General features: G+C 44.1%; 2 protein-coding genes across 2 annotated transcripts; one reads left to right on the forward strand and one right to left on the reverse strand.

Moving 5' to 3' along the window:
- Positions 1 to 18,080: 18,080 nt before the first annotated feature.
- Positions 18,081 to 36,995, reverse strand: LOC309977137 (uncharacterized protein). The gene is made up of 3 exons (XM_082863071.1): positions 36,762 to 36,995; positions 34,071 to 34,200; positions 18,081 to 22,835 (listed from the first exon to the last, which is right to left on the reverse strand). Exons 1-3 carry the CDS (start codon positions 36,798 to 36,800, stop codon positions 20,008 to 20,010), a joined length of 2,997 nt encoding a protein of 998 aa, XP_082719197.1. The 5' UTR covers positions 36,801 to 36,995; the 3' UTR covers positions 18,081 to 20,007.
- A 6,655-nt stretch (positions 36,996 to 43,650) lies between these two features.
- On the forward strand, positions 43,651 to 64,433 carry ZNF671 (zinc finger protein 671; the record flags this gene model as incomplete). The annotated part of the gene is made up of 6 exons (XM_082863008.1): positions 43,651 to 43,741; positions 46,055 to 46,129; positions 47,467 to 47,726; positions 61,313 to 61,439; positions 62,054 to 62,176; positions 62,790 to 64,433. The coding sequence occupies 6 exons, from the start codon at positions 43,651 to 43,653 to the stop codon at positions 63,992 to 63,994; spliced, it is 1,881 nt and encodes a 626-aa protein (XP_082719134.1). The 3' UTR covers positions 63,995 to 64,433.
- Between the last annotated feature and the right edge of the window lie 7,656 nt (positions 64,434 to 72,089).

The following is a 72,089-nucleotide window of genomic DNA, read 5'->3' on the forward strand; positions in this document are numbered from 1 at the left end:
GTAATCATTTAATACTAGTATAAATGACAAAAGACAAAAATATTAAAAATTACTACAGCCACAATTATTTCTTAATAACCACAAGTATAAAAAGATATATACTGTCACACCAAAAACATAAATGCAGGGACTTCCCTGGTGGCGCAGTGGTTAAGAATCCACCTGCCAATGCAGGGGACATGGGTTCGAGCCCTGGACTGGGAAGAACCCACATGCTGTGGAGCAACTAAGCCCGTGTGCCACAACTACTGAACCTGTGCTCTAGAGCCCGCGTGCCACTACTGAAGCCCACATGCCTAGAGCCCATGTTCTGCAACAAGAGAAGCCACTGCAATGAGAAGTCTGCACACTGCAACAAAGAGTAGCCCCCGCTCACCGCAACTGGAGAAAAAAGCTCACGGGCAGCAACGAAGACCCAACACAGCCAAAAATAAAAAAAATTTTTTTAAATGTAGGGCTTCCCTCATGGCACAGTGGTTGAGAGTCCACCTGCCGATGCAGGGGACATGGGTTCGCACCCTGGTCCAGGAGGATCCCACATGCCACGGAGCGGCTGGGCCTATGAGCCATGGCTGCTGGGCCTGCATGTCCGGAGCCTGTGCTCTGCAACGGGAGAGGCTACAACAGTGAGAGACCCATGTACCACACACACACAAAAACAATGTAAATGCAAAAGGGGTGAGATACTAAAAGGGGATTTTTCCCCTTTTATTTATTTATTTTTATTGAAGCATAGTTGATTTACAATGTTGTATTAATTATTGCTATACAGCAAAGTGATTCAGTTATACATATATATACGTTCTTTTTTAAAATATTATTTTCCTTTATGGCTTATCAGAGGATACTGAATATACTTCTCTGTACTATATGGTAAGACTTTGTTGTTTATTCATTCTATATTTAAAAGCTTACACCTGGGAATTCCCTGGTGGTCCAGCGGTTAAGAATCCACCCCCCAATGCAGGGGACGTGGGTTTTATCCCTGGTTGGGGAAATAAGATCCCACATGCCACAGGGCAACTAAGACTGCGTGGCTCAACTAGAGACCTTGCATGCCACAAACTATAGAGCCCATGCACTCTGTAGTCCGCATGCCACAATTGTACAGCCCGAATGCTCTGGAGCCCATAATCACAAATAGAGAGAAGCCTGCATGCCACAACAAAGATCCCGTGTGTCGCCATTAAGACCCAACGGAGCCAAAATAAACAAATAAATAAATAAATTTTAAGGAAAAAACAGCTTACACCTGCTAACCCCAACCTCCCACTCCATCCCTTTCCCAACCCCCTCCCTCTTAGCAACCACCAGTCTGTTCTCTATCTCTGTGATTCTGTTGCTGTTTCATAGATAGGTTCAGTTGTGTCATATATTAGACTCCACATATAAGTGACATCATATGGTATTTGTATTTCTCTTTCTGATTTACTTCACTTAATATGATAATCTCTAGGTCCATCTATGTTGCTGCAAATGTCAAACTTCCTTCTTTATGGCTGAGTAGTATCCCATCGTATATGCTGGGTTGGCCAAAAAGTTCGTTTGGGTTTTTCTATAAAATGTTACGGAAAAACCTGAATGAACTTTCTGTCCAACCCAATATATACCACATCATTTTAAACCATTCATCTATTGATGGGCATTTAGGTTGTTTCCATGTCTTGGCTATTGTGAATAGTGCTGCTATGAACATTTGGGTGCATATATCTTTTTGAATTATAGTTTTAGCTGGATATATGCCCAGGAGAGGGATTGCTGGATCATATGGTAATCCTTTTAGTTTTCTGAGGAACCTGCATACTGTTTTCCACAGTGGCTACACCAACTTACATTCCCAACAACAGTGTAGGAGGGTTCTAGAACGGGACTTTCTGTATAGAACTGACATTAAGTGGTTATCAGCTTAAAATACTGTTATGTTTCATGCAAACCTGATGGTAAACACAAAAGCAAAAACCTACAGTAGATACACAAAAGAGAAAGAGAAAGGAATCAAAGAACACTGCTACCGAAAACTATCAAATCACAAAGGAAGAAAGTGAGAAAGAAAAAAAGGAACTAAGGAACTACAAAAATTAACAATATGGCAATTAGAAAGTCCTTACAAAATTCTCTCCATTCAGAAGACACACAGTGACTGAGGATAAAGCCTTCAAGAGACTCACATCAGCTTTAAGGACACAAATAGGCTAAAACAGAAGGAATTGAAAAAAAACTCCATACAAATGGAAACCAAAAAACAGTAGCTTATACTTATAAATAGTCTACATTTAGACAAGAAAAATAAACTTCAACTCAAATCCTACCACAAGAGACAAAAAAAGTCATTAAATAATGATAAAGGTGTTGACGCATCAAGAGAACAGAACATATTATAAGTAATATGCATCTAACACCAGAGAACTTAAATGTATAAGGCAAACATTACGAAAGTGGAAAGTAGAAAAGAAAGCAATGAAATAGTATTAGCAGACTCCAATACACATCTTTTGAAAAAGGGTAGATTAACCAAATAGAAAATCAATAAGGAAATATTTAATGACATTTTAGCTCAAACATTGACCAAATACTGAATGGAACTTTAGACCACCTCAACCTAACAAACATACACAGAACATGCAATTCAACTACAGCAGAATACATTCTTTTCAAGTGGACACAGAACTCTCTACGAAAGATCATATGTTAAGTCACAAAACAAGTCTTAACACATTTAAGAAGACTGAAATCATATCAAGAATCTTATCCAGCCATGAGGTTTGGAAACTACAAATCAGTAACATAATATATTTGTGAATGCAGGAAAGTTCAAACATATATGAACATTAAACAACACATTCCTGGGACTTCCCTGGTGGCGCAGTGGATAAGACTTCATGCCCCCAATGCATGGGGCCCGGGTTCAATCCCTGGTCAGGGAACTAGATCCAACATGCATGCCACAACTAAGAGTTCATATGCCACAACTAAGGAGCCCATGTGCCACAACTAAGGAGCTGGCAAGCCTCAACTAAGGAGCACACATGCTGCAACTAAGACCCCATGCAACCAAATAAATAAATGAATATTAAAAAAAAAACACCACATTCCTGAACCATTAATGTGTTGAAGAAAAAAATCAGAAGGAAAAGTAAAATTATCTTGAGACAAAGTAAAATGGATCAAAACATGCCAAAACTTATGTGATGCAGCAAAAGAATTTCTAAAAGCAAACCTGATAGCAATAAATGTCTATAATAAGGAAAAAGAAAAATCTAAAATACACAAACTCACTTTACACTACAAGGAACTAGGAAAACAAACAACTAGCTCAAATGTAGAAGGAAGGAAATAACAAAGGTCAGAGCAGAAATAAAATACAGACTGAAGAAACAATAGGAATGTTAACAAAGTTGAGAGCTGGTTTTTGAAAAGAACCAAAATTGACAAACCTTCAGCTACATTAAATTAGAAAAGAGGAGACTCAAATAAATGAAATCAGAAATGGGAGGAGATATTACAACTGATATTATAGATACACAAAGATCATAAAAAACTATAATGAACAATTAAATGCCAACAAACTGGATAAAGTAGAAGAAATTCTTTGAAACAAACAACCTAGCAGCACTAAATCTGAAGGAAAAAAATCTAAATAGGTCAGTAACAAGTAAGGAAACTGAATCATTAATCAAAAATCTCCCAACAAGCTAAGCAACAAGGATATATTTTACAGCACAGAGAAATACAGCCATTGTTTGCCATCCTTCCTTCCTTCCTCCCTCCCTCCCTTCCTTGGATCTTCATTGCTGCATGCGGGCTTTCTCTAGTTCCGGTGAGCAGAGGCTACTCTTTGTTGCAGCGTGCAGGCTTCTCATTGCAGTGGCTTCTCTTGTTGTGGAGCACGGGCTCTAGGTACACAGGCTTCAGTAGCTGTGGTATGTGGGCTCAGTAGTTGTGGCACATGGGCTTAGTTGCTCTGCAGCATGTGGGATCTTCCCAGACCTGGGCTCAAACCCATATCCCCTGCACTGGCAGGTGGATTCTTAACAACTGCACCCACACACTGCAACGAAGAAGCCCATGCGCCTAGAGCCCATGCTCCACAACAGGAGAAGCCACTGCAATGAGAAGCCCGCTGACCACAATGAAGAGTAGATCCTGCTAGCCACAATTAGAGAAAGCCCGCACACAGCAACGAAGACCCCATGCAGCCAAAAATAAATAAATAAATTTATTTAAAAAAAAAAAAGAAGATGCCCATTGTCCTCATTTCTATTCAGTACTGTTCTGGAAGGCCTACCCAGAACACTTGGTCAAGAGAAAATAGTAGTAATAATAAAATCATAAAAGAAGTAAAACTGTGTCTGCAGAAGGCATGATCTTATATATAGAGTACCCTAAAGACTCCCCTCTAAAACTGTTACAAATATTAAACAAATTCAGTAAAACTGCAGGATACAAAATCAATATGCAAAAATCAGTTGCATTTTTATAAACTAAGAATGAAATATTGGAATAAGAAACTAGGAAAGCAATCACATTTACAATATCAAAACCAATAAAATACATATGAATAAATATAACCAAGGAAGTAAAAGATCTGGACCCTGAAAATTATAAGACACTGATAAAAGCAAGTGACACAAATAAATGAAAAGATATCCAATGTCCTTGTAGAGGAAGAATTAATAATGTTACAATGTCCACACTACCCAACACGATATACAGATTCAATGCAATTCCTTTCAAAATCACAATGCAATTTTTCACAGAAATAGAACATGAATCCTCAAGTTCATATGGAGCCACAAATGACCTCAAAGAGCCAAAGAAATCTTGAGCAAGAAGATCAGAGCTGAAGATATCAAACGTCCCAATTTTGAAATACATTGTGAAGCTGTAGTAATCAAAACAGTATGGTACTGTCATAAAAACAGACACATAGAGGAATGGAACAGGATAAAGTACCCAGGAAAAGGTCCCAAACATATATGGTAAACTAATCTTTGACAAGGGTGCAAAGAACACAGGATGGGGAAATGACAGTCTCTTCAATAAAACGTGTTGGGAAAACTGGATATTCACATGCAAAACAATGAAACTGGAACCCTACTACTACTAATAATTAACTCAGAGTAGATTGAAGAGTTAAACAGAAGACATGAAAATGTCAAACTCCTTGGGGGAAAAAAACAGAATACGCTACGTGGCAGTTGTCTTGGTAATGACTCTTTTTTTTTTTTAATACAACATGAAAAGTACAGGGGAAAAAATAACAAGTGAAACTGCATCAACCGAAAAAGCTTTTCTCCATAGCAAAAGAATCAAAAAAATAATAGGGCTTCCCTGGTGGCGCAGTGGTTGAGAGTCCGCCTGCCGATGCAGGGGACACGGGTTTGTGCCCCGGTCCGGGAAGATCCCACATGCTGCGGAGCGGCTGGGCCCGTGAGCCATGGTCACTAAGCCTGTGCGTCTGGAGCCTGTTCTCTGCAATGGGAGAGGCCACAACAGTGAGAAGCCTGCGTACCACAAATAAATAAATAAATAAATAAAAATAATAATGCCACCTACAGAATGGGAGAAAATATTTGCAAGCCATGTACCTAATAAAGGGATAATATTTTAAACATGTAATGTACTCATACAAATCAGCAGAAACAGAATAATCTGATTAAAATATGGGCAGAGGGTCTTAACTAAGCAAACTGTTTCTTGGTGTGCTCTCCCACTTGCTGTTGTGCTATGTCTCTAGCAATAAACTTTGTACCTGTTTTTACAAAAAAAAAAAAAAATATGGGCAGAGGATCTGATTAGGCATTATTCCAAAGATGATATACAAATGGCTAACAAGTATATGAAAAATTGATCTTCCTCACTAATAATCAGGGAAATGTAAATCCAAACCACAATGAGATATTACTGTATAACTGTTAGGATGGCTATCATCAAAAAGTCAAGAGGGTGGGAGATTGGGATTGACATATATACACTATTGGTACTGTGTATAAAGTAGGTAACGAATAAGAACATACTGTATAGCATAGGTAACGCTACTCAATGCTCTATGGTGACCTAAATGAGAAGGAAATCCAAAAAAGAGGGGATACATGTATATGTATAGCTGATGCACTTTGCTGTACAGTACAAACTAACAAAATACTGTAAAGCAACGATACTCCAGGAAAGAAAGAAAGAAAAATAGAGAGAAAGAGAGGAAGGAAGAGAAGAAAGAAAGAAAGAGAGAAAGAAAGAGAGAGAGAAAGAAAGAAAGGAAGGAAGGAAGGAAGGAAGGAAGGAAGGAAGGAAGAAAGAAAGAAAGAAAGAAAGAAAATGGAAGGGAAGGGAGGGAGGGAGGAAGACAGAAAGACAAGAGTTAAGGGTTGGCAAAGGTATACAGATAAGGGAACCCTTGTACACTTGGTAGCAAGATAAACTGGTACAGGCATTATGGATAAACAGTATGGAAGTTCCTCAAAAATTCAAAACAGAAGTGTCATACGATCCAGCAGTTCCATTGCTTGGAATATAGCCCAAAGAAATGAAATCCAAAGGGGAAAAGATAACCTGCACTGTCACGTTCACAGCAGCATTATGGATAATACACAAGATATGGAAACAACCTGAGTGTCCATCTATGTAGGGACGGATAAACAAGGTGTGATATACTCACACACACACATGCATGCCTTGAATATTATTTAGCCTTAAAAACAAAGGAAGTCCTGCCATATGGGACAACATGGATGAACCAGATGGACATTATGCCAAATAATGTATGATATCACTTACATGTAGAATTTAAAACAAACAAAAACGTTGAACTCAGAGAAACAGAGAGTAGAAGGCCAGGGCTGTGGGATGGGACAAATGGCAAGGTGTTGCTCAAAAAGCACAAATCTTCAGTTACAAGATGATACAGATCATTAAATATACTGCAGGATTACAGACCTCAAATTCTTCCCCATGAGGATCCAGTACATCAAATATTGGGGTTGCAGGGGAGAGAAGAAGGAACAGCGAACAACCCAGCCATACTGACCACAGCAACTACCCAGAAAGCTGGAGAAACAAGCAGTGCCTGAGGTCCACATGTCACAAGGACAGAGCACCCCCAGAGAAAAGGGGGGTGAGCCAGAATACAGAGCTCCCTCCAGGTCACTGGGAAGGCTGTGAGAGTCTTACCCAGTGAGGATATGATGTAAAGTTTTCCAGCATCACATCGTGGTACAAGTGCCTCTGAACCTCATCAAGGAGCCTCCATTCCTCCCACGAGAAGTACACGGAGATATCTTCAAAGGTCATACTATCCTGTCAACATGGGGACAGATGAAACAATGAACACTCTGAGAACCCACAGTCCATCACCTCATACATCTACCCCACTATCATCCTCCTCCCAAGCTTCCCACCTCAAAGGAGATACCAGGACCTGGTGCTACTGATGCTCACTCTTTCCTCAGTTCCCATGAACCACTGCATTCAGCCCTCAGCAATAACAGTCAGGGAGACATATAGATGGTATGTAAGCTCTGGGCCTGGCTAGCAGAGCCCCATCGCTCCTGCCAAGCAATTCCCCTGAAGTCTCTCAGACTGTACATACAAGACAGTCAAACCTGGGCTCATGCTTCACCACTAAGTCCCCAATACCAGGGCCATGGGGCTATCAGCACATCATTCTGTAGACTCTCACTCTCTAACATCATCACTCCCCAGGGTTACACTCCCAGTTCTGCCACCTCCCTGTTCTACAACACAGGCATTTCCCTCTACTCACTCATTAACGTGGCCCATAGCTTCCAGAGAGTCCTTGACACTCAAACACAACTCAGTACCATCCGAGATCTCTGATGAATCCCAATACCAGGGAAAGTCCCACATGCAACTTTGCAGGTCTCTCCACCTGCTTCTGATCCTTGCTTCAATATTAGCCACTCAGAACCACATGTGAATTACAGACACCCATGACATTCTTCTACTTCTGTGATGCACTGTCTGATTGCTTGTCCCCTCAACAGTCACAACTCTCCTCTCTCTACTCAAACTTCCTCACAACCCCAGCCCTTACAATCTCCCTGCCAGGCATAAAGACTTTCACAAATGACCATTTACCCTGGATCTTATCCACCAGCAAGACTAAAACACTCTAGACTCCAACAAGGCTCACTACACGATTCTGGAGAATATGGACAGTAGTGAACTAGCAGGAGCCCTGTCCTCAGTGTCAAATTGTCTCAATTATTTCTCTGCCTCCCAAACCACGTATTTTGCACCCATTCATCCCATGGAAGCCTTGGCCACCTGCCAGATCATCTTCTCTCCCAGACCATCCAGAGCCATTCTCTCTCTCACCTGTTTGTTATACTCAGGAACCTCAACCAGGTGCCACTCCTGGGCATGCACCCGAGTCTTTCTGACCCGCTAATAGCATTACGACTCTCACCTGCATTCTACTTTTGAAATGTCATCCACATCTCTGCTCTGGTCCTTATAATAGCCACCACTCTTGAGAGTCTTCATCCTGAGCCCTTCCCTAAATTTGAGACATACATGTTCAGCTGCCCAATTGATGGCTCCACTCACTGTACTCTGAAACACCCCAGACCCATAAAGAGACCAAAACAAAATTTCTGATACGCACAAGGAAATAAGCATACTGCATCCGTCACATCCAAGTTGATGAAAGATCCATTCCCTCAGCTCCTAGGGCCAAAAACCCTGGAGTCATCTCTAACCTCTCCCTTACCTACAACATCCAAAAATCTACTTGGCTCTTTTTTAAAAATGTACTTAGAATCCAAACTTGTCTCCTACCTTCATGGCCACAGTTCTGTTCCTTCAACACTCAACTGGATTACAAGAGTAACCTCTTCCTGGGCTCACTGCCTCCTTCCTTAACTCCATAGTCTTTTCTCGTCTCTCCAGCCAAATGCAGCCTACTGAACCCTGGTTAGTACCAACACTTCCTCTTATTCAAATCTCTCATTACTTCCATAAATGATGCCCAACTTCTCAGACAGCCACATCATAGGCCTGATTACCAGGTCCCCTGCTCTTTGTTCCTAATTGAAGGAATGAAGACCTGCTGTACCCTGTTCCCAACTCAGTCACACCTCCAAGCACTTGCACATGCTAGTATCTGTTCCTGGGATAACGTTCCATACAGGTTCCAACTGTTTATACAGGTTGTCAGGAAAGTGAACACCTGTATTTACCCTTGTCCTGCACACAGAACCCACAGCTTGAGAATATCCTCAGGGCCCACACAGCTAAGAGCTGAGAATATATCAAGACTCTCAAGACACAATACCCAGCCACTCTATGGGTGGTGTCATTACCAGTGAGGGACTGGGACACCCTCTCTTGCCTTGTGTAGGATCCCTAAGTGCTTTTTCAACGTTCAGAACACGTGGGAAGTGAAAGGCAACCACGGCTGGGCTCCATGTGCGCAGGACTCCCCTGTATTCCCACCCGACCCTGGAACCTGGACCTCGGGTAACTTACTAACGTCTGTGTTTCAATCTTAGAGCTGCCTCTTACCAGATCTCTGACCTTGGACAAAGGCTCTACTTCTCTCTGTCTCAATGTCTTCGTCACCCACATTCCAGTCTGTTCCCTCTCTGAGCAGCATTTTGATAACTTTAAAACCCTAACACATGGGACTTCCCTGGTGGCACAGTGGTTGAGAGTCTGCCTGCCGATCATGGGACACGGGTTCGTGCCCCGGTCCGGGAGGATCCCACATGTTGCGGAGCGGCTGGGCCCGTGGGCCATGGTCACTGAGCCTGCATGTCCGTAGCCAAAAAAATAAATAAAAATAATAATAAAAAAAAACCCTAACACATAATGGGTCCCTCTTCTGTCCACTAACCTCCACGGCCTCCAGGTCCCTCAGAATAAGGAACAACCTCTCTGCCGGTCCACGTGCCACTCCGGCTCACTCTGTTTCCTGCAGACATTAGATGGACCCCAGGTTTCCCGAATCCTCCCGCCTCAGCCCGACCTCCAAGACTTTGCACCTGGCGGTCCCTCCGCCTGCCACCCTCTCCCACGCGCCATCACACTGTCAGAAACGGCCCCACCCAGGACCGCCTCACAGTCCTGGACACAGCCTGGGCTGCGGGGACATGAGTAGGCGCCCCGCACTCGGGGCTTTAGTGTCTGGTGGAGTGAGGGCGGTGAGGGCCCGGAGGCCGAGCAACTACCTGAGGCGGGTCCCTCAGTGCCGCCGCCGGAGACGCCATAGCAGTCCGTGGGCGGAGCGGGGCCGGGAGCGGCGAGAGAGGAGGTGGGACGCGGGGATGGCAGTCCGTCTCCCGGGCCTGACGCGGGGCAGTCCGGGCTGTGTCGCCGAACCTCAGACCCGCCTCTATGGCGCGCAGACAGCGCCTCCTCTCGCGCTTTTTCAGTCCCGTCACCCCGGTGCCCCGTAGCCAGAACGTACCCAGGGCAGTTAAAATGGACGCCACAAGGAGGAGGCCGGAAGTCCTGCCCTGACGTGAAGAATTCTCCCGGAAATGCATTTATCCTGGTGGTCCTTGGCTTACCTCGGCGCAGGATCTTCCGGGTAATGTAGTTCGCGGGGCTTTACAAGTCGCCGCAAAGGGGGTTCTCCTTTCTGACCAACCAGAACTTTTGCCAAGCGGCACCGGGAGGGATGCTGGAAAGCAGTCATCCTACCTCGAGGAAGGGAGGGGCTCTGTTCGTTGTTAAGTGCAGCAAAGTGACAAAATTTCAGACTTCGTGATGCTCACTCAGCCCTTAGAAAGTAAAAATATTATTTGAGATGCTCTCAAATGTACAGATCTAAATGGCCATATTATTACAGAGTCATTCAGACATGACTCAGTGCGTAGCTGGACACATTATATAACTGTTCTTCAAATGTATCTGAAGCCATAGTCAGTTTTATGAGTTATATTATGATAGGCTATGAGCAAGAGAAATCAGTCCGTACAGGGCCATGACTGTGAAGAAAGAAGATGGATATTCTAAATTAGGTGGACAAGCAGAAGTTTTACCTCTGGTTCCACACAAAGCTTCTCTCTTGCCTATAGAGTCGGTGATTGTGTCCTACCCATTAAGAAACACTTTCATCCATATAATATCTTATTCCATTTCCTAACATAAACTCAATTCCTTTTAGTGTACAGACACCTATCTCAAACGGATAGCAACTTAACTAATGTCATTTTGGTATGTGCCAATAGCTGCAACTTTCAGAGGTGCAGCACGTGTGGAAGGGAGTATCTGAACACTCATATAAAGGAGGGTATCTTAAACTTATGATCTCGTGTCCTTGCTGGTAAGTGATTATCATTTTCCAGTGATTGCAGGTAGAGTTCTTCATGGGGAAATGAGATAATATCAGAAAAACAGTTTTGAAATGCAGGTGTCGGAAAGTTATTAATAGTTATGTAGTTATTCAAAGACAGGGGCAGATATCGCTCTGGGGAAATAACAGATGATGTTGAAGACAGTTAATACTTCAGAGAACTTTTGGTAGGGCTTTTATTCTTGAAAATATTAATACCGGCTTGGAGAAAGAATTGGAGTGGACGTTAAGAGTAGTCAGACTAGTAAAAGTTAACAAGAATATCGGGTGTCATGTTTATTCACGGTTCTCATAAATTTTCATTGAACAAAATACTCAGTGTCAGGCACTGTTTCAGGTGCATGAGAACCATGACAGACGAAAACCTCTATTTTCATGCAGCTTAAACTCTTCAATGAACACAGAAAGGAAACATGAAAGAAAAAGTGTGTAACTTTATAGTAAGTTTTAGTGTGATATTAGAAAGTTCAAAGACTCATCTACATATCATCTAAGTCAGATATGAATGAGACTCAAAGTACAATCAACCCTGAGGCAAAACTGCTCTCCAGCTGTGAAACCAAAAGTTCCATGCTTCCAAAATGTAATAGTGGGACAGGCATAGGATAGAAATTTCCATTACAAATGGGGGGAATGGGAAATAAAGGTGTGAGGGGTCCTAAACAAGCCCCAAACCTAGCAAAGCAAACATCATGAGATCTTATGGCTCATAAATAATCTTTGGCTCAATGCTGCGCCTTCCAGACCCACTGGAGTAGTGGTCCTATCCCTGCAACTGTGCTGGATGGGTACTGCCCCCAGAAGTCTGCCTGGTGGAAATCCCACATCCAGGGTTCCAGTTGGTTTCACCTCCAAGACATTGGGGTGAGTGCTGTCGGTGTGGGTCATTGTCGTGGTTGTGGAGGTGGGAGAAGTTAATGAATTTTTGAATCAGTTTTTTAAAACAGGACAGCCAGACTCCCCTCATGGTGTGGTGGTTAAGAATCCACCTACCAATGCAGGGGACACAGGTTCGAGCCCTGGTCCGGGAAGATCCCACATGCCGTGGAACAAATAAGCCCATGCACCACAACTACTGAGCCTGTGATCTAGAGCCCACGAGCTACAACTATTGAACCCAAGTGCCACAACTACTGAAGGCCACACACCTAGAGCCCGTGTTCCACAACAAGAGAAGCCACCGCAATGAGAAGCCTGAACACCGCAACAAAGAGTAGCTGCCCTCTGCAACTAGAGAAAGACTGCGTGCAGCAACAAAAATCCAAATGCAGCCAAAAATAAATAAATAAATTTCTAAAACGGGACAGCATGGTTTTTTGGATTGTGATGTTGAGAGAAAGTAAGGTAGGAGTCAGGTATGACACCAAGATTTTTCGTGTTGGGAGGTGGAAGGATGGAAGCTCCATCAGCTGTGTTGGGTGTTCCATAATGGAAATAATTCTCATTAGGGATATCAGCAGTTTCCTTTTTGGCCAAGTTGACGGTATGAGATATTTCATAGAACAAAAGAGTGGAGTTATTTAGCAGGCAGCTGGACACACAGGCCTGGAACTGTGGGAAGGGCTTCTGGATGGACACATCTACAAAACGTGGTGGACGGTTTGTGGACCAGGCGGAGCTTTTGTTAATAGTAGTAGGAGGAATCCTGAACATGATGGTAATGCCAATAGCAAATCAGAAAGAGGAGGGTGGGTGCCACAAGTGCATAGAGAGCTTGGGTACCTGGGTGAAGGTGGGGGGGCATCATAAGCACTGGTGTGGGAGAGAGGATAATTTGTCAGGTGGCCAAGGCTGCTGAGGAATGTGTGGACATGAGATGGGTGTGGAGACACTTGTAACTGAGGCAAGATGACATTGAAGCCACCTGTTTATTCACTGCTCTACAGAATCACTAGGATTTTGTTGTGAGCCTTGGTGGTGCCTGGGGTGCTTCAGCCAGGCTGGCAGATTAGTTCATGGGCACAGTGGCTCTCTGATAGAGCAACTGGACCTGAAGTGAAGGGCCACTGGGGCTGGCTGGGCTTCAAATGAGGGTTAAGTGTACAGAGAAAGGCTGACAGGTCAGAATGGCTATCATCAAAAAGTCTACAAATAGGGAGTTCCCTGGTGGTCTAGTGGTTAGGATTCTGGGCTTCACTGCTGTGGCCCGGGTTCAATCCCTGGTCGGGAAACTGAGATCCCACAAGCCGCACAGCAAGGCAAAAGAAAAACCCAAAAAGTCTTTAAATAATAAATGCTGGAGAAGGTGTGGAAAAAGGGGAACCCTCATACTGCTGGTGGCAACGTAAATCCATGCAGCCATTGTGGAAAACAGTATGGAGGTTTAAAAAACTAAAAACAGAATTACCACATGACACAGCAATTGCACTCTGGGGTATATATCCAAAAATACCAAAAACACTAATTCAAAAAGATACACGCACCCCAATGTTCACAGCAGCATAATTTACAATGGCCAAGATATGGAAACAACCTAAATGTCCATCAATAGATGAATGGTTTAAAAAGATGTGGTATATATTGTGTTGGCCAAAAAGTTCATTCGGGTTTTTCCATAGCATCTTACAGAAAACCCCGAACGAACTTTTTGGCCAATGCAATGTATGATGGGATACTACTTAGCCATAAAGAAGGAAATTTGATATTTGCAGCAACATGGATGGACCTAGAGATTATCATACAAAGTGAAGTAAGTCAGACAGAGAAAGACAAATACTGTATGATATCACTTATATGTGGAATATAAAAAATACAACAAACTAGTGAATATAACAAAAAAGAAACAGGCTCACAAATAAAGAGAACTAATGGTTACCAGAGGGGAGACAGAAGGGGGAATGGGCTATAGAGGGGTAGAGGAGTAAGAGGTACAAACTATTAAATATAAAATAAACTATGAGGATATATTGAACAACACAGGGAATATAGCCAATATTTTATAACTATAAATGGAGTATAACCTTTAAAAATTATGAATGAGGGGCTTCCCTGTTGGTGCAGTGGTTGAGAGTCTGCCTGCCAATGCAGGGGACATGGGTTCGTGCCCTGGTCCAGGAAGATCCCACATGCCACGGAGTGGCTGGGCCTGTGAGCCATGGCCACTGGGCCTGTGCGTCCAGAGCCTGTTCTCTGCAATGGGAGAGGCCATGGCAGTGAGAGGCCATGTACCACACACACACAAAAAAATTATGAATCATTATATTGTACACCTGTAACTTATATAATACTGTACAGCAACTATACTTCAATTAAAATTAAAAATGTAAAAAAAAGATTTTTCTTTTTTAATAAACTGAGGTATGCAAGTCATTACAAGCTAAGCCCCAATTTAAGGCCACAAAATATACTTTTGATTTTTGTAAATAAAAATTCAAGTGGGGGGCTTCCCTGGTGGCGCAGTGGTTGTGAATCCACCTGCCGATGCGGGGGACACGGATTCGTGCCCCAGTCCAGGAAGATCCCACGTGCTGCAGAGTGGCTGGGCCCGTGAGCCATGGCCACTGAGCCTGCGCGTCTGGAACCTGTGCTCTGAGGCAGGAGGGACCACAACAGTGAGAGGCCCGTGGACCACAAAAAAGAAAAAAAATTCAAGTGGGGAGTTCCCTGGTGGCCTAGTGGTTAGGATTCTGGGCTCTCACTGCTGCGGCAAAATACAGTAACAACTAAAAATTTAAATGACAAAAATAACGTGTATAATGTAAAAAAATTGTCTATAATATTTTCAGTATCCATAAAACCATAAAAACATTGGGCAACATTTTGCAACAGGCAATTTTTGTGAAAACTATCCAATTACTATACAATAATCTAATTTGTGAAAATTTCATTTTGATTTCAAAATCTACCCATAACCAGCCAGAATTAAAGTGGACTGATAATTTTAAATGTTTCCAAAACATTCTGACTGTAGAATACTTATAGAATTATATATTTATTACTTTATCACATACTTTCATCAGCCACATTTCACTGAACTGGATTTTTAAAAAAGTAACTTGCAACCTTTCCAGAACATTCAAATGAATATTCATTGAAATAAGAATGTTTTCTAAGTAGTTATCTGTTGTTTATATCATATTAAATAAGCTATTTTTAAATAAACAAAACTTGCATTGAGTTTCAGGGGAAGGACAAAAAACTAATGAACAAAAAAACTTACGTGAAAAGACTATCTGGTATGTGAAATAGCATACTCTAATAGAATTGGTCATTTTGCATTTCAGCATAATAAATGAAATATGTTTAAAGAGGATCTGAAGAGAATTAATTTATCAGGGCAAACAGAAGTAAGAGATCTCTCAGTACACTTGCAAAAGAATCAAATTATTTCTGTGATAATCCATCAATTGATGAGTGTGCTCTCAATCTCACAGAGTAAACAGATTCAGGAGAAATACGCTATAACAATGATACACATATGGATTGAGTAAAATTTCACAGTATATTTACATGGCATTTATATTAACTTACATGGCACTCTATAAAATGGAACAAAATGAGAATGTTACTAATACAATAAAAATACCAATAAATTAGTTAAGTACAATAAGAGAATTGTGAAAAGGAAACTTATGAAAATATTTTCTATTAAAATTTTAAATAAATACACCACATACAAGCTAAAAATACAAACCCTGGAATTCAGGTGTTAAGTGCTCAGTGTTTTGTTACATTCATTGATCCTCTCAGGGGCCAAAGTTAACACCTTTATGTCCAAGTCAGCAAACTGAGGCTCAAGGAGCTTCAGCAAGTTGCCCAGATTATTTCCCACTGGGGTATCCACACGGAGACCTCAGTACCCAGCAGACCCCACCTCGATGCCTGTAAGTCCATGGGGGCTGACCCAGATCGTGGATTGTGAGATGCCTCATTTATTTCTGACATGTCCCTGGGGATAGAGGGGTCTGGGGCTAGAGGAATCTGAGGACATCAGGGGGAGCTAAAGGTGGCTGGCACCAGAATGTCACCTGCAAAGGGAGCTGCATAGGAATGGACAGCTCCCCTCTTCACATCTTTCAGTGGACAAGAGGCAGGTCAGATTCTAATCCCCACCTTACATAGGAGGAAACAGGCCTGGAGAGGAGTGTTTGCCTGTGGGTCCTTTCACTGGTCAGGGATACAGAATTAAACCCAGCAGCCTGGATGAGGACTTGTGGAGTCTGACCACTGATCTCTTCATCACCCGCCCCCCAGCCAGGCTTTGGGACTCAAAGGAAAGACCAGTCCATCCTGATGAAATCTTGTCCCTGGAACTTCCCTGGTGGTGCAGTGATTAAGAATCCACCTGCCAATGCAGGGGACACAGTTTCAAGCCCTGGTCTGGGAAGATCCTACATGCCACGGAGCAACAAAGCCTGTGTGCCGCAACCACTGAGCCTGCACTCTAGAGTCCACAAGCCACAACTACTGAGCCTGCGAGCCACAACTACTGAAGTCCATGAGCCAAGAGCCTGTGCTCCACAACAAAGAGAAACCACCACAATGAGAAACCCGTGCACCACAATGAAGAGTAGTCCCCGCTCTTGCAACTAGAGAAAGCCCGTGAGCAGCAACAAAGACCCAACACAGCAATAGGTAGGTAGATAGATAGATAGATAGATAGTTAGATAGATAGATAAAGTAAATCTTGTCCCCATCTGCTCCAACCCACCAACTTCCACGGTGATATAAACCAGGAAAATGTGTAAGCACTATAAAGCAAGGCTTTATTGTATTCTTCAGTGACTGAATTTAAGAATATAGAGAATATGTTAAAAATGCAGATTAAATTTAAAATGGTATATCTAAGTATCCACTGCATTATGAATACTGCAGATTTTTTTCAAGTGAGAAAATTCTGCCAGTAAAGTTACTCCATAAAGCAAAATCACTTTTTAAAAATATTAAAAGTATTTTAAAATGAGTGAAATTCCAACATACATCTTTGTTGTTTCATTGTCCTATTTGTTAAAGGAAGATAGCCAAGTGTCAATAAAGAAAAAGATTTCAGCAAATATTTTAACAAAGATACACAGCAAATGAATATCTGAAAAAACGCTCATCATGAATCCTTATGGAAACTCAAAAGTGAGGTAACTCTAAAAACTCAGTTAAAAGGCTAAAACTAACACAAATGATAAACCAAGTATTCAGTAGAATATGGAAGAAATGGAATTCTCATACATTGCTGGTAAGATGCAAAAAGTACAGTCATTTTAGATCACAATATGTTAGTTTCTTCAAAAGTAAAACAGTTGTGGGACTTCCTTCATGTTCCAGTGGTTAAGAATCTGCCTTCCAATGTAGGGGACAGGGAATCGATCCCTGGTTAGGGAACTGAAATCCCACATGCCGCAGGGCTACTAACCTCACAGGCCGCAATGAAGAGCCCACTTGCCGCAACGAAAACCCAGCGCAGCCAAAAAAAAAAAAAAAAAGTAAAAAACAGTTGTGACTCACACATTATATTCTAAGTTACTGACAAAAGATAAAAGAAACATATATATTCTTCATATATTCATATAAAGAACACAATTTTTATACCAGCTTTATTTTCAGAAGTCAAAATTTAGAAACAAACCAAATGCTCATAAAGAGAATGGATAAACTAACCATCGCATATTGAAAAATATTACTCAGCCAAAAACAAAACAAAAACCAAAAGCACTATATACCACTGATGAATCTCAAAGTAATTATGATACATAAAGGAAAACAAAAAAATATGGTAAACAACAAATGATTCCAATAATATAAATTCAAGAAAATGCAAGGTATCTACTGTAAGGAAAAGAAATCAATGGTTACTTGGAGAGGTGAGAAAGGCAAGGAGATTATAATAGGAATGAGGTAAATATACCATGACAGATATGGTCACTATTAGGACTATGATGATGGTCTCAGAAGTTCACACCTATGTCAAAACTTATCAAATTGTACACTTTAAATATATTCGTATTAGCACATGTAAATTATACCTTAGTAAAGCTTTAAAACATAGCTCAAGATTTAAAGATCTCTATGTCCCAGTCCTTTCAGAAAATAAGTTTGGCAACCTTATACTGACTCCATCATTTCTATCCTTATGCCCCAGGGGGTTGGGGCGGCAGTCTTGCCTCAGTGGCAGCAAATATGGTGAGCAATAAAGAACATTTCCACCTGAAGTCAAACAGGAATGCTGTCTGGATCACAAGAGCCACATCTGTGGACTAGATCCCCTTTTTTCTCTTTCTTCCTGCCCATGCAGTAATGACCTTGAGGTGAATATTACAGAGACTAAAGGAATCCACAAAACCTTTCAATTATTTTTATTTTCTCTGATGACTTCAGCTATACAAGATAAACATACCTGGAAGTACTGAGATTTGTGTACAAACTGATTCTCCACAGTCATTTTTACATTGACACACTAGTAGGCTGCGGCCTCTTCCCCTCCCTAGTAAACCAGTTTCTGTACCAATTATGGTTTCCCCTGGACCCAATGGTCTTAGAACCAGTGACACTAGGCCAATAAATTGTGGCCATCAGGGAATATGGCTCTCTGTAGACCTGGGGAAGATAATCTCTCAACAGTGCTGAAATGCCCTGTGACCTCTCCTTTGAGGAAGGGAAAAAATTCATTCTGGGGCTTCCCTGGTGGCGCAGTGGTTGAGAGTCCACCTGCCGATGCAGGGGATGCGGGTTCGTGTCCCGGTCTGGGAAGATCCCACATGCCGCAGAGAGGCTAGGTCCGTGAGCCATGGCCGCTGAGCCTGCACGTCTGGAGCCTGTGCTCCACAATGGGAGAGGCCACAACAGTGAGAGGTCTGCGTACCGAAAAAAAAAAATTCATTCTGCTTTCAAAGCTCTTGAGATTCTCACAGCTGCCACTTCTCAGGGACATCTTGGAGACTCCTAAAACACAAAGCCTCCAGGCTTCATATGAAAACCAGAAATCCCTGCAGTCTTTCCTAGGAGGCAGTGGGCAGCAATGCAAATTTGGGCAAAACTGGCAAGCTACTGTCTCCCATCATACCATCCCTCCTCAGACACAGAAATTTTGAGACCCCTAAAAGTTGTTCTCCCCTTTATGCTTACACAGTAAAAACCTGTGTATAAACTACCTGCAGAGTAAACAGAACTTCCAAGATTAAAGAGAGTGTAAAGAGCTTGTAAGGCCTTGATTACTGTACAAGCCAAAGCAATCTGCAGCAGGCAGTTACCCAGTTCACGATTTGGAAGCTGGAAAAATTTACTATTATCATGTGAGACCAACACATCCCTGTGTTGTCATTCTCTGCTAGCTGCCAGCTGAACTTTTGGTATCTTCTGGGCCAATACTGACCAGGTCCATGTCCAAGATAAGTCAGGGAGGAGTGAAAGCTGATGCCATAAATGTTCAGGTGACTCGTAACTTGGCCAATACATTGCAGGACAGAGGTCAGCTTCCCTGAACACACTGGGTTGGTGACTGATGCACACTGTGTGAACCTACCAGGTGGTGGAGGTGAAATGGCCTTGACCCCAGAGATGGAAGTGACATAAATCTGGGAAGAGCCCTGGACAGGTTAGAGAGTGCAACATAGTCCCACGCTTCCCACATAACTGAAACTTATGGGGAAATCTCCCCACTGTGCATGCTCAAATGTCTGAGAGTTAATTCAGACATATGGCTCCTCAGTTTCCTCTGGAATCCTTACAATGAACAAGAAAACTGCACATCCCCAGTACATCTAAGGCCTTTCTCTAGTGTGAACTCTCTGATGTTGAGAAAGGGTAGATTTTCGCATAAAAAATTTCCCACATTCTCTACACTCATATGGCCTTTCTCCAGTGTGACCTCTCTGGTGTTGACTAAATTGGGAACTATCCCTAAAGGATTTCCCACACTCACTGCACACATAAGGCCTTTCTCCCGTGTGAACTCTCTGATGGTAGCGGAGTTTAGAGCTAGAGATAAAGGATTTCCCACACTCACTGCACTCATAAGGCCTATCTCCTGTGTGAACTCTCTGATGATAACGAAGGGTGGAACTAGAAGTAAAAGATTTCCCACATTTGCTGCACTCATAAGGCCTTTTGCCTGCATGAACTCTCTGATGATAAGAGAGGGTGGCACTACTAGTAAAAGATTTCCCACACTCACTGCACACATAAGGTCTTTCTCCTGTGTGAACTCTCTGGTGTCGAATCAGTATGGAGCTATTGGTAAAAGATTTCCCACACTCACTACACTGATAAGGCTTTTCTCCCCTGTGAACTCTCTGATGATAACCAAGGCCAGAAATAGAGGTAAAAGACTTCCCACATGCACTACACTCATAAGACCGTTCTCTATTATGAATTTTCCGGTGTGTTGAGAGGGAAGATTTTTGGCTAAAAGATTTCCCACATTCACCACACTCATAAGGTCTTTCTCCAGTGTGAGCTCTCCGGTGTTTATTGAATTGTGATCTATCCTTAAAGGATTTCCCACATTCACTGCACTCATAAGGCCTTTCTCCACTGTGCACTCTGTGATGATAACGGAGACTGGCACTAAAAGTAAAAGATTTCCCACATTCACTGCATTCATAAGGCCTTTCTCCTGTGTGAACTCTCTGATGATAACGGAGGGTAGAACTAGAGGTAAAAGATTTCCCACATTCGCTGCATTCATAAGGCCTTTTTCCTGCATGAACTCTCTGATGATAACAGAGGGTGGAGCTGGAGGTAAAGGATTTCCCACATTCACTGCACACATAAGGCTTTTCTCCTGTGTGAACTCTCTGGTGTTGAATGAGTGTCCACCTATTGTTAAAAGATTTCCCACATTCACTACAGTTGTAAGGCCGTTCTCCTGTGTGAACTCTCTGGTGTAAAAGGAGGTTATTCCTTCGGATAAAGGATTTCCCACATTCACTACACTCATAAGGCCTTTCTCCAGAATGAACTCTCTGATGATATTGAAGGTCAGACCTAGAGATAAAAGATTTCCCACATTCACTGCACTCATAAGGCCTTTCTCCTGTGTGAATTCTCTGATGATAACGGAGGGCAGAGCTAGTGGTAAACGACTTTCCACATTCATCACACCCATAAGGCCTTTCCCCAAGGTGACCTCGTTCATGATACTGGAGGGTGGAGCTACAAGAAAAAGATTTCCCACATTTATTGCACACATAAGGCTTTTCTCCTGTGTGAATTCTCCGGTGTCGAATGAGTGTCCACCTATTGTTAAAAGATTTCCCACATTCACTGCACTCATAAGGTCTTTCTCCAGTGTGTACTCTGTGATGATAACGAAGGCTGGAGCTAAAGGTAAAAGATTTCCCACATTCACTACACTCATAAGGCCTTTCTCCTGAGTGCACTCTCAGGTGTATAATTAGGTTGTTTTTTCGGGTAAAGGACTTCCCACATTCACTACACTCATAAGGTCTTTCTCCAGTGTGAACTCTGTGATGATAACGGAGAGCAGTACGAGTGATAAAAGATTTCCCACATTCACTGCACTCATGAGGCCTTTCTCCAGAATGAACTCTCTGATGGTAACGGAGGTCAGAACTAGAGATAAAAGATTTCCCACAATCACTGCACACATAAGGTCGTTCTCCTGTGTGAGATCTCTGATGATAACTGAGTGCAGACATAGAAGTAAAAGATTTCACACAGTCAGTACACTTATAAGGCCTTTCTCCAATTTGAAATCTCCTATGTGGAAAGAACACTGAGCTATGGCTAAAAGATTTTGAGCATTCACTGCACACATAACTGCTTTCTCCACTGTGCCATGAATGGGGATAAATGAGGACAGATTTGTGGCTTAAGGATTTCCCACATTTGCTGCACTTGTACTGCCTTGCCCCAGTATGAAGTCTTAGATGTTGACAGAGGGTTGAGCTTTGCCTAAAAGATTTTCCACATTCACCACATACATGAAGCTTTTTTCCAGTGTGGATTCTCTGGTGCAGAACAAATGAGGATTTGTACTTGAATGCTTTCCCACATTCACTGCACACAAAACACTGTCTTCCACTGTGGACACCATGGTCCTGAACAAGTGTGTGTTTGGGGCTGAGGGCTTTCTTGCATTCTACCCAGGTGTGACGGCTTTTCCTGCCTTGTGAAGTTGACCCACACTGGCTGATTGTGTTTGGCTTCTCCACAGTATGAGTGTCCTGTTGCTGTAGATGTCCCACAATGGTTGGGAAGTCCTTTTCAAACTCCCCACAACACAATGGCTTCTGTGACACATGGAATCTGCAGCTCTTCACAAACCAGGCCTCATCCACACTGCTTCTGAGGGTTTTCTTTTCCATGTACTGCTCCTGGTGCTGCTGAAAGTTTGCACTAAAATAAAATCGTTTTGCACATGCTCCACACCTCAAAAGTTTCTGGCTGTGTTGTGTTTCCCGGCACTCAGCCAAGTGGAAAACATTTCTCAAGACTGGACCACACATCTCACAGGGGTGTGTCTTCTGGAAAGACAAATCTGCCTTGGGAGTCCTAGCCTGTGACACTCCTAGAGAAGTGATCTGTTCAAAAGGTGCCTCTGCATCCTCTGCTCCACAGCAGCAACCTGAACAGAAAGAAATGCTGGTCAAGTACATGTCGACTATAGGGAAGGGTCAAGTTCATCACAGATGTCCATCTGTCTCATCTAGGTATTAGTCTATGAGATGCTTTTCAAGATACAGAAGTTGGAATTCAGTTGAAAGAACAGCCGACTGTTTTGCATTACTGAGCCTCAAGATCACAGAATAGTGGAGACCTCACCAGGGGAAGGAAACAAAACACAGAGTGTGACACAAGGAAGAGAGGCAGGGTCTACAACTCATTTCTTTCCCAACGGCTTCTTGCAGGATTTTTCTGCTGCTGATGTGAGATGATAGAAACGTGCATCTAAGCCCATTAAAATCCCACAGCAACATATTAGCTGCTATTCAAAGTCAATTTAGGGAAATGTGAACATATCACAGCACAACCAATGTTGGTGAGTACTACAGAAAGAGTGGTGAGAAAAATGGGAGATGTGGAGTCCAGAGAGGTAGAAATTATCCCTGGGCTGGAAGTCACCGTAGGAATTACAAGTAGTAGAACTGACAAGTCAGGCAAGTGTTAACAGTGGAAAAGGAAATATAGAAGTAAGGTATAGCCACTGCAAATGGCACCTAAACCCTGGTTGAACAAAGATAGATTCCTGGTATGATCTGAAAACAGACTGATGTCATACTCTACTCAGCTGCCATTCACCAGGACCAGGCCCCCTCTGAGCCCACCATGCCATGACTGGAGTCATATCCATCCTGGCACATCTGTAAGCCCTAGTTAAGCAACTACATGGTACATGCAGGATACAAATCCTAAGGTAAAAACAGGACAGATGAATGACTTCTACTGTCACAGAGCAACTCAGCACATAACAGACACAGAAAACCAATCTAGAAGTGATATCAGCATAACAGCAGAGGACACCAGCCTTTACCACCAACAAAAAACAGACAGCTAACTGCAAACAAAATTGACCCTTGGAGGACTCAGAAATCCAATTAAGACACTGCAGCAACACAATGGAAATTGAAAAGTAGAATAACCACACAAAAGTGATCGCTGGGGGGCTTTCCTTGTTGTGTAGTGGTTAAGAATCTGCTTGCCAATACATGGACATGGGTTCAAACCCTGGTCCAGGAAGGTCCCACATGCCATGGAGCAACTAAGCCTGTGCACCATAACTACTAAGCCTGAGCTCCAGAGCCTGTGAGCCACAACTACTGAGCCCAAGTGCCACAACTACTGAAGCCCACGCACCTAGAGCCCATGCTCCACAAGAGAAGTCACCAATGAGACGCCCACACACTGCAACGAAGAGTAGCGCTGCTTGACACAAGTAAAGAAGACCCACGTGCAGCAACAAAGACCCAATGCAACCAAAAATAAATACATATTTTTTTAAAAAAAAGGATCGCTGGGGACATCAGCTTAACAGACATGTGGAGATGGATAGGAAATAAGATGAATGGTGGGAACTATGTGTATCAGCCAAATGGTGGCTGCCATCACATTCCCCAATGCCCTGCTCTGCAAAGGACCCCAGTAGCCTTTGCTTCGGAGAACCTCAGCAGGCCCCGATATAGCCGCAGATCCCACTGTCTGCACAGCAGAGAAGAGCAAGTGTTTATAGGTGTGGACACCAGCTCCCTGCTCTGCAGAGGGTACTGGCAGCTCTTTCAATAAGGTAACTAATGCCATGACCATGGGGGACCTGCAAGAGAATAATATGCTGAATCACACCTGTTCCTCCAAAAGTAGCTATTGCTCTATTTCAAAACCATGGCTGCCACCCCCATAAATCCTGCACACACCCTAAACCTCAGAGCCCCAACTGTGAAACTGATGCCCATATTCCATAACCTGACTCCACAGCTGTCACCTGAATGCCCATCTCAGGCAAGAGATTCATGGCCACTATAGGTGAGTTAGTTCCTCAGACCCCAGACACTTCTGTGTGCACCTAGACTCCAGTCAAGGCTCCATCACTGCTCAGTGTGCGACTGCATCTCACAAAGCAAAGTCAACACTGCTGCAGGCTGTTCAGTGTCTGGGACCCTAGAACTGCTACTGCTCTGCATTTATCACACCCTAGAATCCAGACCTATATCTGCTCCACAGTGCCCACACATCAGACACCAATGCCATCACCACCATGAAGCACCACCCCTCAACCAAGAGCCGGACTTACCATCAAGAGGGAGCCCCTCAGTCAAAACATTTCCCTTGGGAGAAAGAGATCAGGAGATCCCCAGCAGTCTTCTCTACTACTGTGGATACCGACAACTTTAGCTATTGAGGACCCCTGCAGTCTTTGCTGAGACTGATCTCAGTTGACAGAGCTGGACAGACTCTAAGCCCCTGGGCCTTGTTGTAGTCGGAACAGCAACTACCCATCAAGCTGGCATACTAACACCCACAAAAAGGTGAAGATCTTCCCCACCAAAACCTTACGTAAAGTCTGAAAGAAATGACTGCTCCATTAAATGTATTAACATCAAAGCAAGGCTACATGAAACACAAAATAATCAAGGAAACATGACACCCCCCAAAGGAACATAATAATTTATCAGTTGCCCCAAAGAAAGGAAGATCTATAAACTGTCAGACAAGAAATTCACAATAATTGTTTTTTTTTTTTTTGGCCACATCATGAAACATGCGGGATCTTAGTTCCCTGACCAGGGATCGAACCCATGCCCCCAGCAGTAGAAGCACAGAGTCTTAACCACTGGACCACCAGGGAAGTCTCTCACAATAATTGTTTTAATGAAGCTCAATGAGCTACTAGAAAACACAGACAATCCAACAAAATAAGGAAAACAATATGCAAACTAAATAAAGTTTCAAACAGAGACAGAAAATATGAAAAAGAACCAAACAGAAATTATGGTGAAGAGTATGATGAACAAAACGAAAAACACAGTAGTGTATCAATAGCTAACTTGATCAATCAAAACAATGAATATGAAACTGAAGGTAGGTCTTTGAAATTATCCAATCAAAGGAGAAAAAAGACAAAACAACTAAAAACAATTTTAAAAAGTCTACATGAATTATGGGACATTGTGAAACAAAACAATATTTGCATAATGTGAGCCCTAGAAGGAGTAGAGAGAGAGGAAGGGGCAGAAAATTTATTTAAAGAAATAATGGACGAAAACTTTCCAAATCTGGGAAAAGTGGACATTCAGGTACATGATGCTCAGAAGTCCCCAAACAGATTCAATCCACAGACGACTTCACCAAGACACATTAATATAAAACTCAAAAAGTAATGATAAAGATAATTTTAAAAGCTGTAAGAAAAAAGAAACCCCTCATACAAGGGAAACCCCATAAAGTGGTTTTCTTAGCTGAAACACTGCATACCATGAGAGTGAGATGATATGTTCTAGATATTGGGGTGGGGGAAAAATTGCAAACCAAGAATACTTAACCAGCAATACTATTCTTCAGTAATAAGGAAGAAAGACTTTCTCAGACAAACAAACTGGGGAAGTTCATCACCACTTGAGTACCTCACCAGAAATGTGAAAGACTAAAGAATTCTTTTAGCTGAAATAAAAGTATGCTAACTAGGGACTTCCCTGGTGGTCCAGTGGCTAAGACTCCGTGCTCCAAATGCAGGGGGCCTGGGCTCCATCCCTGGGCAGGAAACTAGATCCCGCATAGTGCAACAAAGATAGAAGATCCTGCATGTTGCAACTAAGACCCAGCACAGCCAAAAAAAAAAAAAAAAAGAAAAAAGAGTATGCTAACTACTAACATGAAATCATATGAAAATATAAAGCACACAGGTAAAGATAAGTACATGGTCAAATTCAGAATACTCTAATACTGTAAAACTGTGTTAATCACTCAACTCAACTACAAAGGATAAAAAACAAGAGTATTAAAAACAACTATACCCACAATAACTTGTTGATGGTTACCCAATACACAGTATAAAAACATGTAAATTGTGACATCAAAAACATAAAATGCATGTGTGGGGCAAATATAAGAGTAGATTTTTTGTATGAAATTGAAGTTACATTGTTATCAGCATAAAATAGAATGCTATGTTTTATATAAGCCTTATGGTAACCCCAAAGCAAAACCCTATACTAGACACAAAAGACAATGAGAAAGGAATAAAAGTATATTACCACAGGGACTTCCCTGGTGGTGCAGTGGTTAAGAATCTGCCTGCCAATGCAGGGAACACGGGTTTGAGCCCCGGTCTGGGAAGATCCCACATGCCACAGAGCAACTAAGCCCATGTGTCACAACTGCTGACCCTGTGCTCTAGAACCCACAAGCCACAACTACTGAGCCCACGTGCCACAACTACTGAAGCCCGCGTGCCTAGAGCCTGAGCTCTGCAACAAGAGAAGCCACCGCAGTGAGAAGCCCGTACACCACCAACGAAGAGTAGCCCCCATTCGCCACAACTAGAGAAAAGCCCACGCCCAGCAACTAAGACCCAATGTAGCCAAAAATAAATTTAAAAAAAAAAGGAGTTGGTACTTAAAAAAAAAAGTGTATTACCACAGAAAATCATCAAGTCACAAAGGAAGACAGCAAGAGAAGAAGAAAGAAACTACAAAACAGCCATACAATAATAAGATGGCAACAGTAGATCCTAAAAATATTCTCCAATTAAATGACACAGTGACTGAACAGAAAAAAAAAAAAGACCTCAACTATATGCTGCCTACAATAGAGTAACTTCAGCCTTAAGGACACACACAGGCTGAAGGTGAAGGAATTGAAAGAGATATTCCACGCAAATAGAACTCAGAAGAGAACAGAGTAAGATATACTTAAGTGAGACAAATAGACTTTAAATCAAAAACTATCACAAGAGAGACTTCCCTGGTGGTGCAGTGGTTAAGAATCTGCCTGCCAATGCAGGGGACATGGGTTCAAGCCCTGGTCTGGGAAAATCCCACATGCTGTGGAGCAACTAAGCCTGTGCACTACAACTACTGTGCCTGCACTCTATGGTGAGCCATAACTACTGAGCTTGCGTGCCAAAATTACTGAAGCCCACATGCCTAGAGCCCGTGCTATGCAACAAGAGAAGCCACTGAAATGAGAAGCCCACACAACACAATGAAGAGTAGACCCTGCTCACCGCAACTAGAGAAAGCCCACGTGCAGCAACAAAGACCCAATGCAGCCAAAAATAAATTAATTTTTAAAAAACAAATAAAGATCACTCTTAAAAAAAAACTATCACAAGAGACAATGTTCATTACGTAATGATAAAGAAATTGATTCACCAGGAGAATGTAACAATTTAACTATATATATACGTACCATATATTAAAAATTAAGCAAATATGACCAGATCTGAAGGCAGGAATTTTTTTATTTTTTTGGCCACGCCGCACGGCATGCAGGATCCTAGTTCCCCAACCAGGCATCAAACCTGTGCCCCCTGCAGTAGAAGCACAGAGTCTTAACCACTGGACTGCCAGGAAAGTCCCAGCAAAAGAATATTAACACATTTCTGACTAGAAATGCATTAATACATCTTTTGTTATGCAAATGTTATTGACCCGGAGACGTATCAATACGTTTTTAGAGAGTGACACAATTAACATCACCGTGTGAAGTTGTTAGAACTTAAAATTGATCAAGGGTTCATTATACAACTTATGATTATCATTATCTCTCACATTTTCCTCCATTAGGTTTTTGTTCCAACCTCGTGTACATTAAACGCAAGTTTATTACCGTAAAATTTTCAAAAATGATGCATTGCAAAATTGAGTGATGAAGAATTTTTTGGTGAATTTTATGCAGATACTTTCTCTGTCTGAGCGACATATATACTAGTGTCTCAGAAGATGACAGTTCTTCAGAATATAGTTCTGATTCAGACGATGTGAATATTAGACCAACAAAAAGACAAAAAACCGTAGTGAATGACTCTACTGTGGAAAGTGGAAATGAAACTCAAGAATGCTCCTTTGCTTCTATGTAAGAGTGGAATGAAGACAACATTTCACAAAAATTAGAAGACTTTATAGTGTGTCAGGTGTAACTATTGAATGTAATAACCCGCCAAGTGTTAGTGAAATAACAGAATTAATTTTTGGTAACGACTTTTTCGAGTTGGTCACTTCTCAAACAAACTTATATCACCAACAGAACGAAAAATCATATAAAAAGTATGATAAGGCTTTAAAATGGACTAATGTAACCAACAGTGATATGAAGAAGCCTCTTGGGTTAATAATTTTGATGAGACAAATAAGAAAGTCACAGTGGAAAGAATATTGGTTGACTGATCCCTTACTTGAAACACTTATCAAAGATTAAGATGAGAAGAAGGTTCAAACAAATAATGACATTTCTTCACTTTAACAATAACTCGGAAACTCCACTTCCTACAGACAGAATTTCAAAAATTAAACCTCTTTTGGCTTATTTTCTACCAAAATCTCAATCGATCTATACACCCAAACAAGAGCTATCACTTGATGAGGCAATGATAAAGTGGAGAGGACAACTCAGATTCAAAACCTATAATCCTGGAAAATTTACAAAATATGGAATTTTGGTCAGGATGCTTAACGAAAGTGAAACTGGATATACATGCAACCGTGATATTTACATGGGTGAAGGAAAGAAACTGCAAGAAACAATATTGTTGGTCCTACAACCTTGGTTCATGGCACCATATTTACCAAGACAATTATTACAACAGTCTGCCACATCTGTAATGTTGTTGAAAAATAAAACCAGAGTTTGTAGGACTATAAGAGAGAATCATGGTCTACCAAACCAATTAAAGGAGAAATCTAAACATCTACAGAGGGTAGAAATGACATTCTTACAGAAGGGAGAAGTGATTCTTCTTATATGGAAAGACAAGAGGCTAGTCTGCATGGTGACAACTATTCATTACACCTCCATAGCATCTACAGTAAAGGAAGACAGAAAGACTGGCCATCAGATAACTAAGCCCAATAATATGTTAGAGTATAATAAATATATGAAAGGAGTTGATCGTTCTGATCAATATCTGGCAAACTTCAATATCCTCTGGAAAACTCGAAAATGATATAAGAAAGTGGGTTTCTAGTTGAGTAACTGCAGTTTATTCAATGTATTTAAAATTTATTGCAGCCTTAATGCACAGAATAAAATGACTTACAAGCAATTTTTTAAATAAATTTATTCATCTATTTATTTACTTTTGGCTGCATTGGGTCTTCGTTGCTATGCTCATGCTTTCTCTAGTTGTGGCAAGCAGGGGCTACTCTTTGTTGTGGTGTGTGGCCTTCTCACTGAGGTGGCTTCTCTTGTGGAGCACGGGCTCTAGGCATGCGGGCTCGGTAGTTGTGGCTCATGGGCTTAGTTGCTCCACTGCACGTGGGATCTTCCTGGACCAGGGATTGAACACATGTCCCCTGCATTTGCAGGCAGATTCTTTTTTTTTTTTTTGTGGTACGCGGGCCTCTCACTGCTGTGGCCTCTCTGGTTGCAGAGCACAGGCTCCAGATGCGCAGGCTCAGCAGCCATGGCTCACGGGCCCAGCTGCTCCACGGCATGTGGGATCTTCCCAGACCGGGGCATGAACCCGTGTCCCCTGCATCGGCAGGCAGACTCTCAACCACTGCGCCACCAGGGAAGCCCTTGCAAGCAGATTCTTAACCATCGCACCACCAGGGAAGTCCCATAAGCAGTTTTTGTCAGCAGTAGCTAGAGAATGGGTAACTGATCATTCCGGTGAATGCAGTGGTAGTCCCACACCTGATCCTTCCTGTGGCGTTTCTAAAAGAGCCCCCCAAGAGATTTCCCTGGTGGTCCAGTGGGTTAAACTCCACACTCCCAATGCAGGGAGCCCAGGTTCGATCCCTGGTTGGGGAACTAGATTCCACATTCATGCCACAACTAACAGTCTGCATGTCACAACTAAGAAGTCCACCGTACTGCAATAAGAAGCCCGTGTGCCACAACTAAAAGATCCCGCATGCAGCAACTAAGACCAGGCGCAGACAAAATAAATAAAATAATAAGTAAATATTTTAAAAATAAAAAAATAAAAGAGCCTCCCCACAAAGATCCACCTTGTTGACTACCAGGTAAAATAAAAGAACATATTCTAGAGGAAATAATAACCACAGGGCTTAAAAAAAAAATGCCTCCAGAAAGTATAGAGTCTGCTCTTCCAGGGGAAAGCACAGTGAAATGGTGTATTTGTAATAGATGTTCTGTTCCCCTGCACAGAGATTCCTGCTATACTGCCTATCACACTCTAACAAAGTATTAGAATGCTTTAGTAAGACATGTACAAAGTTTCAAATAAATACATTAAGTGCAAAAGAAGTTGTTGATATTTACTCAAACTAACAAATTGCCGGCCACAGGCATTAGTTTCTGAAAAAATCTCCCAGTCAATAATGTGTTAATAGGGAACTTAAATATCCCCCTTTCAACACAGGTGGATATCCAGATAGAAAGTAAGGGTATCTTTGAATTGGACAACACTTTAGTCCAAATGAATGTAACAGATGTATACAGAACATTCCATCCTATTACAGCAGAATATACACTCTTCTCAAGTGCATATAGAATATTCTCTAGGATAGATTATATGCTCTGTCAAGCAAGTCTTAACAAGTTTCAGAAGACTCAAACCATATCAAGTAACTTTTCCTAACACAATGGATAACACTAGAAACCAGCAACAGGAGGAAAGCTTAAAAATTCAGATATGTGAACATTAAACAATATGCTCCTGGCCAATCAATCAGTCAAAGGAAAAAATCAACAGGAAAATCAAATGTACCTTGAGAAAAACAAAAATAGAAACAAAACATATACAATGTGCAAAAGCAGTTTTAAGAGAAAAGTTTAGAGCAATAAATGCCAGCATTAAGAGAAAAATCAAGTTTAGAGCAATAAATGCCAGGATTAAGAGCAAAAAATGCCAGCATTAAATAAACAACCAAACTTTACATCTCCAGGAACTAGAAAAAGAACAAATTAAGACCAAAGTTAGCAGAACAAAGGAAAAAATAAAGATCAGAGCAGAGGGGAATTCCCTGGCAGTCCAGTGGTTAGGATTCTATGCTTCCACGGCAGGGGGTCCAGGTTCGTTCACTAGTTGGGGAACTAAGATCCCTGCCTGCCACATGGCACAGCCAAAAAAGAAAAAAAAGAAAGATCAGAGCAGAAATAAATGAAATAGAAACTATAAAAACAATAAAAAAAAGATCAACAATACTAAGAACTGGTTTTGCTTAAAGATAAATAAAACTGACAAACCTTTCTCTAGACTTCTGAGATGGAAGACTCAAATAAGTTAACAGAGAAATAAAAGAGAAACAAAGGATCATAAAAGACTACTATGAACTGTTATACACCAACAAATTAGATAACCTAAAAGAAACAGACTAGAAACATACAACCTACCAATCCTGAATCATAAAGAAACAGAAAATTTGAATAGACCAATAACAAGTAAGGAAATTGAACCAGTAAGCAAATCTTCCAACAAAAAAAAAAGGCCATGACCAGATAGATTTCATTGGTGAAATTTATATTTTAATATGTAAAACATTGATATATAAGGTACTCTACAACTCAACAGGAAAAGAACAATCTGATTAAAAAGTGGACATTTTATCAAAGATAAAATGGCTGAACAGACATTTTATCAAAGATCTACAAATGGCTAACAGGTATATGAAAAAATGTTCCTCCTGGGTTTCCCTGGTGGTGCAGTGGTTGAGGGTCCGCCTGCTGATGTGGGGGACGTGGGTTCGTGCCCCAGTCTGGGGGCATCCCACATGCCGTGGAGCGGCTGGGCCCGTGAGCCATGGCCACTGAGCCTACGCGTCCAGAGCCTGTGCTCTGCAACGGGAGAGGCCACAACAGTGAGAGGCCCGTGTACCGCAAAAAAAAAAAAAAAAAAAAAAAAAAAAAAAATGTTCCTCTTCACTAATCATCTCACTGATCATCAGGAAAATGCAAATCAAAACCAAAATGAGGGGCTTCCCTGGTGGTGCAGTGGTTGAGAGTCCGCCTGCCGATGCAGGGAACACAGGTTCATGCCCCAGTCCAGGAAGATCCCACATGCCGCAGAGCAACTAAGCCCGTGAGCCACAACTACTGAGCCTGTGCTCTGGCGCCCACGAGCCACAACTACTGAGCCCGCGTGCCACAACTACTGAAGCCTGCATGCCTAGAGCCTGTGCTCTGCAACAAAGCCACCTCAATGAGAAGCCCGCACACCACAACAAAGATTAGCCCCCACTCACCGCAACTAGAGAAAGAATGTGCACAGCAACAATGACCCAATGCAACTAAAAATAAATAAATAAATTTATTAAACAAAACAAAAAACCAACACTGCAAGGACTTCCCTGGTGGTCCAGTGGGTAAGACTCCACACTCCCAACGCAAGGGGCCCAGGTTCAATCCCTCGGGGAACTAGATTCCACATGCAGGCAACAACTAAGAGTACACATGCTGCAACTAATAAATCTGCATGTCACAACTAAGAGTCCGCATGCTGCAACTAAATATCCCGCATGCCACATTGAAGACCCAGTGCAGCCAAAATAAATAAATAATTTAAAAAAAACTTTGGATAAACGTATATTAAAAAAATAAATAAATAAACACTACAAACCTTGCAGTAGGACACTGAAAAGTAGCTCATCGTTCAGGTAAGTAATGACCATGATAATGCCTGCATGCCTGGCACAGGTAGGCACAAAGAAATGTTAGGTAAATGAAGGGATCAAGGGAGTTCCCTGGCGGTCCAGTGGTCAGGACTTGGTGCTTTCACTGCTGTGGCCCTGGTTCAATCTCTGGTCGGGGAACTAAGATCCCCCAAGCCATGCAGCTCAGCCAAGAGAAGAAAAATATATATATAATTAAATTAAATTAAAATAAAAACAAGTAAATAAAAGAAGGGATCAAATCTTGGACACAGAGGTGAAAAGGATCTAGACATACTGACCCAGACAGAGAGAAGGAAGTAAGGTAGAATCCATTAAGCTCACTGCAATACTACTGGCTTGGAATCCTTTTCCTAAGAGCGTTCAATACAGCAGGTATCGGGGTTGATATTGCAGGAGAAGGTAGAGGGCAGTGCAAACAGCCCAGTCCTAGCTACCACAGCAACTACACGGAAAGCTTGGGAAGCAAGTAGTGCCCACAGTTCACATGTATAAGAACAGAGCACCCCCTGGGAAAAGGAGGGTGAGGTGGGATAGAGCCTAGTCCAGGACGCTGGGAAGGCTTTGAGTCTTACCCAGTGAGGATATAAGTGCAAAGTTCTCCAGCATCACATCGAGGTACAGGCGTCTCTGAGTCTCATCAAGGAGCCTCCATTCCTCCCAGGAGAAGTACACAGCAATGTCCTCAAAGGTCACACTGCACGTCTATGAGAGAGAAAGAATGAGCTATGAACATTCTCTCTCTAAGCTCCCACAATCCATCTCATCACACACCTATCCCACCTTCATCCTCTTCCAGAGCTCTCCACCGAACAGGAATTTCAGGCCTAAGTGCCACTGATGCCCACTATCCCTCAGGGTCTCTTCATTCACTGTGTTCAGCCCTCAACACCACTGGACAGGACAGCACAGAGATGTCATCCAAGCTCTGGTCCTGGCCTGTAGGGTCCCATCCATCCTGTCAATCAATTCCCCTGGGGTCTCTAGGCTGTGACTCACAGACACAACCAAACTTGGGTTCAAGCTTCAACCTTCAGTCCCCAATAACAGGGCCCTGGTGCCATGAGCTAGCACTTCCTCTTAGTGTGCCCATCATTCTGTAGACTGTACCTCTCTCACATCTTCAGTCCCCACAGTTGCACTCCCACAACTATGCACGTGGGGAAAACTGCTTTGAAGGCCTCCTTCATACTTTTATTGATCCTTGCTTCAATTTTAACCACCCAGAAGCACATGTGATTACAGATGCCCATGACCCACTTCCACTTTTGTGCTGCACTCCCTGTCCCCTCAGCGGCCATCACTGTCCTCTCTCCCTCAACCTTCCTTGGAATCCTGGCCCCGACAGTGTCCGTTCCAGGCACAGTGACTCTCACAAATGACCATATTTGCCCCAGACTTACCCACCATCAAGATCAAACACACCACACCACACCACACCAAACCTCACCACAAAATTCTGGTGAACCTGTACATTAGTGAATTAGCAGGAGCCCTAGCCTCATCATCTTGTTTCAATTACTCCAACGCCTCCACAGCCATCTCATGTCCACTAATCTCACAAAAGCTTTAGTCGCCTGTCAAACCATTCTCTTCAATTCAGTTACCCATTCTCTTCCATATGGTTACCATGTTCACTTCTATCCTTCACCTGCATTTGTGTGCTCAGCAACCCTGATCAGGTGTGGAGCAGGGAAACCACTCATCATGCACCTTCCTCTTTCAGACCAGCGAACAGCATTGCCAGGATGACCTGCATTCCCCCACATAAATGGGATCCACAGTTCCTCCCTGTTCCACACAAGAGCCACCTTCCTCCCCAGATTTCCAGACACCCAACTGCTGCCTCCACTCGCTTTCTCTGAAACATCTTAGACTCTTGACAAGGCCAAAACAAAACATCTGATATTCCCAAGTAAAATTAACCTACCATAACTTTCCCATCTCAGTTGATGGAGCTTTCATCCCATTAGCTCCTAAAACCGGAAACACTGGGGTCATCCCTGACTCTTCCCTTTCTCTCCCTCACCCGCAACATCTAAAAATCTACTTGACTCTCCTTAAAACATGGATGGAAAGCCAACTTCTTTCTCACCTCTGTGGCCACCACCCTGGTCCAACACTCATCTGGATTATAGTAAATGCCTCCTTGGCAGCTCCCTGCCTCTTATATTACTCATACAGTCTGTTCTCTTCTTTGCAGGCAATGGAACTCACTAAGACCTGCATAAGAATCAACCCCTTCCGCTTATCCAAACCTCTCATTATCTCCATAACAGACGTCCAAATTCTTGACAATTACAGACCTGATTCTTGACACTCAGCTCTTTGGTCCTAATAAAATGGAAACTGACTGTACCCTATCTCCAGCATAGTCATACCTCCAAACATTTGCGCATGTCAGTATCTGGTCCTGTCACAACATTTCACACGTGTTTATATTGACTGACAGCAATAGCAATACCTCCGTGCAACCCTTGGCCTGCACTCAGGACTGGGCTTGAGGTATCCCCAGGGTCCCCACATCCACGAGCTTGGAAAAAAGCAAGGAAGACGTTAAACACACTACAAACCCAGACACCATTTGGGTGGTGTCAGGGACAGTGAGTGACTGGGGCAACCTCCTCTTCCGTGTATAGGTTTCCTAAGTGCTTTTCATCCTTCAGAACCTGCGGAGAGAGGTAGGCAACAAGGACTGGGTTCCAGATGAGGTCAGGTCTCCCCTGTATCCCCGTCCAGCCCTGGATTCCGGTGACCTCGGGCTAAGTGACTAGCTTCTGCGCCTCAGTCCTCAATGCTGCTTCTTACTAGCGCCTTGTGCCTCACTGTCGTTTTCAGCTCCATTCTAGTTTGTTCTCTCTTTAATCAGTTTTTGGAAAACTTTTGAAACCCTAATACAGACTGTATTCCTCTTCTGTCCACTACCCTCCATGGCATCCAGGTCCCTCAGAATGAAGAAAAAACCTCTCCGCCAGCCAGTACAGGGGTCACGCTACCACACACTTCCCTGCAGATATCAGACGGACCCCAGGTTTCCCAATATTCCCGGCTCAATCCAACCTCCAAGCCTTTGCACCTGTCAGTACCTCCGCCTGTCACCCTCTCTCACGCGGCCATCACACTATCAAAAACAGACCCACCCACGAACGCCCCACCATCCCGGACACCGCGTCCTGGGCTGCGGGCACGTGAGCAGGCGCCCCGCACTCGGGGCTTTAGTGTCTGGTGGGGTGAGGGCGGTGAGGGCCCGGAGGATGAGCGTTTACCTGAGGCGGGGTCCTCAGCGCCGTCGCTGCCAACGCCATCAGAGTCTGGGGGCAGAGCGGGGCCGGTAGCGGCGGGAGAGGCGGGTGGACGCGGGCACGGCAGGCCCGGGACACCCCCGGCGGCGTCGCCGAACTGCAGACCGGCCTCTATGCAGCGGAGACAGCGGCTCCTCTTGGACCTTCTCAACCCTGTCACCCAAGTCCCGGCCCAGCGTTCCGGAGCGACAACAGATACGAAAGCAATAAAAATGGCCGCCACGAAGAGGACGCCGGAAGTCCCACCCTGATGAGATGCGCACGCACGGATATGCCTTTATCTTGACCTTTTATTGGCTCAACTCGGCGCACTACCTTCTGGGTAGTGTAGTTCCTAGCGATCTAGAGCCCCTCCCCCCACCCCCCCACCCCCGCCCCGGAAATGTGTTCTCCATCTTGACCACCAGAGAGTGGTCCAAGCGGTACTCTGGGGAGTACTTGAGAGTGGTCATCCTACGTAGATGGATTTACTCGCTGTGAACGCAGGAGAAAGACGTAGTTTCATACTCCGTGAAGGTCAGCCTGCTACCAGGGAATAAAATTGAGATGCTCCCAAATCTACTTATCTAAATGGCTGTATCATTCCACAGAGTAATTCAGACATAAAATAGTCCACCTATAGTTGGAGACATTGTGCTATTCCTCTTGAAATACGTGTAGCCCGAGGCATTAGTAAGTTTTGTAAATTCTACTATGATTGGCTGGGAACAAAGGAAAAGACTGTACAGAGACATGACTGAGAAGAAAGAAGATGGGTGTTTGGCCACCCTGAAACAAACATGATCTCTGCCTCTGGTTCCCACAGAAAACTCTGCCTTGCCTATATAGTTAGCAATTGTGTCCTACCCATTGAAGAACACTTATTTATTTATTTATTTATTTGATTGCACCGGGTCTTAGTGGCAGCAAACAGTCTTCTTAGTTGCGGCTCACCAGCTCTTTAGTTTCAGTGTGTGGGTTCCTTAGTTGTGACATGAGAACTCTTAGTTGCAGCATGCATGTGAGATCTAGTTCCCTGACCAGGGATTGAACCCAGGTCCCCTGCATTGGGAGCGTGGAGTCTTAACCACTGCACCATCAGGGAAGTCCCATTGAGGAACACTTTTATCCATATAATATTTCTTACTGTATATCCTTAAATATACTCAACTCCATTTAGTAAACTGACATCTATCTCAGATGGAGACCAATGTAACTAATGCTGTTTTGGCTGGGGTCAGTGACTGCAGCTTTCAGAGTCACAGCGTGTCTGTGTTACCGAACCAGGTTTGTTTGCCCCACATTCAGAAAGTAAAAGGCCAAGACGTTGAGGTTTGCAGCAGAAAAAGTGTTTATTCGTGTGGCATCAAAGGGAGGAGTCAGGAGAACTAGTCTCAGATCCACCCCCCAACAGGAGGGTGTTGAGATATTTATGGCCTAGAGGAGGAGGGTGGTCTCAGGCCTAGGGAATGTAGGCAAGAAAGAAGTGAAGAAATCTGTGTTCTGCATAGGCATATCTGAGCTACATGCTTCTTCATGGGAAACATATTCAGAAAATGGTAGCATTAGCATGATCTAAGGGTAGACACTCACACAGGCCCAGTTGAATGGTTGGTGGTCTTGACCAGTTTGAACTGGATAAGACTAACTGCATGTTCCTGAACAACAATTTAAGGAACTGTTACCATAGCCACCCATACCTCAGAGATGTTATCTGTAAGGATTTGTGATATATTGTCTAAACTTGGTGAAGCTTGGAGGGTATGTAATTTGCAAAAACAATTAAAGTAAGAGTCAGTGAAGGTAGGTTACAGGATATTATTTATAAAGCAAGTTAGAGTTTCAGGGAACTAATTGATAACTGCCCTTGGTTTCATCTGCTAAGGGAACATCTGAACCCCATGATCTCATGTTGTTGCTGGTAAGTGATTATCATTCTCCAGTGATTGCTGGTACAGCTCTGCAAGGGGAATTGAGATTATCTCAGAAAAACAATTTGAAATGCAAATATCAGGAAATTAGAAATAGTATTGAGACATTTATTCAAATATAATGTCAGAAATAGCTCTGGGGAAATATCATGGGATTTTTTTAAAAATAAATTTATTTATTTATTTTTGGCTGTGTTGGGTCTCCGTTGCTGTGCGTGGGCTTTCTCCAGTTGTGGTGAGTTGGGGGGCTACTCTTCTTTGTGGTGCGTGGGCTTCTCATTGTGGTGGCTTCTCTTGTTGCAGAGCATGGGTTGTAGGCTCACAGGCCTCAGTAGTTGTGACACACAGCCTCAGTAGTTGTGGCTCACGGGCTCTAGAGCGCAAGCTCAGTAGTTGTGGCACACCAGCTTAGTTGCTCTGCGGCATGTGGGATCTTCCTGGACCAGGGCTCGAACCCGTGTCCCCTGCATTGGCAGGCAGATTGTTAACCACTCCACTACCACGGAAAACGGGATTTTTAAAAATAAATTTATTTATTTGGCTGCATTGGGTCTTCGTTGCTGCGCGTGGGCTTTTCTCTAGTTGCAGTGAGTGTCGTTGCAGTGCATGAGCTTCTCATTTGTGGTGGCTTCTCTTGTTGTGGAGCATGGGCTGAAGGCATGCGGTCTTCAGCAGTTTTGGCATACGGGCTCAGTAGTTGTGGCTCGTGGGCTCTAGGGCGCAGGCTCAGTAGTTGTGGTGTACAGGTTTAGTTGCTCCGCAGCATGTGGGATCTTCCCCGACCAGGGCTCGAACTCGTGTCCTCTGCATTGGCAGGTGGATTTTTTTTTTTTTGCGGTATGCGAGCCTCTCACTGTTGTGGCCTCTCCCGTTGCGGAGCACAGGCTCCAGACGCGCAGGCTCAGCGGCCATGGCTCACGGGCCCAGCCGCTCTGCGGCATGTGGGATCTTCCTGGACCGGGGCACGAACCCGTGTCCCCTGCATCGGCAGGTGGACTCTCAACCACTGCACCACCAAGGAAGCCCTGGCAGGTGGATTCTTAACCACTGTGCCACCAGGGAAGTCCTGCACGTATGTAATTTTAAAAGGGATGAATAAATGAGTTATGTAATGTGGGTAATTCAAGATTACATTAACACCTTGAAAGAGGCTCACAGAAGAGAAGGAGCACAGATCATGAGAAGCACAGGTTAGTGTCGTGGTCCGAACGTGAGTTGGAAAAGAACTTCCAGACACAAGGCAGAATGTAAAGAGGATAGAATTTATTAGAGGGAATGGTTGCTGCCAGAACAGTGGGCCGACTTCAGAGTAGTCTGGGAGAGCCGACCCCAAACATGTGCTATTAGTCAGTTTTTATAGCCAGGGGAAAAAGGAATGTTCCAAGGTGAAAATTTCATTTTCTGATTGGTCGAGGCACAAATACCTTCCTTCTGTAGGGTGGGAGTGGGACAGGGCAGATGCCTTTCCTTATTTGGGACGAGAGAGGAACAGGTCCCATCGCCCAGGTGGGCTCAGGAATTTCGTAACCATCGCAACAAGGCGGGGAGAGTGACAAGAGCCCGGTAGGGCATATGACCCTGAAACTTTTTCAGGTAGGGTTGTCCTTTGTCCCTGACCATTGTCTTTGGAGCACCACAGTCACAACCTGGACTTCCAATTGGTGCCTGAAGTCGGGTTGGGGGGGGGGGTCCTAGGAGGGTCAGTCTTGTAGGACTGAGCCCTTAACCTTGGAATCTGATGCTATCTCAGGGTAGACAGCGTCAGAATTGTTAAATTGTGGGACACCAAGCTAGTGTCGGAGAATTGGTTGGTATTGTGTGGAAATCCACCCCTCCCCCATATACATTGGAAATTGGGGCAGAACCTTCGGGTGGTAAGCAGAGAACCTTGAGTTCTAAACTGTAAAAGAATTAAGTTGAGCCCATGACTATGCTGGAAATTTGGCGACTGAGAAATTTTTGTTTTTACAAAGTGTATTTTTTTTTCACTCATGAGAAGCTTAAGGAGAATTAAACTTGGAGGGAAAGAAATAATCAGATGAAAATAGAAAGAGGTGAAAGTGTGGAAGGAAGCTACCACCTTGTGCTGTTTCATTGCTTCAAAACCATGTACTGAACATCTCACCAGCTTCAGAGACAGGTCTAGACGTGTGTTATATATCAGTGAAGAAAGAAATATGTCCTCCTGTAGTGTCCTTCAAAAGCCTTTATTGAGGAGAGTAACGAATAAGTCACAAAGAAAATGCTACATATTATAGTAAATTATAAGGTGACAGGTAGAAATGCAAAAAAAAAAAAAAAAAAAAAAAGATCAGCACCAAGGAATAACAAGAATGTGGAGTCAGGAGGATTTCAGTAGGAAAGAGAGGGCTGTTCTCATAAGGAGATGATATTTGAGCACACAGTTAAAGGAGGGGAGGAAGGGAATTCCCTGACGGTCCAGTGGTTAGGACTCTGCACTCTCACTGCCGAGAGCACGGGTTCAGTAATCCTTGGTTTGGGAAATAAGATCCCACAAACCATGCAGCTCAGCCAAAAAAAAAAAAAAAAAAAAGGATCCACGGAGAAGAAACAGTCAATACAATGTCCTAGTCCCAAGGTCCAGAAATTGGATGTGATTGTTGTTTGACATTAGTTTTTTTTAAATATTTTTTGATGTGGATCACTTTTTTAAAGTCCTTATTGAATTTGTTACAATATTGCTTCTGTTTTATGTTTTTGGTTTTTTGGCCACGAGGCATGTTGGATTTTAGTTCCCCAAACAGGGATCGAACCCTCACCCCCTGCATTGGAAGGCGAAGTCTCAACCGTTGGACTGCCAAGGAAGTCCCTGTTTGACATTGTTAGTGATATACTTTGGTGAATTTTAATAATTCATACAAAATGTGCCTACTGTGTGCACAGTTCCATAAATACATCCATATGTCTCTACTGCAGACCTCCTTTCAACAATCTTCTCAACTTTTCCTTCCTTACCAGGGCAGATCATTGGCTGCTATCCTGGAATCTATATATATGGTCACCTTTGAATAACGATTCTTCCACACAAAATGGATGGCCAGATCATAGCATAACCCATTGGAAAAACGTTTCTACTCCATTATCTTTCAGGGACACCCTGAATGTGGCTGTGATGCGGCCACTGTCGATTTTACGTGCACCCATAAAACAAAATGAGCCAAGCAGAACCCCAGCTCAAGCTTTCTCCTCTCCCCTATGGCTGTGCAGGGCACCAAGACAGCCACGGAAGTGAGTTGTGACCATGTTGGTGGAGTCTCAACTACCTATTCATGCAACCTAGTTGTGTTCTCTAGACCTGATCTGGCTCAATCCTGGCTGTACATTTCTACCTTATAATGGAATACAGCAGTGTCCGTAGACTTCATGACTTGGTTGGTCCAATCAGGGTCCTTAGACTTCATGACTTGGTTGGTCCAATAGAGCAACGACCCTCATATTGGGTCGTTCTGGATGCATGGATATCTGATGTCCCCTACTCAAGTGTTCTGTTCTTATTCTGCTACAGTGACCCATCAGGAGCTGTTTCAAAATGATGTATAAATCTGCCCTGCAGATGGTACGGACTTCCTCCAGAGCCCCAGGAGGCTGCATTGTGATTGTGTGGCTGGTGCTTGAGAATACGATTCCTACTCAACTTGGGTGAAACTTATAGGATTTAAGCTATTATATTGTATGTTAAGTAGTTGAAAAAGAATTCACAGTGGCCAAAGTGAACTTCCATGTTAGTTGTTTTGAAACATCTGCTGTGGGACTGCTAGTGTTACTTCAGATAAAAAATTTGATTGACAATGTACCTCACTGAAACAGACAAAGCAAATGATAGAGACGAGACCTCCTGGGGCATAACCACTACACTCACTGACAGACTCCTTAAAAAGAAACCACTGGACTTCCCTGGCGGTCCAGCGGTTAAGACTCCATGCTTCCAATGCAGGGGATGAAGGTTCAATCCCTGGTCAGGGAACTAAGATTCCACATGCCTCATGGTGCAGCCGAAAAATTTAAAAAGAAAAAGAAAAAAGGGAGAAGGAAGGAAAGAAAGAAAGAAAGAAGGAAAGAAAGGGAAAGAAAGAAAAGAAATCACTGAACTGAACGACCTGAAGCCTCTTCACTGGAGGACCCCACTCCACACTGCTGAGAACTGTTCCAGATGGACAATGCCAGAGCCCTGTCGGAGCAGAAGGTGACCTTCCACTCACTCTTGTTGCGAGACCAGTTGCAGACCTGGAGACAGCTGCTGGTGCTGAGATACCTCGTTTGCAGACGTAGTGGATGTTAACCCCTTTCCTATTTTCCCTACTTTGTGCTAATTGTGTGCAATAAACCCGAATGATTCTCGAGTTGAGTATTGGCTACTTTGGGTATATTTCCAATTCCGTGATTCTTACCTGGCCTTACTGCTGGGTCCTGCAATAAACATCCTATCTTGAGGAGGCCTTGGTAGCTGTGCAAGTTTGTGTTGTGCTGTTTTCATGACCCAAAATATAATGAACCGCTGGTATGGAGAGTCACGTGCTCAGGGTCTAGAGAGTTTCTGTTTCTGGGAGAGCCCAATGGGTAACTAGTCATTTGTTGTTTTGCTGTTTTAATGATTTATTTATAGAGTTGAGGAGGGCTAGATTTTTTTCATCAGAAGCTCAGGGGTAACTAATGACTATCATAAGTTGTCCAGCGACACAACAGGGCATGAGATGGGGTTACTGAAGTTTCTTTAGTGCAGGAATCTCTGAGTGCACAAATGGGAGTGGCTGCTGATTTCAGTTTGGAGGTAAAATTTATAAATAAGAATATGTTGCCATCAAAAGTACTAAAAGATGTTGGACTTGTATGTCCATGATGAGTGTGTCAAATAAGTCTTCTTGGAGGTAGATGTCCTCAATGTAAGGTCATACCTGTGCTCCTGGAGAAAGGTAAGTACAATGATGATCCTGTCTGAAAGAATTGTGTGTGATGACAAAGCTGTTGATGTACCCGATGGGCATCCTAAAAAGGATGTATTGTGTCACTTCGGAGGTGAAGGCAAACTACAGCTGAGAGGCTGTTGATCTCAAGGGAATTCTCCCAGTTACCACACCACCTACACCAGGTTTTCAGCTCAAGCCTGACAACTAATGAGCCTGGTTTAGGTGCAGAGGTGTCAGCTTCTGCTACTCCAGGGAGCCTTTATAAATAATTAGTCAGTTTGTCCAGGCAGACTTGCATGATGGGGAGAGATAGCATTGACTATTCGTCCCCTTACCCCTGCCAAGTTTTGACAGGGGCCAGGTCCTGCAGAGTTGTCACAGGCCCAGCAATTTAGGGTAGGAAGATAAAGTCACTCTTGGAACAGACAATGCAGAGCCTCACAAAGTATTGCCCACAGGACTTCCCTGGTGGTCCAGTGGTAAGACTCCAAGCTCCCAATGCAGGAGGCCCAGGTTCGATCCCTGGTCAAGGAACTAGATCCCGCATCATGCCACAACTAAGAAGCCTGCAGGCCACAACTAAGACCCGGCCCAGCCAAAAAAAAAAAACTAAATAAATAAATATTAAACCAAAACCAAAAAAATCCAAATTAGTGCCCACGACTGCCAGCAAAAGGTAGAGCTTTCCCAGTGTTAAAATAAAAAAACAGAGACGAGCCTTGAAAATTCCGCGAGCAGACAAAACCAGTTTAATCTTACAAAAACAGCGCTTAATTTAGCTTATTTTGCAAGACTAATTTGTCCTGGGTCATTTCTGGCTTATGCCTTCAGAAATTATAAGCAAAACTTGAACTGTTTCTCAAGGTTGGTGTGAGGTAACTACTGACCAATTTCCTATCATTTAAGAAAATTCTAATACCATAAGCAATCAATAAGATGAATAAACAGTCCCTGGTTTCTCATTATCTAAGTTGCTTTGTAACAATATACCCCTGCGTCTCATACTACATTTTGGTATGAGTGTTCCTCGTTTGCATACTGTCTTTTTGGTGTGTGTACAATAAACTTTCACAAATTACTGCTTTGGTGATTCATTGGTTTTACTTCTGTTATTCATGAACTTTTGACCTCAGATGGTGTTGCTAGTAATCCCTGAGCATCATGGGGCTCTCCTCCTGTCCCAAACTAAACCATTCTCTCCATGAGGACACTTGTTCTAAAAATAGAAATGCTGGATATGGTACAGTAATGTCGCTGTGGCCACAAAAGTAAGGGAGAATGAGGCTTGGAAGGAAGAAGTTTATTTTGCTCACAGTGTCCAGAGGGGAGTTGTTACCATATGCCACCCAGTGCCATATTTCACCCAGGGAAAAACACCAGAGTTGTCAGGAGGCAGAAGAAATGAGGGAGGGGAAGGTCTACGCCAGATCCTTTATGGGGTTTCAAGGCAAAGAAAGGCAAGGGCAGAGTAAACAGTTTAAGATTGGGTACTTGAATAACTCATGTGAGACTTAGGGCACAGGGGTGATCTCTAGTTGCCTGGAGCCTGGCCCTGGGATGATTAGGGCAGAGGAATATTGTGGAGTAAGATATGTAATATGGATTAAACAGTGTTCCTTTTTGAGTAGGACACAGTCACTGTCAATACAGGCAAGGGAGACATTGGTTATCAATAGTCTGAAACCTGCACAAAACACATAGCTACTATCGAAATTGAGAGGAGTCGTCAGTTAGATCCATTAAACTATAACTTGCTTAATAAATACTGAATTGTAAAATGCCTTCACTGATCAAATTTGCTTCAGTTGTTTCTATAAAAACTTGAATGTCATCCAAGCATCACACGGCCTAAACAATTAAGATGTTTGCCAGAGATTTTTTTCACGAACTTGGAGTCAGCTGGGTCCAGTTCAAGCTTGAGCCAGTCAAGACTGATTGGGACAACAAACTCTTCAACTGGGCACACACAAGTTATCCAATCAGTTATCATTTGACATCAGAGGGCCAAAGACTCCACATGCTAACGTCGCCATTTTCTGAACATGTGTCCCATGGAGAAGCATGTAGCTTTGTTGTGCAAAACCATGATTACTTCACCTTTTTCTTATCTCTAATCACCTTCCCCCATGCTCCCCACACTTCAGGTTTATCCCATAAGTATTCAGAGCCTCTCACCTTCAGGGAGATGGATTTGCGATTTGTTCTGTCTCCTTGTTTGGCTGCCTCATGAATAAACCCTTTATCTGCTCAGCTTCATTCTCTCAGTTTTCATACTTCAGTACTCAGGCTCAAAATTACCTTTTTACAGCTATTGTAAATGTTTCCTCAGAGCTATTTTCTCCACTCTCTTCAAATAGCTGCAGAATCATTATCAATAACTCTCGGGAATTTTTTTCACTGATAATGTCAACTCCCTGTGCAGATCCCTGGTGCACACCCCTGGTGATCACGTCACAGCAAGGAGATGACCTCATGGTGTCCCAAACATTTATCTCAGGTATCATATGACCCATTTTGGGCTCATGCTCCCAATGATGGTCACGATGATGGTCACTGTTCAGGCAGGAAATAGCATTCAAATGGTAGCACTTCTTTTCCAAGAGGTCTCAGATGTTAAAAGCAATTCTATATATGGTGGTATTGTTACAGACCAGAGTTCTTGGCCTTCCCCAATAAATAGAAATTGACTAGAGTCCAGACAAGAAATTCAGGCAAGGCTTTATTGAGGCCCCTGCTGCAGCTGGGGGCAGTGAGAACAAACAACAAGTTCCCTTGCTTGCCGGATCCCCAAGGGGGAGCAAGCTTGTTCCTTATATGGGGTGAGGGAAGGGGTGTGTCCAGGGGTCTGGCTGGAGGGGCGGCTTAGGTGTTTTGCCCACACCTTATGTGGTGCTGTATGCAGGGGGGCTTGCACAGTACCCTGCTCTTGCTCCCAACACCCTGTTTTTGCTCCAGGCCCTTCAAAAATGGCAGTTGGGTTTTTTTGGTCTCTTTGTATCTTTTGGTTCCAGAATTTGTCCCAACCGAGCGTGCACGCAGTTATTTTCAGTCCCATACAGTTTCTTCCTATTTTGTTGCTTGAGGAAAGGTGTGTCCAGGTGCAAGAACTTCAGCACTGCAGCAAAGGGTCCCAGGTCCCAGCCCGTCTCAGTATACCAAGTAAGAAATATTACCTGGAAAAAAGTGCTGCTTCCTGGGATGAATACAATCACTGATTATACAGGCAGGAGAAAAGTTTTCTGAGGAAATCTATCTACTGGCTCCAGAGTACCTCAACATCCCTCTCTCTTCTTCCACTCCATGGCCCTGTCTGGAATATTTCCTCTTTTGTCCCTAACAAGAACTGAAAGTAACAACACTGAACCTAAATCTTCAGTCCAAATGTATTTTTTTTAACATTAAAAATACATTTATTTATTTGTTTTGGCTGCGCCAGGTCTTAGTTGCAGCATGCGGGATCTTTAGTTGTAGCATGCATGTGGGATCTAGTTCCCCGACCAGGGATGGAACACAGGGCCCCTGCGTTGGGAGTGTGGAGTCTTACCCACTGGACCACCAGGAAAGTCCCCAGAATGTATTTAAAAGGCAACAAGGTAATGGTTACTAGCTCCCAGGTATGAATGGACGAGGGAAACTTGGTGTGGTGTGTCCTTTTGGTTTTGCAGCTTTCCAGACAATCCGAAATAATATGACTCCAAACACTTATTTAATTAGTGCAGACAGCAATCCACTGAATCTGCGTGCGGGCCCTTGAAGAGGAGCTAAGCCTCGCCCATCCTCGGGAATTAGGTGTACACTTACAAACTCCTTTTGTGGTACCCAGCCTTTCCCCAGGAGCTCAGGCCCAGGCCCTGAATCTGAACCTGTGCCTAGGCCGATGGTTCACCAAGAACTACATTACCCAGAAGGCTCTGCGCCACACGTCCAATGAAGACCCGGGAGAGGGGCGTTTCCGTGCGTGCGGAAGACGTCGGAGCGGGACTTCCGGCATCTTAGGCGCAACCAGACATTTTGTCGGTTCTTGTGAGGATCTAAGCGCTAGGGGGCTCTTGAATGCTTGGTCTGGACCGAGGGTGGAGGAATCGGGAAGACGCGTGAGTAGGCGTTGTCCCCGCCGCTCGGAGGCGAGACAAAGTTCGGCGGTGGCGACGCCTGCCTTGACCCTGCCGCCGGGGCAGGGCTTGGGACCGCGGTATCCAGGTCCTCAATCCGGATGCCTGCCTCTCCCTGCGCACTCCGCCCACAGACCCCGATGGCGGCGGCCGCGCTGAGGGAACCCCCTCAGGTACACGCTCCTCCTCCGGGCCCTCAGCGCCCTTACCCCACCAGACACTAAAGCCCCGAGTGCGGGGCGCCTGCTCCCGTGCCTGCAGCCCAGGCCCGGTGTCCGGGATTGTGGGGTCTCTGTTTCTGACAGTGTGATTGTGCGTGTGAGAGGGGGTCAGACAGAGGGATCGACAGGTGCAAAAGCTTGGAAGTCGGACTGAGCCAGAGGCATTGGGGAGATCGGGGATCCGTGTCGTGTCAGCATCGAGCAGGATGTGAGGAGTCACACCTGGGTTGAGGAGTTGTACTTTCATTCTGAGGGCTCTGGGAGCCATAAGAGTTTCGAATAGAAGGAGTACTTGATCTGAGTGGAGATTTTAAAACTATCCCACATTTTGCGCTGGGCGAAACAGATTAAGTTGGGGCAGGGAATGTGAGGATGAATGCGTGGAGATTGGTAAAGACGCCACTGCAGCGGCTTCAAGAAATGTTTTGACGGTGGATGGACTCGAGAGCCAGGAGAGGGGGAAGAAGTGATCAGGTTCTGGATTTATTTTAAAGATACCAACAACAACATTTCCTCCTGCATCAGATGAGGCTGTGATTGATAGTAAGTGAAAAAACAAGTTTTAAATTTTTTCGTTTTTGTTTTCATGGACATTTTTTTTTTTTTTTTTGCGTTGTATGTGGGCCTCTCACTGTTGCGGCCTCTCCCGTTGCGGAGCACAGGCTCCGGACGCGCAGGCTCAGCGGCCATGGCTCACGGGCCCAGCCGCTCCGCGGCATGTGGGATCTTCCCGGACCGGGGCACGAACCTGTGTCCCCTGCGTCGTCAGGCGGACTCTCAACCACTGCGCCACTAGGGAAGCAGCCCTCATGGACATTTTGAAAACGGAAATCAGGAAGTCAAACTAGGGAGCAGGTTTCAGAGTGGACATGGTTGATTCTGAGATATCCCAGAGTGGAGGTGTCACATGAGCAGCTGGACTGGAAGGTCTGGCGTTCTGCAGAAGGGGCTGGGTTGGAGATGTCCACAGGGTGTAGAGAGTGGTCTGGACTAGGTCAAGGCCTGGAGATCAGATTTAGGGGTAGCAATCCTTTTTTTATATATATAAATTTATTTATTTTTAAAATTTGTGCCTGCGTTGGGTCTTCGTTGCTGCACATGGGCTTTCTCTGCTTGTGGCGAGTGGGGGCTATTCTTTGTCACGGTGCGCAGGCTTCTCACTGTGGTGGCTTCCCATGTTGCGCAGCACAGGCTTTAGGCGCACGGGCTTCCGTAGTTGTGGCTCGTGGGCTCAGTATTTGTGGCTCGTGGGCTCTAGCGTGCGGGCTCAGTAGTTGTGGCACACGGGCTTAGTTGCTCCGCAGCATGTGGGCTCTTCCCAGACCAGGGATTGAACATGTGTCCCCTGCATTGGCAGGATGATTCTTAACCACTGTGCCACCAGGGAGGTCCCATGGGTAGCAATCTTAAGTATGTTATTTCAAATGGTCCTTGGGGTGAGACAGGAGGGCTGTGGATGGAGGTGGGGGGGGAGGGTGGGCATTTCTGAGACTTCCCTCCACAAAGGAGGGGCATTCTGTTTATCCAGTGTCTGCATGAGGAGAATGCTTTGTAAGGCACAAGGAACCTGGCCTGGCAGAAGAAGATGGGGTGTCGTAAAATAGCTGCCTGATGACAGTTACCCTTGCTTTTGAACAACCTGTTGTAAGAGAAACACACACTGAAAATCTCCTCCAGTGTCAGGAGTGATTCCACTTTACTCAGTCTTGCCAAAGCCACAAAATCCCTCAAATGCCATATGATAGATTGTCCCAGCCTCTGTGTGTGTGTGTGTGTGTGTGTGTGTGTGTGTGTGTGTTAATTTTTATTGGAGGGTAGTTGCTTTACAATGTTGTGTTAGTTTCTACCGTACAGCCAAGTGAATCAGCTATATGTAGACATATGTCCCCCCTTTTTTGGATTTCCTTCCCATTTAGGTCACTGCAGAGCACTGAGTAGAGTTCCCTGAGCTACACAGCAGGTTCTCATTAGTTATCTCTTTTATACATAGTATCGATAGTGTATATATGTCAATTCCAACCTCCCAATTCATCCCACCACCACCCCCTTTCCCTCCTTGGTGTCCATACGTTTGTTCTCAAAGTCTGTGTCTCTATTTCTGCTTTGCAAATAAGATCATCTATACCATTTTTCTAGATTCCACATATATATGTTAATATACAATATTTGTTTTTCTCTTTCTGACTTACTTCACTCTGTATGACAGTCTCTAGGTCCATCCACATCTCTACAAATAACCCAATTTCGTTCCGTTTTATGGCTGAGTAATGCATTGTATATATGTACCACAGCTTTATCCATTCCTCTGTTTATGAACATTTAGGTTGCTTCCATGTCCTGACTATTGTGAATAGTGCTGCAGTGAACATTGGGGTGCCTCCTTGTGTTTTAGTCTTTGTTATTTATTTATTTATTTGGTTGTTCCGGGTCTTAGTTGTGGCGGGATCTTCGATCTTCATTGCGGCTTGTGGGATATAGTTCCCTGACCAGGGATCGAACCCGGGCGCCCTGCATTGGGAGCACAGAGTCTTAGCCACTGGACTACCAGGGAAGTCCATCTCCTTGTTCTTGACTAAATGTTCCAAGGAGGACATGCTTCTTGCCTCACAGGAAGTTCCTACCAAAGAATTCCTCTAACAAGTTGTCCCAACACAGGAAATGTTTCTGCCCTGTTTTCTGAAAAAAACAGACTAATGAGAAAAACAGTATATTAATATGTGCAGCACACAACACATGGGAGAAACCTAAACCAAAAGTAACTGGAATTGGTGACTTAGGATTCTAGTTTATATTAGTATCTTCGACAAAGAAGAGTAAATTTGTAGACAAATGACAGAACGAAGAAAAGCAGTTTTAGGCTTCCAAGGGTAGCAAACCGAGAAGGTAAATATGGAGGAGGAACCTAATATTGTGTGGTTTGATTGCAGATTCCTTTGGTGCCAGTCTCTGGGCTGATAATCTGTCTCCAATAAAAGGAGAATTTATATCTTGCCTTTAGGTAGAAAAGGGGGAGCTTTTTCTGTGTTTGCTGTTTCTCACTGCCTTCAGCTCAAAATAATTTTTATGTCAAAGAGGCATATTTTGGGGTGATATTATTCTGATCTTCTTCATGAGCTACAAAACAGCCAGGAAAGATAGTTTGTGTTATTGAAATTCCTATATTATTCTCCCTTTGTATACTCTATCCAATTGATTTTATGAGAGAATTAAGCATTAGTTTCCCAAGGAATCCATTGTAGGTAGTGAACTGATTATTCTTCTATGCATTTAGACTGGTCCTAGGCATGTACTTTCCTTCGGGTATTTAAGACAGTATCCACTGAAACCATTTTCTGTGGGCACAAATTCATGGAACCCCATTTGAGAAAGGCTGCTAAAGATTATGGTCTCACCAATTCTATTGTGTATGGGTGGGTTTTCTTACACCAATAAGCAATTCTCCCACGTCAGCTGAGTGTCCTATAATTCAAGTCAATTCTGACATTGTTTACACAGAGATAGCATCAGATCTCACAGGTTAAGGTCTCAGTCCCATAAGACTCCCCCAACCCCACACACACCCTTTCAGACACCAGTCGTTAAGTCCATGTTTTCACCTGGGTTTCTGAACTGATTGGAGGTTCCAACAGCCTCCTTTTCAGGTTCAATCAATTTTCCTATAGTGGCTCACAGAACTCAGAGAAACATTTTACTAACTAGATTACCAGTTTATTATAAAAAGATATAACCCAAGAACAGCCACATGGAAGAGATGCATACAGGGAAAGGTATGGGGAAAGGGTGCAGAGTTCCCATGCACATTGCTCTTCCTGCATCTCCATGTGTTCGTCAACTTGGAAGCTCTCTGAACCCTTTTCTTTTGGGTTTTTATGGAGGCTTCATTTCACAGGCATGATTGATTACATCCTTGACCATTGGCGATCAAACTCAGTCTCCGACCGCTGTACCCCCTCAGAGGTCAGGGGGTAGGACTGAAAATTCCAACCCTCTAATCATGTGGTTGGTTCTCCTGGAAACCAGCCCCACCATCCTTTTGTGCTTTCCCAAAGTAACCTCATAAGGGCATTTTTATTGCTCTTCTCACTTAGGAAATACCTAAGGTTTTAGGAGTTCTGTGCCCAAAACCTGGACAAAGACCAAATACAGGAACTTCCCTAGTGGCACAGTGGTTAAGAATCCGTCTGCCAGTGCAGGGGACACGGGTTCGAGCCCTGGTCCGGGAAGATCCCACATGCCGCTGAGCAACCAAGCCCATACGCTACAACTACTGAGCCTGCGCTCTAGAGCCCGTGAGCCACAACTACTGAAGCCCGTGCTCCACAACAAGAGAAGCCACTGCATTGAGAAGTCCGTGCACCACAACAAAGAGTAACCCCCACTTGCTGCAACTAGAGAAAGCCCACGCGCAGCAACAAAGTCCCAACGTAGCCAAATAAATTTATTTTAAAAATTAAAAGACCAAATACGTATTTATTGTTATAAATCATATTATTACACTGCTCTAGTAAACAAATATACATATATTCATAGAGAATTCATAAAACTTGTGATCTGTGTTGTGGCTTCATTTTTCCCTTTGTGAATGTAATTTTTCAAATGTTTAACAGTGTAAAATCAAGATGAATGTGTATCTTCTGAATGTTATAGTATTATTATTATTTTTTTAAAATATTGACATGTCGTGAATTTTTAAATTTATTTATTTATGGCTGTGTTGGGTCTTCGCTTCTGTGCGAGGGCTTTCTCTAGTTGTGGCAAGCGGGGGCCACTCTTCATCGCGGTGCGCAGGCCTCTCACTATCGCGGCCTCTCTTGTTGCGGAGCACAGGCTCCAGACGCTTAGGCTCAGTAATTGTGGCTCACGGGCCCAGTTGCTCCGTGGCATGTGGGATCTTCCCAGACCAGGGTTCGAACCCGTGTCCCCTGCATTGGCAGGCAGATTCTCAACCACTGTGCCACCAGGGAAGCCCTGAATGTTATATTTTTAATATCATTTATATGCTTATTCTTTGTCTGATTTATCCCTTTCTAAGAAGATAAGAGCGAGTAAGTTATACATTTGTACCCACAATTCTTTTTCAGTTTTATTGCTTTAAATATCTCATATATTTAAATTATAGGGAGAGATTGTCAGACTTTATTAAATGAATGGGCAAACTCCATGCAACGTATAACAAATGATCCTTAATTACAAACATAAGTATATGCTAAAAGGAATAGAATGAAATAAGACATGAATATTAACCATAAGAAGGTTGGAGAGGTGGACTTCCCTGGTGGTGCAGTGGTTAAGAATCTGCCTGTCAATGCAAGGGACACGAGTTTGAGCTTTGGTCCGGGAAGATCCCATATGCCACGGAGCAGCTACGACCATGCGCCACAAGCACTGAGCCTGAGCTGTAGAGCCTGTGAACCACGACTACTGAAGCCCGCGCACCTAGAGCCTGTGCTCCGCAACGAAAGGCCACCGCAATGGGAAGCCTGCACACCGCAACGAGAGTAGCCCCTGCTCACTGCAACTAGAGAAAGCCCGCATGCAGCAACAAAGACCCAACGCAGCTAAAAATAAATAAATAAATAAATTTATTTTAAAAAGAGGATTGGAGAGGTTAGATTAATATAAGAAAATGTCAACTTTAGGAAAAATAACATTACCAAAGATAACATAGGGACATCTTATTAAACAAGTAACTTAAATCAAGAAGATTTTAAAATGCTAAATGGGGAATTACCTGGTGGTCCAATGGTTAGGAATCTGTCCTTCTACTGCAGGTGGCACAGGTTCTATCCCTGGTCAGGGAAGAAAGATCCCACAAGCCATGTGGTGCTGCCACAAATGAATGAATGAATGAATGAATATGCTAAATGTATTTGTACCTGAGAACAGGCTTTCAAAACTCTTTCAATAATTAATAGAATAGGCAGGAAAACCGTAAGGATATACAAGACATGACCAATATCATCAGCTAACTTGATTCAGTAGATATGTATAAAACATTACTCCAGCCTATAGCAGAATACACATTCTTTTCAGGTACACATGGTACATTCCTCCAAGATAAACCAAATGCTAGGGACATAAAATAATTTTCAGTAAGCTTTAAAATTGAAGCAGTATAGAATATATTCTCTAAATAAAGCAAAATAAATTAGAAATTTTAAAATATCCTAGAAAATCCACAGACATTTAAATTTTAAAGATGTTAAGTATCAAAGAGTAAAAGAAATAAGGAAACCAATAGAAGATAAATTAGGAGCATATTTTTGTGAAACAGGCAAGAATAATTTTTTTTAACTTTTTTTTGGCCGTGCCATGCAGCATGTGGGATTGAACCTGTGTTCCCTGTATTGGAAGCACGGAGTCTTAACTACTGGACTGCCAGGGAAGTCACAAGAACAATTTAAATGTATCAGTAACAAGCAAAATATATTGTGTCGAAAATTAATGAATGTATTTCTTTTAGAATTGCAGCCTTCTATTCTGTAAAGCCCGTGACAGCCAAAATTTAAAGAGTGAAAGACTGGGGCTTCCCTGGTGGTGCAGTGGTTGAGAGTCCGTCTGCAGATGCAGGGGACACGGGTTCGTTCCCCGGTCCGGGAAGACCCCACATGCCACGGAGCGGCTGGGCCCGTGAGCCATGGCCGCTGAGCCTGGGCGTCCGGAGCCTGTGCTGCGCAACGGGAGACGCCACAACAGTGAGAGGCCCGCGTACCGCAAAAAAAATAAATAAATAAACAAAGAGTGAAAGAGTATCTTCAATGTCTAAAACTGCCAAGGGATGAACACACAGGACATAGGAGGAAATCGCATTAGTTAGAACAGCAAATACAACTCCAACCTAAATGACCAAAATAGGAGCAATCAATGGAAGAAGGAATCAAAGTGATTATCAGGCATATGACAAGATTTACAAACACACTGATATTTTAGAACTGCATACCAAATACAACTGTCTTTACAGAACACATAATAGAATGTAAAGATGGGCTTCCCTTGTGGCGCAGTGGTTAAGAATCCACCTGCCACATGCCGTGGAGCAGGTAAGCCTGTGCGCCACAACTACTGAGCCTGTGCTCTAGAACACGTGAGCCACAATTACTGAGCCCACGTACTGCAACTACTGAAGCCCGCGTGCCTAGACCCCGTGCTCCACAACAAGAGAAGTCACTGCAGTGAGACGCCTGTGCATCGCAACAAAGAGTAGCCCCCCTCGCCACAACTAGAGAAAGCCTGCGCGTGGCAATGAAGACAAAACACAGCCAAAAATAAATAAATAGAATTAATTAATTAAAAAAATAGAATGTAAAGAAAATTGTAAGACATCTGAAAATTTTAGTAGAACTATCCTCATGAAAATAGACATAAATATCATTAAGATAGTATTAGCAAATAAAATTCAGCAGTGTGTAAAAAGAATTATATATCATGACCAAGAGAGATTTCTTTCAGTGGTGCCAGGTTTGTTTAATATTAGAAGAGCAAAGAATGTTATCCAACATATTAACAGGCTAAAGAAAAAAAAAGAAGAAAAATCATATCATATCAGTTGATGCAGAAGACTCACTAGCATAACAATGTAGCAAAGTGCTGTGTACCGTTCTCTTTCTCTTTATATATATGTATAAATACACGTGTGTGTGGTAGACAGGGATATAGATGTAAATGAACTGTGTTCTATATGTTAACACACAGAAAGCAAAACTTGAATGATTAAAATTTACAAATCTATAGCATAAAAAATACTTAGGAATGAATATAATGATACATGTACATGTTCTTTCATTATATTCATTCCTAAGTATTTTATTGAAAACTACAAAGTTATTTTTTCAGTATTACTGAAAACTTCAAAGTTTAGTTGAAATCTGCAAAAGCACTTCTGCTGAGGGAAATTAAAGATGATCTAGGCGAATGGAGCAATCTTTTCCATAGAATTCAGTGCCTGCACTTTTTCCCTTTTCCCAGGGTTTAGTGCTCACTTTGGACCCCAGTGTCAAGTGGTGGAATCCTGTATCTGGTAAGCTTGAGTCATGGGAATTCAGGCTGAGCTCCCACTTACTACACAGATCCAACTGGAGCCAGTTTACCTGAGGATAGTTGGGGGAGGGGGGGTCTGGTGGGGGTGAGGTTCTGGTTCCTGGAGGAATTGAGCACCTTAAACCCTCTGAATCAAGTCAAGAGAATGTGGATGGTCAGGAGTCATTTTCTGTCCTCCATTGGGAAGGGTTTGAAGCACTGTTGGAAGAATGACCAGAGGATGTCATGTAATTCCCCAGGTAATAATCCCAAAAACCATGTGCTGTGAATACTGTTATTTCCCCGTTTCAGAAATGAGGGGACTGAAGCTTGGAGGAGTGAGGCTTTCTGCATAAGGTACTATAATCAGTAATGGGGTTACCAGCTGCAAACCCAGGTAAGCCTCCCCCTAGAGCTCAGCCTGTGAAGTCAGACACTGGACACTATGTGCTAGATTGCATTGAATTTGAAGCCAAACACAACATGATTGGTTCTAATGCAAGTTCAAAGATTGTGAATTTGAAAGTAAGATATAGAAGAATTATGCTACAACCCTATGCTGTACTTACTCCTGAGGGAAAAATTTTTTTAGATTATTTATTTATTTATTTAATTTTGGCTGCATCGGGTCTTAGTTGTGGTATGTGGGATCTTTCATTGCGGCGTGTGGGTTTCTCTCTAGTTGTGGCGTGCAGGCTCTGTAGCTGTGGCACGTAGGTTACAGAGCATGTGGGCTCTGTAGTTTGTGGCATGCAGGCTCTCTAGTTGAGGCACACAAGCGCAGTAGTTGTGGCGCATGGGCTTAGCTGCCCCACAGCATGTGGGATCTTAGTTCCCTGACCAGGAATCGAAGCCTCATCCCCTGCACTGTAAGGCGGATTCTTTACCACTGTACCGCCAGGAAAGTCCCAGGAAAATATTTCTTAAACTGTAAATCTTGAATCATCTTGTCTAGAACATATCCCTAGTGCAACTGGCTACCTGAAATTGAGAACGTCATTCTGTATGTGTGATTATTTTTTTCTTGAAATAATTTTAAATGACACAGATTGTACACTGCTATCCTGTAAAATTTTAAATCATTCCTGTTAAGGCTACTCGTAGCTTCAGGGTATGTGTATGTGAATTTTTTCTTTTTCTTTTCTTTTTTTTTTCGCGGTACGTGGGCCTCTCACTGTTGTTGCCTCTCCTGTTGCGGAGCACAGGCTCCGGATGCGCCGTGGCTCAGCGGCCGTGGCTCACAGGCCCAGCTGCTCCGCGGCATGTGGGATCTTCCCGGACCGGGGCACGAACCCGTGTCCCCTGCATCGGCAGGCGGACTCTCAACCACTGCGCCAGCAGGGAAGCCCTGTGTATGTGAATTTTGACAGACGCTGCAAGTAGTCAGCCTTGACTCACCTCCTACCACATGGGTACCTGAGAGCCCAGGTTTGTGATGATAAGGACCATGTATTCAGCACTAATCATGCACCTTGCACTGGTTTAATCACTTGATACTTAACCTCACCAAGGTATGGGCACTATTTTTTTCTGCTGTTTTAGTGAATGGACGTTTCTGTTTGAGGAATATTTAAACAATTTCACAGAGGTCTGCTAGGGAGGTTTTATCTTCATTTTACAACATGGAGGTGAAACTGCTGGCCTTGGGTCCCAAATTCGGAAGGATGAGGCTGGGATCTGCAGGCTGTGAACCTCCAAAATAGCTAGCGTTGTATCACGCTCAGGATATGAAGCGCGCACTGGAGATTTTATATGAAGCCGACCCCCACCGGAGGAAAACTGCTGACCGCAAGCACGTAGACCCCAGACGGGTTGAAACCAGAAGATTGCTGATGCTCGAAACTTCACCTTGATGCCAACCAATCTGAGAATTGAACACAAGTGGATCATGCACCCTGCAGCCCCTCCCTCACATGGCCTTTAAAACCTTTGTCTCCTAACCAGCAACTTGGAGATGGTCTTAGGACATTAGTCCACCAGCTTCCCAGATTGCTGGCCTCCTGAATAAAGCAACTTTTCCTTTTCCACCAACACTTGTTTGTCGAGAATTGGCTTTTCGAGTGGCGAGCAGCTGAACTCGAGTTTAGTACCAACCTCATCCAGTTACAGAGACTCTAAGATATGAAATGCAGCCTGAGGCTTGGGAGCAACTGGCAGGCTAAGACAGTAGGCACTCAATTCCTTTGCCTTCCACCTTCTGACCACAGGCTGCCCCTCAACACCTGGTGTCGAGGTGGAGACTGCAGTACCCAGAATTCTCAGTGCCACAGGGTGTCAGCTCTCTGCCAATCATGGCCAAGGAGAGGGGCCTTTTTCTGTGAGCACTTCACTTTGGGGCAGGGCTTCCGGTACCCCATCTTGTTTCTGGGGTTGTAGAATCCTGGAGATGGGAATAGCACCTCCATCCCCTGGTGTGATATGGGCTGTTCCCATCCCTTTTGCCCACAGGCTCCAATGACAGTGGCCAAGCTGATAGCTGAGCCCTCACCTTCCCAATATGTGGGATTACGTGTCTTTGCTCTCCCCTGTCCCAGCAGTTGTGTCTGCAGGCTCTGAGGAGGCAGTCTCCATCTAAGCCATCGTTACATGGAGAAGTTTCTGTAGAACCCAGAGAGATGAGGGATGGAAGGCGTCCCAGGCATGTTCAGATGCTTGGAGTTGAAGCTGAGCTGTGAGTGTCCAACAAACAATTAGTCTCTTTCCTTTCTGGGGGAGACAACATGGGGACAGGTTTCAGGCCTGAAATGGCCAGCTGAGCGTCTTGCCCTCTATTCTGAGGATGATGGGAGCCATGGGGAAAGTGGAGCAGAGTCTCAGCAGTCTTCCTCTGGCAGCAGAGAGAACAGACAGTGAAGGGCTAGAGTGATGGTGGAGACGGAGTGATGGTAGGTGTGGAAATTATTCACATTTATTCAGAGCTTGCTAATAGCAAGGGGGTTGGGCATCATCACTTGCCTTTGGCTGAGGCTCGAGGGCAGGGGAGGGGGAAAGCTGACTGGCCCCTAAGTTGGAAATGGGTGTAAAGGGAAGAGGGCAGTTTTGGGGTTTTTTAAAATAAATTTATATATATATTTATTTTTTGGGTCCGTTGGGTCTTTGTTGCTATGCACGGGCTTTCTCTAGTTGCGGCGAGCGGGGGCCGCTCTTCGTTGCAGTGCGCGGGCTTCTCATGGTGGTGGCTTCTCTTGTTGCGGGGCATGGGCTCTAGGGGCACGGGCTTCAGTAGTTGTGGCATGCAGGCTCTAGAGCACAAGCTCAGTAGTTGTGGCGCACGGGCTTAGTTGTTCCGCGGCATGTGGGATCTTCCCGGACCAGGGCTTGAACCTGTGTCCCCTGCATTGGCAGGAGGATTCTTAACCACTGTGCCACCATGGAAGTCCCAGGAAGGCAGTTTTTATGAGATTTCTGACCGTTTCGGTTCAGTTGCTGCAGAGGTTATAGGTGAGAATTTTATTTTTATATGTGGTCACACCACAGGGAAATCAGGGAGGAGACTACTGCAGCAGTCTAAATGAGCATTGATGGGCTGCACCAGAGTGATTGCTGTGAAGGTGGCACAGAGGTTGTGTTCTCATGCTGATACTTTACTAGGGCTGATTTTATTTTCTGAAGTGGATTGTGAGAGAAGGAAGTAAAGGAGAGATGACCCAAAGCTTTGGATTTAGCTGCTGGAAGGATGGAAATGCCAGCCACTGAAATGGGGAGGTCTGTTATAAAGTTAATTTTCAGATAATTAGGTGTAGGAAAGTTGTGACTGGTGTGGGGACAACATGTATGTGATAAGCAGCTTAATGACCTCCCAAAGATGTCCATTTTCTAATCCCTAGAAGCTTCGGACGTGTTATCTCACATGGCAACAGGGACTTTTTTTTTAAATGTTTATTTATTTATTTGGTTGTGCTGGGTCTTAGTTGCAGCAGGCAGGCTCCTTAGTTGAGGCTCACTGCTCCTTAGTTGTCCAAACTCTTGGTTGCCGAACGCATGTGGGATCTAGTTCCCTGAGAAGGGAACGAACCCAGGCCCCCTGAATTGGGAGCGTGAAGTCTTAACCGCTGTGCCACCACGGAAGTCCCGCAACAGGGACTTTATATATGTGATTAAGCTAATGATCTTGAGATGGACAGATTATCCTGGGTTATCCCGTGGACCCAGTGTAATCACAGGAGGATCAGAATCAAAGAAGGAGATTTGAGGAATGAAACAGATGTCAGAATGATAGTTGCTGACTTTGCCGATGGAGGAAGGGGCAAGGACTCAAGGATGCAGGAGGCTTTTTAAAAGCTAGAAAAGCTAAGGAAACAGATTCTTCTGTGGAGCTGCCAGAAGGAATATAATGCTGCTGACATCTTTTTTTTTTTTTTTTGGTCTTAGTTTCGGCAGGCAGGCTCCTGAGTTGTGGCATGCAAACTCTTAGTTGTGGCATGCATGTGGGATCTAGTTCCCTGACCAAGGGTTGAACCCAGGCTCGCTGCATTGGAAGGTAGATTCTTAACCACTGTGCCACCAGGGAAGTCCCAATCCTGCTGACATTTTGATCTTTAGCCTAGTGAAGCCCATTTTGGACTTACAACCTCCAGATGTAAGATGATAAATTTGAGTTGATTTAAGCCACCGAGCTACTAGTGATTTGTTACAGCAGTAATAGGAAACTTAATACAGTGTACAACTGAGAAATGGAAGAGGGCTCAGAGTAACTGAGGTGTGCATGTGGTTCTGGGTGCCCGTGATTTGAAGAAAGGAAAAGGGCCAGATTGGGAGGGTTTTAAAGCAGGAATGGGGGCTTTGGCAGTGGGGGCCACTGGAGGTTTGGGACAAGATAGCATCCTGATTGTATTGCCAAGTGTTCTCTCCATGCTGTGTACAGAGTGACATCTGGGGAGTCCAGGGTAATGTCTGTGGTGTGGGCCAGAAAGTTGGTTTTAGGTAGCTGAAGATGTGAGGCAGGCATGGTCCAAAGAGTGATGTGCAGGAGAGGAGGGAGTGTAAACTGATTGGCCTAGGACCCTGTTGTTGGGAGCTTAAGTGAAAAGAGTGAGCGCAGGTTTAGGAAGTATGTCCAGGGAGTATGCTGTGGGGTTCCCCAGGGGAACTGGGCCAGGCTCAGAGCTTAAATGGCATCTATCTCCCAACCTGCTTGTTGTTGCTGTGGGCTGACACAGTGATCACTGGGGGTAGTCAGGAGAGAGAAAGGACCGATGGTATCAATGCCTGGTACTTCGTTTGACTTGGGGACCTCGGGACATGGGTGAGCAAGACATTGTTGTGCGTAGGTAGAGTGGGGATACTCACTTGAGACACTTTTCATGGACCTTGCTGTCCCCATCTTTGCAGGGCTGTGCCATCTCTGAGGACGTGTTTGTGTACTTCTCCCGGGAAGAATGGGTGCTCCTTGATGAGGATCAGAGACTCCTGTACCGGGATGTGATGTTGGAGAACTTTGCACTTTTAGCCTCCCTGGGTAAGACCCTCACACCAACTCCATCTCCTTTCTCCTTTCCCACAGGGACCACTCTGTCCTTCCCACACAGCTTTCTGGCCATGTTTCCTGGAGTAGGTGCCATGGCTGCCAGGGTTATGCTCGATGGTGTGTCCTCACTTCTGACTGAGCAGCCCCGAAGCCACGCAGCAAAAGGTTTGGGGGTCACAAGACATAGTTTTCCCAATGGAACCCATAGTGTTGGTCACTTTCTGGGCTGGTGAATCTGTCTAGAATTATGACACCCCTGTGCCCAAGGTTCTGCCCCCTTCCTCCAGGTGACATTTTCTGGGGCTCTATTATACCAGGAGTTACAGGCACTCACATAGTCACTACTTATGTAGACCCTTGGATGCTTCCTTCATGGTTCTTTTTGTAATAATTATAATTATTATTATTTTGGCTGAGTAGTGTGGCATGCAGGATCTTAGTTCCCTGACTAGGGATTGAACCCACACCCCGTGCAGTGGAAGCACAGGGTCTTAACCACTGGACCGCCAGGGAAGTCCCAGTAATAATTATTATTCTTTAACTTGTGGTCTGTCATAGGGTGGGTTTCTCTGAGCCAGTACTCACCAGTGCTGGGTTTCGCTTAGGAATTACATTCTCAAGATCATATTTAGTCACACAGCTGGAGCAAGGGGAGGAGCCCTGGATGCCTGCCCAGGTGGATATGACTCCAGTCACAGAGAAAGAGGCTCAGAAGGGACCTGGACCTGGTGAGTGGACACCAAGGAAGGGCATGATGTCAAGGTTAGGTTCAAATCCAGAGATATTGACTGTTTCCACCTGTGTTTGATTTCAAGGCCTGTGGACACACAGTGTTTCTACATGTCCTTCCCCATTCTGGACACTGTGACTTATTTCTAGTCTGACTTCTAGCCCCTGGCATCCACCTTGCATCCATTCCTCCTTACTGCTCACTCCGCATTCGTCTGCAACATTGGCTTGCACTTAATGTGTCACGAGATGTGCACATATCCTTCAGTAATCTTTGAACACCAGCTGCTTACTTGTGATTGGAGTTTCCTGGGCCTGGACATGCCCTTCTGCCTAGCACTCGTCTGTCCCAACAGCCAACGTCCTACTGGAAACTGTTTGCTCTATTCTGTCCTCATTCTGCCCTCATGTCCTTGTCTTCAGGAGGCCTCCCCCATTCTGTGACCTTCAGAGGCCCTGCACTGCATAGCAATCCCTTCCTCAACCTATCCCTGCCTCTGTCCTGTAAACGGTCCCATGGACTTATCCTCGGTGTGTCAGATACATTTATGATGGGGTTGTCCCCTCCTTCAAAGTCAACATGCATCTCATTGGGCACTTCTCTGCTTTCAGGTTGTTGGTGTGGAGTGGAGGCTGAGGCTGTTTCCTCTGAGCAGAGTGTTTATTTAGAAGGAGTGTCACAGTTCAGGACTCCTGTGGCAGGTCTGAAAACCCACCCATGTGACGTATCTGGCCCAATATTGAAAGACCTCTTACATCTGACTGAATACCCATGGGGGAAAGCCAGGCAGGAACCACACATATGTGAGGCACATGGGAAGCAGTTCTGGTTCAGTGCAGACCTTCACCAGCACCACAGTGGAGAGAAATTCTTCAGGAGGGATGAGGGCAGGGACACTGTGAAAAGCTGCAGAATCTGTGTGCCAGAGAAGACCTACATACATGGTGAGGGCAGAGTGGACTTACCAGCCACCTCTGGCCTTCAGCACCAGGTTTCTCATGACAGAATGAAGCCCCGTAAGAGCACTGAGCTTGGGGGAGCCCTTAGCACTGGACAGAAGCTTCATAAATGTAGTGAATGTGGGAAAGTGTTCACTCGGAAAGACACACTTGCAAGGCACCAGAGAATCCACACTGGAGAAAGGCCTTATGAGTGCAGCCAATGTGGGAAATTCTTTAGCCAAAGCTGTGACCTTTTTAAACATCAGACAGTCCACACTGGAGAAAGGCCTTTTGAGTGCAGTGAGTGTGGGAAGTTCTTTAGACAAGTCTCTGGTCTTGTTGAACACAGGCGAGTTCACACAGGTGAAAGGCTCTATCAGTGCAGTAACTGTGGAAAATTCTTTAGCAGCAAGTCTAACCTCATTCGACACCAGGAGGTTCACACAGGAGCAAAGCCTTATGTGTGCAGTGAGTGTGGGAAAGAGTTCAACCGCAGACACACACTGGTTCTGCACCAGAGGACTCACACTGGAGAAAGGCCTTATGAGTGCAGGGAGTGCGGGAAGTCCTTCAGTCAAAGCTCCCACCTTAACGTACACTGGCGAATTCATAGCAGTGATTATGAATGCAGCAGATGTGGGAAAGCCTTTAGCTGCATCTCCAAACTCGTTCAGCACCAAAAAGTTCAGTCTGGAGAAAAGCCTTACGAGTGCAGCAGATGTGGGAAAGCCTTCACCCAAAGGCCAAACCTTATTCGGCACTGGAAGGTTCACACTGGAGAAAGGTCCTCTGAGTGCAGGGAGTGTGGGAAGGACTTCAACCACAGACACACACTTGTTCTCCACCAGAGGACTCACACTGGAGAAAGGCCGTGAGAGTACAGTGAGTGCAGGAAGCCTTTTAGCCAGCATTCCCAACTTGCTGTACACTTGAGAGTATCTAGCAGTGCTTGTGAGTGCAGCAGACGTGGGAAAGCCTTCACCCAAAGGCCAAACCTTATTCGGCACAGGAAGTCCATGCTGGACAAAGGCTTTAGAGTACAAGGAATGTGCTGTCTCCTTGTTCAACCTAACAACTGTCCCCAGAGTGAAGCCCTGAATGTGGGTTTTGTGAGAGAGCCGTCAGTCAGAAGTGAAACCTCATACATACAAACATCCACAACAGGAAGATTCCTGATGAGTGCCACACACGTGAGGTGCTTTTAGAAGCTGTGGCGCACATTCTAAACTGCTTAGTGCCTTTCCCAGTTGGTAGAAGGCATCCTGCTGTTCCCATCTGTCAAAGTCCCACAGGGTGTGTCAGTTACAAGCTTAGTCAGGCAGACCTCTGCCATCTCTCCAGTCCCTGGAAGGAGTCATGACTGGCCTCAGTGGCCTACAGGGGCCCTCATTTTCACCCTTTGACTGGCTTAGGTGTGGAAAGAATCAGCTCATAAGATGGGCTCTCCAGGGAGCTTGCAGAGATTTACCTTCGTGTATTTCTTGGTCTCATTGTGGATGTATACAGTCTCCAAGTCCCGCAGCCCTGGAACTCTGTGTCCCACATTTGCTCGTGTTTGTACAATAATAAAGTCCTTACTCTGAGCTGCCTTTAATCTTGAGGGCTCTGTTCATTGTGTGGAGTGTGTTGAGGCCACAACTGTGTTCTACCAGCATGAAATGATAAACAGATTTTGTGGGAATCCTTGGTTTTCTGTGCTTCAGAGAGGACAGCATGAGGGCAAAGAATAGCTGTCCACTATTGGCCCAATTTTCATTGCTACCCAAGACCTTCTAGGAATGACTTCAGGGCTCTGTGAGACATACCATGTGGCCTGGAGGCTAGTTTTATTTGTGGGTCCATAAGTAAGTATGAAGAAGAGCAGTTGGTCCCTTGTTCCTATAGAATGTTTCATATTCCCAAGCATTATTAAGAGGCAGCTGGCCTCTGGTACCTGCCAAGGAGCCTGAGTTCAGAATTCTGTAGGCAGGTGTCACTGGCTGGAAGACCTACAGGAGCCAGGTGGAAACCATATGGTTCAGAAACATTGGGTGTGAATAATAAGTAGTTGGAGAGATTACAACACCCTAGAGAGATATACCTGCTAAAGGTACCTGCTAAGATATTCTCCTGCTATGGCTGTGTAGGATGAGAAGGTACAGAAATTGTCAGGACCTTCAGAGCTATTATCTATCCTATGGTCAATATCACTTGCAGGACAATCTATAAACATTTTGTGGATTCCCTTAGATTCAGTGAATCAAGTCAAGGCTATTGCTGTGCAGGCAGGAAAATGGTTGAGAGAATGGAGATCTAGGATTCCAGAGATGTGGGTTTTGTGACTTATCCAGTGTTCTTGGTGACTCCCATTGAAAGAGGTTTATTATAGGGCTGCCTGTAGGATTTAGCTTGTCCTTTCTATTTTCTTAAGGTGGACTGTGTCATTTATTTGAGAACCCCCTTATAATGTAGTCATTTATTCTGTAAGTTTCCCTGTAAGTAGTACTATATCAGCAGCATCCCATAAATTTTGATATATTGTGCACTTGTTTCATGTAAGGTAGAATTTGTTTAAAACTGGACTGGAAAAGTTCTAACTTTATCTCTAGGGACTTCTGAATATCTGGCTTTGACCCTTTGCTAAGATAAGGACAGCAGGATTTATTTTGTGTTGTTTAATACCCAAAAATCCTGTGACAACACTAGGGTCACTTTGATTGCTAATGGTAATGTTTATGCAGTCTGGCTCGACTGTTACCAGAAGGGCATAAAAATCCCTGCTGGTATCTTCTGACTTGAGCTCTCCTCAAGCCACAGTTCACCACTCAGATGTCTGTGGCTTAATTTGGAAGTGAATCACAGCACTGTGTGAATAAGAGTCTGGGAAACTGCCTGGAGGTCTCTGACCCCCAATATAGTCTTGCATTTTCTTTGTCTTTCTATGTCACATGCCTTTGCTTTATTTTTTTTGTCCGTGCTGTGCAGCATGTGGGATGTTAGTTACCGAACCAGGGATTGAACTGCGCCCCCTGCAGTGGAAGCGGGGGGTCACCAAGGAAGTCCCTCCCATGCTTTGCTTTTAAGAAAACCTCATAGGAGTCCGCTCTGTGGAGTCTTGAAAATATCTTCAATTATAATACTTGTGGGGACTTCCCTGGTGGCGCAATGGTTAAGAACCTGCCTGCCAATGCAGGGTACACAGGTTCGATCCCTGGTCCAGGAAGATCCCACATGTCGTGGAGCAACTGAGCCTATGCGCCACAACTACTGAGCCTGCGCTCTAAAGCCTGGGAGCCACAACTACTGAAGCCTATGCGCCTGAACCCGTGTCCCGCAACAGAAGTCACCACAATGAGAAGCCCGCGCACCGCTCGCTGCAACTAGAGAAAGCCTGCACGCAGCAATGAAGACCCAACGCAGCCAAAAGTAAATAAATTAATTAATTAAAGAAATACTTGTGAAAGGTTTGCACTTGGTGATAAGAATAGAATATTTGATATGACCCCTTATTTTAATTCAAATAATGACTAAGTGGTTGTTGTGCAGAAAGAAAGACAGAGGGTGGTGAGGAAGGATTTTTGTTAACAGGCTGGTTTCCAGGGCATCCCTGGGTTGAGTTTGCACAAGAGCTGCACTCTAGACTAGGAGGAGAAACATATGTGAGATGTGGAGTCTGTAGGTCCTGCTAAATGGATTGCAAATGAAATACACTGAGGGGGACTTCCCTGGCAGTCCAGTGGTTAAAGACTCCAGGCTTCCAGTGCAGGGGGCGCAAGTTCAATCCCTTGTCAGGGAACTAGATCCTGTATGCATGCTGCAACTAAAAACAAAAACAAAAAGATCCTGCAGGCTGCAACGAAGACCCCGCACAGCCAAATAAATAAAAAAAAAATACACTGACGGGCTTCCCTGGTGGCGCAGTGGTTGAGAATCTGCCTGCCAATGCAGGGGACACGGGTTCGAGCCCTGGTCTGGGAAGATCCCACATGCCGCGGAGCAACTAGGCCCGTGAGCCACAACTACTGAGCCTGCGCGTCTGGAGCCTGTGCTCCGCAACAAGAGAGGCCACGATAGTGAGAGGCCCGCGCACCGCGATGAAGAGTGGCCCCCGCTTGCCACAACAGGAGAAAGCCCTCGCACAGAAACGAAGACTCAACACAGCCATAAATAAATAAATTTAAAAAAATACACTGAGGGGATGTCAGCCAAGAATATGGTTCCTTGGCTGCTTCCCACCCCCTATTCTAGCAAAAATATAGCCATCAAGGAAGCAACTAGAGGATATTAGAGCTGTAGATGGCACCCCATGATTCAGAATGATACTGTACCTTTTATCTCCCTCCCTCTGAGCCAGCTGATGATTGACACCACGATAAAACCGGAGACCAGGGAATTCCCTGGCGGTCCAGTGGTTAAGACTGCGCTTTCACTGCCGATGACTCGGGGTCAATTCCTACAAGCTGCGCGGCATGACCAAAAACAAAAACAAAACGGGAGACAGTATGATGTGAGGCATGATGTTATGGATCTCCTTAGTCAGCTCTGTTGAGGGGGGTTTAATGCTGGGGAGAAAGGTAAGGATTATTCAGAAGAAAGGTAACAATATAAATAAGATGAAAGAAACCTCAGAATTGAATCAGAAAAAAATGTTCAGGTGGTTTGTTAAAAGTGACATTAACAAGAAGATAGATGGAGTGGCTACTAAAATTGTGATGGATCACTGTAAAAAACATAGGTAATCTGTTCAAATAACTGGGACAAATTCAATTCATCCTAGTCTTAACTAATTTTTTAAGTATTAAGATTATAAAAAGGAGGAATCTAATCTTTTCAGAACCTGTTCTGATTATAACCAGCCAGGGAAATGTGGAGGATTATGACTGAGCAATAGGCAGGCCAGGGTCTCATGAACTCCAGATGGGACCCCAAGTTCACTTTTATTGATATTGGTAATACAAAGACGTGAGGACGTAAAAAAATTTATAGTTGCTAGGCCCTGATGATCAGTGTATTGTTATAACTTAAATAGCTAACAAAAAACTTAGAGGGCAATATAATTAAAGAAATATGGTAATACTATAGAAGGCTTGCAGGTGAAAGCATGGTTTATGAAGGAATTTATGGGCAGACATTATGTATGGTTGTTGCCTCACTCTGACTTGTAATGCATTATTGGAATTAAAATTGCCAATAGGAGTAATAATATAATTAGTAAAGATTTAAGCCAAGATCCTCCTGAACCAAGCCATTTTCCTAGTATTTCCCACAAACTGGTATCAATCAGAGTGGAAATTTGATTCTTCATATATTATAAGATGGATTATCTTAGAAGACTCATCAGGGACTTCCCTGGTGGTCCAGTGGTTAAGACTTCACCTTCCAATGCAGGGGGTGTGGATTCGATCCCTCGCCAGGAAGCTAAGATCCCACATGCCTTGCAGCCAAAAAACCAAAATATAAAACAGAAGCAATATTGTGACAAATTCAATCAAGAGTTTTAAAAAAATGGCCCACAAAAAAGAAAAAAAAAAAGACTCATCAGACTTTATAAAAACACAACATTCATCATGGATCATAGCACAAGTTCCCCCTTGGGAAGCAGTTGATATATAGAGGGCCATGCAATTCTGTAGGATCACTTTTATCATGGAGACTTCCAAATTGAGCAAGCTAATGGCTTGATTACTATCGTTTAAGTCTTGCTGGACGAATTTTGTTAAAGCCTCTATGTGAATAATGAAATCTACTCTAAGTGAAGGAATAAATACTGTGGCCAAATAATCATGTTGGAAAACTGATAGAACCCAGTGAGCCCACATTAAAGGCAAGTTGGCAGGGGCTGTTTCTGAGGCTACCCATAGATGACTTTAAGCCCAAGGGAAACCAAATGTGCATCTTTCTAACCAACTCAGGAGGAGACAAGGCCATAAACTTGTTCCATAAATCCACTGGATCCCATTAGGAATGACCCAATATATTTAACATCCTGCGAAAAGGAATATTTAGGGTCCAGGTTCAGAACAGGTATCATTTTAAAAAAATTAGATAATACCCTTTTTAAAAATAAATTTATTTATTTATTTTTGGCTGCATTGGGTCTTTGTTGCTGCTTGCGGGCTTTCTCAGGTTACGGTGAGCGGGGGCCACTCTTCATTGTGGTGCACAGGCTTCTCGTTGCAGTGGCTTCTCTTGTTGCAGAGCACAGGCTCTAGGTGCATGGACTTCAGTAGTTGTGGCGCATGGGCTTAGTTGCTCCGTGGCACGTGGGATCTTCTGGACCAGGACTCGAACCCGTGTCCCCTGCACTGGCAGGTGGATTCTTAAGCACTGTGCCACCAGAGAAGTCCCAGAACAGGTATCATTAATAGGCCATGTTAGAGGGTCCCATTTAGTGATATTGGGAGTGGCTTACACGGCACTAGAATTTCTTCTAAGACAAATCCCTAAGGGCTAGCCAGTCTGAAGCCTGGAGAGGTGAAATCCACTGAGGTAGTCCAGAAGTGCTGGACATAGGTAATTGGTCACAAACCCAGCAATTGAATTGAATTTTTGAAACTTGCATATTATTGAGCCCAAGGAAAATAAGTTTGGTTCATAAGGAGAAGTCTGAGCAATTAACAAAGTAATTCGTATACAGGCCTGGTCTGGCATTTGGGGTCAGCTCTCTATTTCCAATGTTGTCTTCTCATCCTGGTCTGGTAGTGCTGGTCTCAGTTAGTTGAAGCCAAGTGTTAGAAACAAAGACTTGCATTCAGGAGTGGTGGCCTGATATGGCCCCTTCCAACGTGACTGTAAAGAGTCCTTTATCTGATGTCTTTTTCAATATGCATAATCTCCTGGTTGCAGGTCATAGGGCATTCGACCTTCATCAAAGATAGATTACTGTGTGTTGGGCTGCACCCCGCAGGCCTGCAAGCTCTGTACTTTCCCAGCCTCAAGACTGAAGAGACAGCCCAGAGTCAGTGACAGATATGTTTATTGGTTAGGGGATCTTAGCAAGACTGAAGTATAAGGTCCTGGAGCAACATCCCACTGTGATAGCAGGCAGGACATGGCAGCAAACTTCGCTACCTGGGGGAGAAGGAGGCTACCGTTTATAGGAGGAATTGACGTCAGATTGCCTCAACAGTTACCAGGGAAACCAGCAGATGAGGCCGGGGGCAAGCACATAAGCAGTTACTGATTAAGTCCTATAATTAAGAGGATTGGATAGCTGTGTGAGTGAAGCAGGGACTGGTCAATCAGGGGATGTACAGAGAACAAGAACAAGCCAGGGTTCAGCAGCCATCTTGAATGGCTTGACTGTAATAAGCTTCAGAAACAAACTTAGAATATCCTTTTAATAATTCAGTTAAAATTTACAATAATGTAACAGTAATGAGGAGCCATCCAGGAAGTGAGTATCAGACAATTAAACAACACTAGAATTCAATAAGTATCAACAAAGATTGATACTTATTGATACTTATATTGGGGACTTCCCTGGTGGCCCAGTGGCTAAGACTCTGTGCTCCCAATGCAGGGAGCAGGGGTTCGATCCCTAGTCAAGGAACTAGATCTCACATGCCGCAACTAACTTGCAACTAAGGGTTCGCATGCTGCAACTAAAAATCCCGCACGCCACAACTAAAGATCCCGCATTCTGCAACGAATATTCCGCACCAGCAATGAAGATCCCACGTGCCGCAACTAAGACATGGTGCAGCCAAAAAAAAAAAAAACTCATATGTTGGGCTTCCCTGGTGGCGCAGTGGTTAAGGATCCACCTGCCAATGCAGGAGACACAGGTTTGAGCCCTTGTCCAGGAAGTTACCACATGCCGCAGAGCAACTAAGCCTGTGCGCCACAACCATTGAGCCTACGCTCTAGAGCCCGCGAGCCACAACTACTGAGCCCGCATGCCACAACTACTGAAGCCCCCGTGCCTAGAGCCCATGTTCTGCAACAAGAGAAGCCACCGCTGTGAGAATCCCTGAGAAGTCCGCTCATTGCAACAAAGAGTAGCCCCCCACTCACCGCAACTAGAGAGAGCCCATGCGCGCAGCAATGAAGACCCAATGCAGCCAAATAAATAAATAAATACATTTATTTTAAAAAGAGATAATTAAGTTAAAATGAGGTAATTAGTGTGGACTCTTATGCAATATGACTGGTGCCCTTATAAAAACAGGAGATGAGGATACAGATGCGCACAGAATTAAGACCATGTGAAGAAAGGAAGATCACTATCTACAAGCCAAGGAGAAAGGCCTCAGAAGGAACCAGTGATGAACCAAGTCCAGATTTCTTTTTTTTTTTTTCATTTTTTAAAAATTAATTATTTATTTTTGGCTGCATCGGGTCTTTGTTGCTGCATGCAGGCTTTCTCTAGTTACTGCGAGCAGGGCCACTCTTTGTTGTGGTGCACAGGCTTCTCATTGTGGTGGCTTCTCTTGTTGTGGAGCATGGGCTCTAGGCGTACAGGCTTCAGTAGTTATGGCACGTGGGCTCAGTAGTTGTGGCTCCCAGGCTCTAGAGTGCAGGCTCAGTAGTTGTGGCGCACGGGCTTAGCTTCTCCGCGGCATGTGGGATCTTCCCGGACCAGGGCTCGAACCCGTGTCCCCTGAATTGGCAGGTGGATTCTTAACCACTGCGCCGCCATGAGGGAAGCCCCTGGAGGCTTCGCCTTTTTTTCTTAACAACTTTATTCGAGTATAATTGCTTTACAATGGTGTGTTGCCCCTGGAGGTTTCTTAAAACACTGGTACTTGGACCTTTCTTCCAAGGTGTCTGTCAATAGGTCTGAGTTCTGAACTGAGAATTAGCATTTCCAATGGGTCCCTAGGTGATGCTAATGGATAGGGTCAGTGCAGAGATGAAACTGTGAGAAGTTGTCTCAGAAAGGCCAGGCTGCCTGCCTCTCAGCCCCAGTCTGTGGGGCTGTAGATATGCAGACTCTAAGAGAACAGCAGAGTTAAGTTTTCTAATGGACACCCAGTGAGAGTCTCTGCA

Source organism: Leucopleurus acutus (assembly GCF_964270905.1).
Source record: "Leucopleurus acutus genome assembly, chromosome: 20".
NCBI lineage: Eukaryota > Metazoa > Chordata > Mammalia > Artiodactyla > Delphinidae > Leucopleurus > Leucopleurus acutus.

Bases quoted from the DNA above. Each gene is read 5' to 3' on its own strand.
- LOC309977137 (XM_082863071.1), bottom strand. From the start codon at position 36,800: ATGGCGTTGGCAGCGACGGCGCTGAGGACCCCGCCTCAG. The intron at 34,201-36,761 runs GTAAACGCTCAT...TCTCTCTCATAG, and splicing joins CGCTGAGGACCCCGCCTCAG to ACGTGCAGTGTGACCTTTGA. The intron at 22,836-34,070 runs GTAAGACTCAAA...CTTTCTGTTCAG, and splicing joins TGCACTTATATCCTCACTGG to GTTGCTGCTGTGGAGCAGAG.